Raw genomic sequence first — 72,089 nt, 5'->3', positions numbered from 1 at the left:
ATCGGGAGGTGCACATACTTCCCACAAGAAAGCACTTGAATTGTCAAGGTCAATCTATTCTATAGCTGTAACTTTAGCCTTAAAGGAATTGATATAGTGGGTTACATCTGGTGCCCGGGGGGCAGTGTTTGGTATACTCTGTGTCCCTCTGAAGAAGCTAAAAAAGTGAAACGCGTGTTTAGGAGAGTGGCAGGCACATAATGGGTAAGGATCTCCTCATTACTGGTACTCAGGCGCAAAATACGTAGACTTTACACTACACTAGGGATGAGCGAACCCCGTGGATGTTCGGTTTCGACCAAACTTTAGTCCAAAGTTTGGTTCGGGTACCAGAACTTGAACCCGAACCCCATAGAAGTCAATGGAGACACAAACTTTGATGCTGTAAAATGGTCGTAGTAAGGGCTAGGAGGTCTCTCACTCTTAAAACGGACTTGTCAGTGTTCGGAGTTCAGCATTGGACACTAGGTGTCCGGTATGAACCCCAAACTTTACAGTTCTGGTTCGCTCATCTCTACACAACACTCGTTATACTGTTGTACTGATACATTACACGTCTAGTCCCTGTGATTGACTATATATTCATTGTTGAGGACGCTCTTGCAGATGGGTCTAATCTCTGATGTCACGCCATCTGGAGGCTGAATCTTGAACTAAGTGCTCTTGTAATACAGTCTTTAATATTACGCTAATAAAATATATACTGTATACTGTACAATAGCTTTCTGACCCCGTTACACAGTTTTTGAGCACTTGAGCTGAAGTTGTTAAAGCTCAATTGGTGTTTTACATAGTCTGAGGGGGCTATAGGTGTAATTCTGCTGAGATTTTGACTTCGATGCGTGTTGCAGTTACATTGGCATAATACTCTGTTCCATGTACAATATTATGTAGAACAGAGTTTTGATTCTAAATGGACTGTAGATAAAACAGTATGTCCTGGAACAGTACCAATACACATGCTCTGTAACTTGCCATCCACTCTTTTGGAGTGGACGATTGCTCTTTATCAGCATTCTGTCAGCACTATAGGTCCCGGGACATCCTTTCTCTCATTACTCTGCACGTATTGCTTCCGCCATTGCTTAATGAGATGCCTACAATTAACTGAAAGACTGAATCTCTGTTAAGCCTGCATATACAGTTTGACAGGCAGGAGCAGAGAGACGAAGGCCAAGCCCCACTTCCGGTAATCCATATAGGGGGGTTTCTGCTGCTAGAGACAAATTACACTTAGACAGAAGGGAGACCCTACCGGCCGACACTTTTAGGTTATCTAACCCCTGAAAAGTAACTCCAACTTAATTGAACTTTATAAAGGGATTTTGCACATTATCCATCGAATGAGATCAAGTACAGCGACCATTTAATTTGTATTAAGGTTCAACTCAGCTGCAAACACCATGGGTTTCGCAGGCTTAAAGCCAGGCAGAGCCACTGGCTGCTTCAGTAAATGCAGAGTGTCTCCTATTTGTGCTTCCTGTGCGTCCTTCATCCCAGCCATTAGATAACCTACTTGCCCAGCATATCTTAGAAGCAATGAGAGCAATATATATTCACAATTAGTGCAGATTCATCAAATTCTACATTGAATATCAGGTACAAATCTACCATAAAAGAAGGCAGCAACGGCTCTGAGACCCAGCACTGCATGAGTTCACTACAGCTATATACAGCTGGCACTAGAGGGCGCTCACTGGAGACAGACTTCTACTGCTGCGGTTGGGTCCAATACTAGCTGTACATAATCACATGTCAACAGCTCCCCCTGGTGGTGGCTGCATGCAGCAAAAATAGTATTTCATCTAGTTACATTCATTTAAGTCAGAAATGCTGTGACATTAGTCAGCACTGAATTTTGGATGTAAAACTATTTTGGATCTATCAACATATATGTTATAACTTCCCAGAGCCTAAACACCACATCAGAGAGCTCTGCTAATCGCACTGTAACCAGCTGAGAACCATCATGCGGCCACAACAGATTAGTATTGAATGGCAATAAAAACACAAAATTGTATTTTAATTTGCAGAACTTTCCATAACACAATATTGGCATTTTATTTGCTTTAATAACAGATTCCCCTTTCAGCTCTGCTCTCTCCTGGGCATCAAACATCCATGTATATTCATAGAAAGCAGCACCGAGGAGCATCAGTACTGCATGCAGGATTAGAGCGCCATCTAGTGGCACTATAAGAATATTCCTAGTGTGCTAAAATGTCGCTCTATTATATCCGGCACAGGGTCGTACACAATTTTAAATGATTTGGATATCGGAAAAAATTACTTTAAAAAAATGATGGAAAAACCCTTTTAAAAAGACACAGAAAGCAATAAGGAAAAAGCACAAACAAAAGAAGTGGTGCTGAGATGGGCCGGCTGCAGTTTATGCAGATCCTTGGGTGACAAAGTGCATGTGGGATAATCTTCACTTTTACAATTTGTTTTTATCCTTGCCTTCTAAAAGCTATAAAACTTTTTTTTCCAGTAGATTCGTTGTATCTGGGCTTTTTTTCCCAGTAGATTCGTTGTATCTGGGCTTTTTTTCCAGTAGATTCGTTGTATCTGGGCTTTTTTTCCCAGTAGATTCGTTGTATCTGGGCTTTTTTTCCAGTAGATTCGTTGTATCTGGGCTTTTTTTCCAGTAGATTCGTTGTATCTGGGCTTTTTTTCCCAGTAGATTCGTTGTATCTGGGCTTTTTTTCCCAGTAGATTCGTTGTATCTGGGCTTTTTTTCCCAGTAGATTCGTTGTATCTGGGCTTTTTTTCCAGTAGATTCGTTGTATCTGGGCTTTTTTTTCCAGTAGATTCGTTGTATCTGGGCTTTTTTTCCCAGTAGATTCGTTGTATCTGGGCTTTTTTCCCAGTAGATTCGTTGTATCTGGGCTTTTTTCCCAGTAGATTCGTTGTATCTGGGCTTTTTTCCCAGTAGATTCGTTGTATCTGGGCTTTTTTCCAGTAGATTCGTTGTATCTGGGCTTTTTTTCCCAGTAGATTCGTTGTATCTGGGCTTTTTTTTCCCAGTAGATTCGTTGTATCTGGGCTTTTTTTCCAGTAGATTCGTTGTATCTGGGCTTTTTCCCCAGTAGATTCGTTGTATCTGGGCTTTTTTCCAGTAGATTCGTTGTATCTGGGCTTTTTTTTCCAGTAGATTCGTTGTATCTGGGCTTTTTTTTCCAGTAGATTCGTTGTATCTGGGCTTTTTTTTCCAGTAGATTTGTTGTATCTGGGCTTTTTTCCAGTAGATTCGTTGTATCTGGGCTTTTTTCCAGTAGATTCGTTGTATCTGGGCTTTTTTTTCCAGTAGATTCGTTGTATCTGGGCTTTTTTTTCCAGTAGATTTGTTGTATCTGGGCTTTTTTTTCCAGTAGATTCGTTGTATCTGGGCTTTTTTCCAGTAGATTCGTTGTATCTGGGCTTTTTTTTCCAGTAGATTCGTTGTATCTGGGCTTTTTTTTCCAGTAGATTTGTTGTATCTGGGCTTTTTTTTCCAGTAGATTCGTTGTATCTGGGCTTTTTTCCAGTAGATTCGTTGTATCTGGGCTTTTTTTTCCAGTAGATTCGTTGTATCTGGGCTTTTTTTCCAGTAGATTCGTTGTATCTGGGCTTTTTTCCAGTAGATTCGTTGTATCTGGGCTTTTTTTCCAGTAGATTCGTTGTATCTGGGCTTTTTTTCCAGTAGATTCGTTGTATCTGGGCTTTTTTTCCAGTAGATTCGTTGTATCTGGGCTTTTTTTCCCAGTAGATTCGTTGTATCTGGGCTTTTTTTCCAGTAGATTCGTTGTATCTGGGCTTTTTTTCCCAGTAGATTCGTTGTATCTGGGCTTTTTTTCCCAGTAGATTCGTTGTATCTGGGCTTTTTTTCCAGTAGATTCGTTGTATCTGGGCTTTTTTTCCAGTAGATTCGTTGTATCTGGGCTTTTTTTCCCAGTAGATTCGTTGTATCTGGGCTTTTTTTCCAATAGATTCGTTGTATCTGGGCTTTTTTTCCCAGTAGATTCGTTGTATCTGGGCTTTTTTTCCCAGTAGATTCGTTGTATCTGGGCTTTTTTTTCAGTAGATTCGTTGTATCTGGGCTTTTTTCCCAGTAGATTCGTTGTATCTGGGCTTTTTTTCCCAGTAGATTCGTTGTATCTGGGCTTTTTTTCCCAGTAGATTCGTTGTATCTGGGCTTTTTTTCCCAGTAGATTCGTTGTATCTGGGCTTTTTTCCCAGTAGATTCGTTGTATCTGGGCTTTTTTTCCAGTAGATTCGTTGTATCTGGGCTTTTTTTCCCAGTAGATTTGTTGTATCTGGGCTTTTTTCCCAGTAGATTCGTTGTATCTGGGCTTTTTTTCCAGTAGATTCGTTGTATCTGGGCTTTTTTCCCAGTAGATTCGTTGTATCTGGGCTTTTTTTCCCAGTAGATTCGTTGTATCTGGGCTTTTTTTCCAGTAGATTCGTTGTATCTGGGCTTTTTTTCCAGTAGATTCGTTGTATCTGGGCTTTTTTTCCAGTAGATTCGTTGTATCTGGGCTTTTTTCCAGTAGATTCGTTGTATCTGGGCTTTTTTTTCCCAGTAGATTCGTTGTATCTGGGCTTTTTTTCCAGTAGATTCGTTGTATCTGGGCTTTTTTCCAGTAGATTCGTTGTATCTGGGCTTTTTTCCAGTAGATTTGTTGTATCTGGGCTTTTTTTCCAGTAGATTCGTTGTATCTGGGCTTTTTTCCCAGTAGATTCGTTGTATCTGGGCTTTTTTTCCCAGTAGATTCGTTGTATCTGGGCTTTTTTTCCAGTAGATTCGTTGTATCTGGGCTTTTTTCCAGTAGATTCGTTGTATCTGGGCTTTTTTTCCCAGTAGATTCGTTGTATCTGGGCTTTTTTTCCAGTAGATTCGTTGTATCTGGGCTTTTTTCCCAGTAGATTCGTTGTATCTGGGCTTTTTTTCCAGTAGATTCGTTGTATCTGGGCTTTTTTTCCAGTAGATTCGTTGTATCTGGGCTTTTTTCCCAGTAGATTCGTTGTATCTGGGCTTTTTTTCCAGTAGATTCGTTGTATCTGGGCTTTTTTTTCCAGTAGATTCGTTGTATCTGGGCTTTTTTTCCAGTAGATTCGTTGTATCTGGGCTTTTTTTCCAGTAGATTCGTTGTATCTGGGCTTTTTTTCCAGTAGATTCGTTGTATCTGGGCTTTTTTTCCAGTAGATTCGTTGTATCTGGGCTTTTTTCCCAGTAGATTCGTTGTATCTGGGCTTTTTTTCCAGTAGATTCGTTGTATCTGGGCTTTTTTTTCCAGTAGATTCGTTGTATCTGGGCTTTTTTCCCAGTAGATTCGTTGTATCTGGGCTTTTTTTCCAGTAGATTCGTTGTATCTGGGCTTTTTTCCCAGTAGATTCGTTGTATCTGGGCTTTTTCCCAGTAGATTCGTTGTATCTGGGCTTTTTTTCCAGTAGATTTGTTGTATCTGGGCTTTTTTTCCAGTAGATTCGTTGTATCTGGGCTTTTTTTGCAGTTAGAGTTGTAGTTTTTATAAATATTTTCTGATCTCTTTTTATTACTTTTCTTGGTGAGGCAAAGTGAATAAAATAAACTCCAGAGATTCTGCCGCTTCATCTTTTTTTTTCTTTTTCATTCCATCATCCTCTCGATAGGATTTCTATAATGTATTTTTTTTAGTTTTAACACGAACAGATGTGGTGAAGCCAAAAATGATGTAACGGGAGAATTTAACTTTTCAGGCTCAGGTCACCGAAAACATCCAATGGCTTTACCGCTACAGTGTAGAGTAAAATGACCAATCTGATATTAATCCCAGTTATGGGATGGGCTTCATAGTTGTACAATCATGGAAGACATGGAGGCCTTCAGTAGGATCCTTGGCTGTCAAGACAATGCCATTGCCACATAACACTCATATGATTGATGACATGACATGGCTTTATAACTGATGGGGGGCCGTACCCCTTCAAGCCCACTGATTCTCAGAAAGAGGGGGATGTTGTCTTTGCCTGCACAGCGGCACTCTAAGGCTATGTGCCCACGATGCAGAAATGCTCCGGTTTTTTCCTGAACGTTTCTGTATCTCCCTGGCATGTGGATTTTACATGCGTTTTTTTCAGCCAGGGACAAGCGTTTGTCACGCGCTTTGCACATACGATTTTGCATGCGGGTTGTCAAGCGCTTTCCAAGCGATTTTAGCATCACATGGAAAAGTGCTTGACAACTTAGTCACACTATATAAATCCATGCAACCGGCACGGATTTTATATAGTGTGACCAAGTTAGTTAAAAAAACATTATACTCACCTTCCAATGGCCCCCGGTCTCCTTATCCGATGCGACCCGTCACATGACTAAATGACGTCATGAAAGGTCCTTTTAGACCATCGCGAGCCACCGGGGAGCCAGGACGCATCACTAAGGAGACCGGGGGCCATCAGAAGGTGAGTATAAGGTTTATTTTTTATTTTAAATTCTTTGTTTTTTAACAGGAACTATGGTACCCGGGTCTGGAGGAGAGTCTCCTCTTCTCCAGACCCGGGTACCATCCGCACATTGAATCGCTTAATATCCGCATGTGTACATGTAGTCATGCGGATATTAAGCGATTCAATGCCAGTCAATGGCGGCAAAAACTTTGCGCTTACGCAAAATAATTGGTAGTGCTGCGGATTTTTCCGCAATGATAATCCGCAGCGGAAATTTCCGCAGCATGTGCACAGCACATGCGGATTATCATTGGGGAACATTGCAGACCTTCTACCAAGCGTTTAACCGTTCCTGCGGCGGAATTGCCGCTGCGGAAACGCTTAAAAAACGCGTAGTGGGCGCATAGTGGGCACACACCCTTACGCGGTGAAATGAGCTGCATCTGGATCTCGTTCACCTAAAGGGACTGTCAGCACAGAATGACTGTTCAAACTAAGTCCCAACTCTCGGTGCTTCATGACGGGGCCAATCATTTATATACACCTTCCCACCTGCTTGTTTGCCCTCTATCCACACCCTCCTCTTCTTTAATTGACAGCTCTGGCTTCATAGAACCAGAGAAGGAAGGAGACAGAGGTAAAACAAGCAGGTGGGAAGGAGTATATAAAGGATTGGCCCACGCCGTGATCCACGGAGCGCTTGTACTTGGTTTCAACAGTCATTCTGTGCTGACAGTCCCTTTAAAATCAGTGTTTCCCAAACTCCAGTCCTCGCGGCCCCCCACAGGTCATGTCTTCAGGATTTCCATAGTATTGCACAGGCGAGAGAATTCCTGATTCCTTGATACTTTCATCACATGTGTAATACTGAGGAAATCCTGAAAACCTGACCTGTTGGGGGCCATGAGGACTGGAGCTTGGGAAACACTGCTTTAAATGGAGCGGTGCTGCAGTTTTATTATTCAGCAATTAACAATTTCTTAAGCAATGAGAAAATGCAGTCCCTAATGATGTCCTCTGACAATAAGCGGGTCACGGACAGCAGATGCATTGGGTTCTGCATTTCTTGGAGAATGGGATGGGGCAGCTTCTGTCTTCTCAGTGATACAATCAGGAAGGAGATGCAGCGTGAGACAATCCCTGTCTAGATCTTTGATCTGATCATCAATACAGAGGGCTGATTGGTGAAGACAGAGGGAAAGGCTAATAAAATTATTAAAAAAAAACTTAGTTTTTCGGCTGCCACTTCCTCTGGGGTCAGTATGCCAACCTCATTGACTTCATAGCACTTGCCAGAGTGGGCAGACACGATTTTATTGCCTTTACACACGTCACCTCCACACAGGGCGATGCTGCTACGACGCCTCTGTAGTGATCAAACGTGGAGTCAAACAGCAGGGCTTTAAGAGGGCTGCCCTTTTCAATCTTGGGACTAAAACACAAAAATAAGACATCCTGTTAAGGGGGATAAAGGTAAGTAAACCGCGTTCAGTGCAGAGTGATGAATTCCAAAAGACAAAGTTTATTCCGCCATCACATAACGTTTCGACCTGTTATAGGTCTTTATCAAGTATATACAAAGACATACAGGGATACTGATCCCCTTTAAGGAAAATCAGTGGCCAGAACCCTTTAAATTCCCCTTAAATGGTCCAAAACTGAAACTGTGGGAACAATATAATCCACTTAGGGTTCAGCAAACTTACAGTCAAGAGTTTGATAAAATTATCTACACCCTTGTGTCTCCAGAAAGCATAGCGGACGTTCACGTGCTGAAAATGCCGACCAGTGCTGGAGTGAGCGGAGGTCCGCAGCTTGTGACACTCCTGCTGTAGTGAAACTACAGGTCCCAGCAGACTGACGGTCTCTCATCAAGTTATGCTGGGAGCCACAGTTTCACAAATAGTGCTAGAGGATCCATGTCAGAAATATGAGGCTGCCACTAGGGTTTCTCCCACAAATATGTAATCGGACGTGGAGCGGATCTGCACGTGGATGAGCCATATTCTCTATCTGTGAACATACTACTCCTTCACTCAGATTCTAAGTGGTTCTGCAGCGCATCTGTGCAGAGCAAGCTGTCAATCAAAATCCGGGCCGGGTTTACAGCCGTCGCCCCTGATATAGCGAGCGGTGCTGTGATCCAAGACTGTAGCCGCTCCGTGCACAACAATGAGTGAAGGCCGGCGGCTGCAGGGAGGAAAGAAGTTAATTTTCTCCCGGTACCTACACTATCAATAAGGCGGCCGGGCAGCATTGTAACAATATTTATCTGCAGATTAACCCTATACCTGCAGGTACATAGCATTTTCCAAGGTGACAGGTTCCCTTTAATAAAGAGAAGATGGATAGAGCCGCATTAGTCCGTACTCACGGTGGAAGCCTCCTGACAACTTCTTGAAGAACACTTTCCACATTTGTTCCAAGCTTCCCCGACATCTAATAGAAATAAACAGAGAAATGAATTTCTTAATACAGTTTAGAACTCGGCTCCAACGAATCAGAAGAAATGAAACCTGTTTGAAGCTGACAAGCAATCAAGCCCCTCCGTAAGCCACACAGAACATGGCTACTTATGTCATCTGCGGGTGATTAAAGGAACCTGTCATGCTGAAATGGTATAAGATCTGTAGGGGGTGTTGTAGAGCAGAGAAGTTGATCAGACTGATAGACATATCTGTGGGAAGAGAGTCAGCAAAACTGGCATTTTATGCAGTGAAAAGTCCTGCCGTATGTACACTAGTCCAGTGGGCGGTCCTACTATGTGATTGACAGTTCCCTGTATGACCATGCAGGCAAAGATAGCTGTCAATCACTAGTAGGACCGCCCACTGGACTCAGCTGTATAAACAGCAGGATTCCACTGAATAAATTTATACAGGAAAAATATCTATCTTTTTAACGTATTAGCCAGTAGATAGAAGAGTATTTAGATTTGAGAGTCCTCAGTGGTTGATACCATCTTTTCCGTTAGCCATTAAAAGGTAACACATTTCAGGCTTTCCAGACTACTCAGGTCTCAGGTCTGCCTGATGAAGAAGCCTGAGTAGTCTGGAAAGCTTCGAATTTGTTACCATCTTTTCCGTTAGCCATTAAAGGTATCAACCACTGAGGACTCTCAAATCTAATGAATAAATTACAATTTATACTGAATCTTCTCCCACAAACCTATATATCATTCTGCTCAGTTTCTCATGGATAAAACCTGTACATCTGAATGGGGCTTTAATGTTGTTATTACAATCATGTAAACGCAGATCACAAAATCTTTCATACGATCATTTTTTTAACACGTAAAACCCCAATGGGTCGTTCTTAGACCTGTGTAGCTTACCAAGCCCAATTTCTAAAAGTTGCAAGAGTGCTGTAAAATAGGAAGCTGCACATTTTTGCGCAAAAATGATGCGTCACAAAAGTTGTTTTTTTTTTTGTTTTTTTTTAACACCAAAAATTGATGTCAATTCCTCGCTACATTGCCCCTTTTCCAGCCACATTTTGTAGAAAAAAATAAAAAGACAAGGTACAGACAGCGGAGTTAAATTTGCCTACAGGAATGATTTTGATCTGGAGCGCATCGTACCCGGATACAGTCACTAGCGGGAACGTCAAACATCTTCTCAATTTGTATCTCCACCCTTTCCGGATCTGCATTCTTCAAGTCTATCTAAAAGCAAAAGTATAAATACTAATTATTTATCAAAGCTGGACAACATCTAGAAACCATAGAATAAAATTGGCTTAAAATATAGTGTGAACAAGAGTTTAGGGAGAGATGTACAACTGGCACTGGCCTATAAAAGGGATTGTGTAATCGTACAGAACTAGCAAAAATGTAAAGTGCCCGGAAAACAAGGAACGTGCAATTTACCTCTTAGTAAAATCCTATGCTTTCTCAAGAACAGAGGAATTTTAATTTCATATTTTTTTTAATCAAATCATTTTTATTGAAAAACTCCAACTACAAATATTCCATCTTTCAAGTAAATACATGACATAGTAATTCCATAGTAAAAATATGAACAAAGTATCTGAACTTCAATTCCCATAACCCACCCTAAACCCAAATCCCAACACTCCAGAGAGAACCATTTTCAGAGCAGTTCTAGAATAACGGACTATAGCATTCGTAGAAGGGGAAGAAGATAAAAAAGTGACTAACAAAGGGGTAGCAGCGTTTTAATGTTATCATTTACTGCTTGATGCCTGAGCCGGGGAGTGCACGCTGAAAACTGTTGCAGGCTGCTGTAATCACAGGACACAAGCAAACAGCATGGCATTTCCTATCAGCAGGGAGGAAGTAAAGGGAACAGTAATGAAAGTCTCCTCCTACTCCGCTCCATATTGAAATGAATAGTGTGCATCCTACAAATGAGATGCATACAGCAAACAATTGATTTTCCATACACAGGTTTTGAGTTGACCGCTGGATATACACATGTGTATCACTAATTACCAGAACTGGAAATCGAAAAAAAAGACGAGTAAGTTTGGGGTGAATCCAGCCTTCATTACTGCACAGCCGCTCAGAGGGATCGGTACTAGGAACAGCAGGAGTGCCGGCGATGGTCACAGATTTACCTGCTGCGGGACTGAAGGAGTCTGATCGCGCTCGGCTCGAAGCTTTTTACCTGGTTTACAACAGGAATAATTGAAAGCTGTGCTTCAAAGGCGAGGAAGAAGTTTGCCACCATCTATTAGAAAATAGACAAACTTAGGATAGAAACAATATGAACATATACCCTGCTATAAGTAAGTAAAAAGCAATAGGAAATATATATAATATAGGGTACTTAGTAAACATGTTTATTGATTAAAAAAAAAAAAGCCATCCCACCAGCACCAAGGTGTACCCAGTCAGTTATGTGAAGTATATAATAAAATACACTTTAGTACAATATTAGTATCTTGTCCCTTTAAATCTGCAGCTACTTCTGTCACCATGGTAACTGCATTCATACTCAGCCAATAGGATTGCTCGGTTTGAATTAGAAGAAAAAAAAGAAAAAGTCCTATATGGTCAGTTTGTTCCATCTCATCTGAGTGTGAAGACAGACACCTGCGATCAGCGAGATTATAGGTATAAGACGTGATATAATATAACGGACGGAGCCACATCCCATCACACGCACTCAGCGACCACAACTGACAGGAATCAGCACATTTATCAGAGGAGAAGTCATTATTCCCCAACACATGATAAGTGACAACTTCTAGATCTGCTGGGAACCCAACTAATCCCTGCTAGTACCTCCCCGGACCACCGCTCCATTCATTCTCTATGCAGGAGAAAGCTGAGTACAGCGCCCCCCATAGAGAATGAACGGACCGGCGGTTGAACATTTGCACTTCGCTCACTTCTATCTATAAGTGCTGTTCTGCTGATTGGGTCATAGCGGCCAAACCCACCGATCTAAGAGTCATCACCTATCCAGAGATCAGTGAGAACTTGTTCCAACTAGACATCCCCTTTAATGGAAGAGATCACATATCTAACAGCCAATCCTATTCATTCCCAATCTTCCCTGTGCCCAGTAATGCCCCTGGGTATATCGCCAATATGAGCCAATCACCAAACCCTCTGCTGACTGTTCCCCATGTTTTATAGATTTTGGATCCGTTTCTACAAGAGAAGATCTCAGCGGCCACCATGGGGATGGGTTACTCTGCCAGCGATGGAGCAGGTAGTATCCACCAGCCGGTGATATCTCACCTTCCTCCATATTCTGCTCTTACATGCGTTTCTTCAGCTTTACCCCTTCCCAACAGAACCAATTGATGGTTTTTTTCTGTTTTTTCCTTGGCTTTTTCCAAGGGCTATAACTTTTTCATGTCTGTCCACATAGTGTGAGGTCTTGTTATTTTGCAGGATGAGCGGTACTTATAAATCCCACCATTCATTTACCACATAGTACTAGAAAACGGGAAAAAAAGTCCAAGTGCAGTAAAAGTGCGAGGAAAAAAAAAGCCTGACCCTGTTTATCTGGGAAGGGTTTTAACGGCGTACATAGTGTGGTGAAAATGACCTGGTAATAGGATCCTACTCCTCAGTGTGATTACAGCAAGACCAAACTTCTCCAATAGTTTTGGCAAAAGAAAAAAACTTTTTTTTATGGTGTCACCATTTTTTCTGAGACCCGTAACATTTTCGTTTTTCGGGTTGATGGAGCTGTGTGGGGGCTTATTTTTTGAAGGGCAAGAGGACTTTATTGATAACATTTTGGGACACATATGTCATGGTCATCGCTTCTTACAGGGTTTTCTGTAGTATTGTGGCGAACGAAAAAAATGCAATTTTGGCTTTTTGAATTTTTTTCTGTGTTCACTGATCGTTTGTTTTTTTTTATATTTGGATAGATTATATTTCTCTGAAAGAGACCATACCACAAATGTGTATATTTTTATTATCTTTATTTTTAGTGGGAGGTGAGTTGAACGTGTGGGGTTTTAATATTTTAAACTTTTTTTTTTTTTTTAATTTTCACTGTATTTGTATACATTATCTGATTGCTTGTGCTATATACAGCGATACCACAGTAATGCTCCATATAGCAAAATCACGGTCTTCTTTACAGCCCAAATGAAGCTTTATGATGACAGGCACGGAGGCTTCAGCCGACCCCCGGATGTCATAGCAGTCCATCTGCGCCCTGTGATCGCGTCACAGGAGCGCCGGTTGGCGCATGGAACGATGAGTCCCAATGCCGGCGCGCTGTTAATGCTGCTGTTAGTGATTGACAGCAGCACTGAACAGGTTAACAGTGTTGGGCAGATCTTCGCTCCACTCGCAGCTCTTAGCGGCAGGTCCTGGTTGTTTGTCACAGCCATTATCTGCCATGTACGGGGCGAGCTGACTCTGCTCCATACACCCGCTACTGACTTATACCAGACATGTACGGCAGATGTTGGTAAGGAGTTAAAGCGGTTGTCCTGCTTTGCGGCCATTTGTTTTTTTTTACTTTAATGCAAGTATTTGGGGCTAAAATTGATTTCTGTTATTGAGTTTCATTAAAAATGTTGCCTTCTGTAGCATCTGTGCTGCACTGTCTATTCCTGGCTGCAAAATTAGCTAACTGAGAATCTATCAGTGAGCCCCTTCTGACAGTCTTAAGGGAGAGGTTGTAGATCTTTCATCTGTTTTTTTTCCTGAGTGCCTTTTAGCTGATCTATGCCCAAAGAAAACATGAAACTTGAATGTGCAGGGAAGCAATAAGTCTGTAATAACCAGTGAAAAATGAAACCTAAATGTAAAAAATTACTTTTAGTAGTAAATACATGGACATAAGAAAATACACACTGCTCAAAAAAATAAAGGGAACACTTAAACAACAGAATATAACTCCAAGTAAATCAAACTTCTGTGAAATCAAACTGTCCACTTAGGAAACAACACTGATTGACAATCAATTTCACATGCTGTTGTGCAAATGGAATAGAGAATAGATGGAAATTATTGGCAATTATCAAGACACCCTCAATAAAGGAGTGGTTCTGCAGGTGGGGTCCACAGACCACATCTCAGTACCAGTGCTTTCTGGCTGATGTTTTGGTCACTTTTCAATGTTGGTTGTGCTTTCACACTCGTGGTAGCATGAGACGGACTCTACAACCCACAGAAGTTGCTCAGGTAGTGCAGCTCATCCAGGATGGCACATCAGTGAGAGCTGTGGCAAGGAGGTTTGCTGTGTCTGTCAGCGTAGTGTCCAGAGGATGGAGACGCTACCAGGAGACAGGCCAGTACACCAGGAGACGTGGAGGGGGCCATAGGATGGCAACAACCCAGCAGCAGGACCCGCTACCCCCGCCTTTGTGCAAGAAGGAACAGGAGGAGCACTGCCAGAGCCCTGCAAAATGACCTCCAACAGAGCACAAATGTGCATGTGTCTGCACAAACGGTTAGAATTGACTCCATGAGGGTGGTATGAGGGCCCAACGTCCACAGATGGGGGTTGTGCTCACAACCCAACACCATGCAGGACGCTTGGCATTTGCCACAGAACACCAGGATTGGCAAAGTCGCCACTGGCTCCCTGTGCTCTTCACAGATGAAAGCAGGTTCACACTGAGCACATGTGACAGACGTGACAGAGTCTGGAGACGCCATGGAGAGTGATCTGCTGCCTGCAACATCCTACAGCATGACCGGTTTGGCAGTGGGTTAGTAATAGTGTGAGGTGGCATTTCTTTGGAGGGCCGCACAGCCCTCCATCTGCTCGCCAGAGGTAGCCTGACTGCCATTAGGTACAGAGATGAGATCCTCAGGCCGCTTGTGAGACCATATCCTGGTGCGGTTGGCACTGGGTTCATTCTAATGCAGAACAATGCCAGACCTCATGTGGCTGGAGTGTGTCAGCCTCATTTTGACTTGTTTTAAGGACATTACATCAAAGTTGGATCAGCCTGTAGTGTGTTTTCCACTTTAATTTTGGGGGTGACTCCAAATCCAGGCCTCCATTGGTTAATAAATTTGATTTCCATTGATGATTTTGTATGAACATTTGCTAAAGAAGAACTGCGCCCAGCGGAGCCAAGCTGAAGGAAGAGAATGGACTTGATCTGTCTTCAGACATTTTTTCAAGTTTCCCCTCAGGAGGGGGCCTGTTCACTTTTTAGCTAGGTTAAAATACACTGCTCAAAAAAATAAAGGGAACACTCAAATAACACATCCTAGATCTGAATGAATGAAATATTCTCATCGAATACTTTGTTCTGTACAAAGTTGAATGTGCTGACAACAAAATCACACAAAAATCATCAATGGAAATCAAATTTATTAACCAATGGAGGCCTGGATTTGGAGTCACCCCCAAAATTAAAGTGGAAAAACACACTACAGGCTGATCCAACATTGATGTAATGTCCTTAAAACAAGTCAAAATGAGGCTCAGTATTGTGTGTGGCCTCCACATGCCTGTATGATCTCCCTACAATGCCTGGGCATGCTCCTGATGAGTTTGCGGATGGTCTCCTGTGGGATCTCCTCCCAGACCTGGACTAAAGCATCCGCCAACTCCTGGACAGTCTGTGGTGCAATGTGATGTTGGTGGATGGAGCGAGACATGATGTCCCAGATGTGCTCAATCGGATTCAGCTCTGGGGAACAGGCGGGCCAGTCCATAGCTTCAAAGCCTTCATCTTGCAGGAACTGCTGACACACTCCAGCCACATGAGGTCTGGCATTGTCCTGCATTAGGAGGAACCCAGGGCCCACTGCACCAGCATATTGTCTCACAAGGGGCCTGAGGATCTCATCTCGGTACTTAATGGCAGTCAGGCTACCTCTGGCGAGGACATGGAGGGCTGTGCAGCCCTCCAAAGAAATGCCACTCCACACCATTACTGACCCACTGCCAAACCGGTCGTGCTGAAGGATGCTGCAGGCAGCAGATCACTCTCCACGGTGTCTCCAGACTCCGTCACGTCTGTCACATGTGCTCAGTGTGAACCTGCTTTCATCTGTGAAGAGCACAGGGAGCCAGTGGCGAGTTTGCCAATTCTGGTGTTCTGTGGCAAATGCCAAGCGTCCTGCACAGTGTTGGGCTGTGAGCACAACCCCCATCTGTGGATGTCGGGCCCTCATACCACCCTCATGGAGTCAATTCTAACCGTTTGTGCAGACACATGCACAGTTGTGGCCTGCTGGAGGTCATTATGCAGGGCTCTGGCAGTGCTCCTCCTGTTGCTTCTTGCACAAAAGCGGAGGTAGCGGTCCTGCTGCTGGGTTGTTGCCCTCCTACGGCCCCCTCCACGTCTCCTGGTGTACTGGCCTGTCTCCTGGTAGCGTCTCCAGCCTCTGGACATTACGCTGACAGACACAGCAAACCTCCTTGCCACAGCTCTCACAGATGTGCCATCCTGGATGACCTGCACTACCTGAGCATCTTCTGTGGGTTGTAGAGTCCATCTCATGCTACCACGAGTGTGAAAGCACAACCAACATTGAAAAGTGACCAAAACATCAGCCAGAAAGCACTGGTACTGAGATGTGGTCTGTGATCCCCACCTGCAGAACCACTCCTTTATTGAGGATGTCTTGATAATTGCCAATAATTTCCATCTATTGTCTATTCCATTTGCACAACAGCATGTGAAATTGATTGTCAATCAGTGTTGCTTCCTAAGTGGACAGTTTGATTTCAGAGAAGTTTGATTTACTTGGAGTTATATTCTGTTGTTTAAGTGTTCCCTTTATTTTTTTGAGCAGTGTATATAAAAAAAAAAATTACTGCAGCTTTAATGCTATTTATTACGTCTCACCAGTAAGAACATGGCATAAGCGTAATTTAAAGGAAGAGGAGGACATTATTCACTCCAGTTTCCTGCGGCCCCTCGGGAGTATAGGTTGCTGCACAGTAGTCCGCATTCTGCGTAAAACAGGAAAAAACACTTTGCTGAGGGCAGCACGGTGGTCAGTAGTGGCACTCTGTCAGTTGAGCTTTGCTCCTAATATCTGGTTGTGTTTCCTGAGAAGAGGGGACCCACCAAAGAGGGGACCCACCAAAGAGTTGACCCACCGAAGAGGAGTTCCACCAAAGAGGAGTTCCACCAAAGAGGAGGCCCACCGAAGAGGAGTCCCACCGAAGAGGAGTCCCACCGAAGAGGAGACCCACCGAAGAGGAGACCCACCGAAGAGGAGTCCCACCGAAGAGGAGACCCACAGAAGAGGAGACCCACCGAATAGGAGTCCCACCAAAGAGGAGACCCTTTTTTTAAGCTTTTTTCACTGTTTTCAGAACATTAACAATAAGAACATGGAAGAGTCCAGGAGCCATTTGGTGAGCTGCATATCCTGCTACATGTTCACAGACTTGCCGGTGGAAAAGCCAAACTTCACATGCCAGAAATGCAAGCTTGTGTCCCTGTTGGAGGAAAAGTTGCGAAATCTAGAAGAGAGGTTAACTACCTTGAAAATCATTAAGGAAGGTGAAGAGTTCTTAGACAGAGCAGAATTATCTCTTCATGATTCAGAAAGAGAAGAAATTCGAACTGCACCTGAGGAAACAGAGGAATGGAAGCATGTGACCCACAGAAGCAGGAGGATCGAGAGGCAGTCAGCACCCATACTGCTCAGGAACCAGTACCAGGCTCTCTCGCAGGAGCACCATGAAGAAATACAGCAAGATAAGACTTTGCCAGAAATGAATAACCTTGTAAGCCCTCAGAATCCTCCTGGATGGAGAAAGAAGAATGTTGTGAAGAAAAAACGGAGAGTGGTGGTCATGGGGGATTCCCTGTTAAGAGGAACAGAGGCCGCTATCTGCAGACCAGACATAACCTCAAGAGAAATGTGCTGTCTTCCAGGAGCAAAAATTAAAGATGTGTCTGACAGGATATCAAGACTCTTCAGACCTACAGATCACTACCCATTCCTGCTAATACATGTGGGGACAAATGACACCGCAAGAAAGGACCTGGAAACCATCTGCAGTGACTTTGAAGACTTAGGCAAGAAAGTGAAAGAATTGGGAGCGCAGGTGGTCTTCTCATCCATCCTCCCAGTGGATGGCCATGGAACAATGAGGTGGAATAAGATTCTACAGGTGAACAACTGGCTATGTCGATGGTGCCGTCAACAAGGATTTGGATTTCTGGATCACGGAATGAATTACCTATACGATGGACTACTTGCTAGAGATGGGGTGCACCTTACGAAGACTGGAAAACATGTATTTGGAAGTCGCCTTGCTACACTCATCAGAAGAGCTTTAAACTAGAACAATGTGGGAAGGGAAGCAAAAGGCCAGAAAAAGCCATACAGCTGACAAATACTATTGAGATCTCTGCTACTGGAAGTGGAAAGGAAGAACAAAGACAAAACAATTTAAATAATAAAAATATGGGAGGAAGAGAAACCAATCACAAACTAAAATGTTTTTATACAAATGCACAAAGCATGGGCAACAAACAAGGAGAATTGGAACTACTAATGCAGGAAAAGGAATATGATGTCATTGGAATCACTGAAACTTGGTGGGACGATACACATGATTGGAATAAAAGGCTAAAAGGATACAACTTATTTGCAAGAAACAGACTTGATAAACGAGGAGGAGGTGTTGCATTGTATGTTAGAAAAGCGTATATCTGCACAGAGATTGAAGCTTCAGAGACTGGGAGTTCTGTGGAAACTGTTTGGGTAAGAATACAAGGAGAGAACAACGGAAAGGACACCATTGTAGGCATTTACTACAGGCCACCTGGGCAAGCTGAAGATATGGATGAACTCTTTATGTATCAAATGACCAAGTTCTCCAAAAAATATGACGTAGTGGTCATGGGAGATTTCAACTATCCAGACATTTGTTGGGAATCTCTCTCAAGTAAAACTAACAGGTCAAGCAAATTCTTATCCTCTCTTGCTGACAACTTTATCTTCCAAAAGGTAGGGGAGAAAACAAGGGGATCTGCTACTTTGGATCTAATCCTTATAAACAGGGAGGAAATGGTTGAGGAGGTAAAGGTGGCTGGGACCCTAGGAGGCAGCGATCATGCTATTATAGAATTTTGGATAACTAGAGGAGGAAGACATGTGAAGACTCAAACTTCAAGGTTAGATTTTAGAAAGGCAGATTTTAAGAGACTCAGAAAGAGAATAGGAGGGATCCAATGGCTGGATGTCCTTAAGGACAAAAATGTCCAGGAAGGATGGGAAATTTTTAAAAATGAGATTCTCAAAGCACAATCGTTAACAATCCCGAAAAGTAGGAAGAATGGGAAGCATTTAAGGAAACCAGGATGGATGAACACAGAACTTAAACACATGCTAAAAAGAAAGAAAGAAATGTTTATTAAATGGAAAGAGGGAGGCATATCTAAAGAAGATTATAATGCAGTCTGCAGATCCTGCAGGGCACGTATCAGGTTAGCTAAAGCTGACAATGAATTAAGGCTTGCAAGAGATGTCAAAAGCAATAAAAAAGGATTTTGGGGGTATGTCAAAAGTAAAAGAAAAGTCAAAGATGCTATAGGATTTTTACAGGATGAAAATGGAGAAATGGTAAGAGAGGATGTTGAGAAGGCCGAACTTTTTAATTCCTATTTTGCATCTGTTTTCTCTCAGAAAGAAAATGTAACATCAACTGATCTTCACTGTCCTTTTAAAGGAATAGAGGAATCCAAGTTATCTGTAAACAGAAAGATTGTGAGGGAATATTTAGCTAACATAAATGAGTTCAAGTCACCAGGTCCAGATGAATTACACCCCAGAGTACTGAAGGAGATCGTAGAAGAAATTTTAGAACCACTCTCCATAATCTTTGAAAATTCTTGGAGAACAGGAGAAGTCCCAGAAGACTGGAGAAGAGCAAATGTTGTTCCTATCTTCAAAAAGGGGAAGAAGGTGGACCCAGGGAACTATAGGCCGGTGAGTCTGACTTCTATACCAGGAAAGATCTTTGAACAAATTATTAAACAACATGTATGTAAGTACATGGATAAGAATGAAGTGATTAACCAGAGTCAGCATGGGTTTGTAACTAAGAAGTCATGTCAGACTAACTTAATTTCCTTCTATGACAGAATCACTGACTGGGTGGATCAGGGAAATGCTGTAGATATAGTATATCTTGACTTCAGCAAAGCATTTGACAAAGTATCTCACACCATCCTTATTGAAAAAATGACCAAGTATGCAATGGACCAGGCAACTGTTAGGTGGATTCATAACTGGCTTAGTGATCGGACTCAAAGGGTGGTTGTAAATGGCTTCACATCCAGCTGGATGAATGTCTCAAGTGGGGTACCACAGGGCTCCGTCCTGGGACCTGTATTGTTCAACATCTTTATCAATGATTTAGATGAAGGAATTGAGGATAAACTGATTAAATTTGCTGATGACACAAAGCTAGGAGGGATAGCTAATACTAGAGAAGAGAGAGAGAGGATTCAAAAAGACCTAAATAAACTGGAGCAGTGGGCAGCAACCAACAGAATGGTTTTTAACAGGGAAAAATGCAAAGTACTACATCTGGGCAATAAAAATGAAAAAAGCATATACAGAATGGGAGGAATAGAGCTAAGCAACAGTACATGTGAAAAAGACTTAGGTATACTAATAGATCATAGACTGAACATGAGTCAACAGTGTGATGCAGCAGCAAAAAAGGCAAATACAATTCTGGGATGTATTAACAGAAGCATACAGTCTAGATCACGTGAAGTCATTATCGGTCTTTACTCCTCTTTGGTCAGACCTCATCTGGAATACTGTGTACAGTTTTGGGCACCACATTTTAAAAAAGACATAGACAAACTGGAGCAAGTTCAGAGAAGAGCGACCAGAATGGTGACTGGTCTGCAAACCATGTCCTATGAGGAACGGTTGCAGGATTTGGGAATGTTTAGCTTGCAAAAAAGAAGACTGAGAGGAGACTTAATAGCTGTCTACAAATATGTCAAGGGCTGTCACATTGTAGAAGGATCATCTTTATTCTCATTTGCACAAGGAAAGACTAGAAGCAATGGGATGAAACTAAATGGGAGGAGACACAGATTAGATATTAGAAAAAACTTTTTGACAGTTAGGGTGATTAATGAGTGGAACAGGCTGCCACGAGAGGTGGTGAGTTCCCCTTCAATGGACGTCTTCAAACAGAGGCTGGACAGACATCTGTCTGAGATGATCTAGTGAATCCTGCTTTGAGCAGGGGGTTGGACCAGATGACCCAGGAGGTCCCTTCCAACTCTACCATTCTATGATTCTATGATTCTATGATTCTATGAGTCCCACCGAAGAAGAGTCCCACCGAAGAGGAGTCCCACCGAAGAGGAGTCCCACCGAAGAGGAGACCCACCGAAGAGGAGACCGAAGAGAAGTCCCACCGAAGAGGAGACCCACCGAAGAGGAGTCCCTCCAAAGAGGAGTCCCACCAAAGAGGAGACCCACCGAAGAGGAGACCCACCGAAGAGGAGTCCCACCGAAGAGGAGTCCCACCGAAGAGGAGACCCACCGAAGAGGAGACCCACCGAAGAGGAGTCCCACCGAAGAGGAGACCGAAGAGGAGTCCCACCGAAGAGGAGACCCACCGAAGAGGAGACCGAAGAGGAGTCCCACCGAAGAGGAGTCCCACCGAAGAGGAGACCCACCGAAGAGGAGTCCCACCGAAGAGGAGACCCACCGAAGAGGAGACCCACCGAAGAGGAGACCCACCGAAGAGGAGACCCACCGAAGAGGAGTCCCACCGAAGAGGAGACCCACCGAAGAGGAGTCCCACCGAAGAGGAGTCCCACCGAAGAGGAGACCCACCGAAGAGGAGACCCACCGAAGAGGAGTCCCACCGAAGAGGAGACCGAAGAGGAGTCCCACCGAAGAGGAGACCCACCGAAGAGGAGACTGAAGAGGAGACCCACCGAAGAGGAGTCCCACCGAAGAGGAGTCCCACCGAAGAGGAGTCCCACCGAAGAGGAGACCCACCGAAGAGGAGACCGAAGAGGAGTCCCACCGAAGAGGAGACCCACCGAAGAGGAGACCGAAGAGGAGTCCCACCGAAGAGGAGACCCACCGAAGAGGAGTCCCACCGAAGAAGAGTCCCACCGAAGAGGAGTCCCACCGAAGAGGAGACCCACCGAAGAGGAGTCCCACCGAAGAGGAGTCCCACCGAAGAGGAGTCCCACCGAAGAGGAGACCCACCGAAGAGGAGACCGAAGAGGAGTCCCACCGAAGAGGAGACCCACCGAAGAGGAGTCCCACCGAAGAGGAGTCCCACCGAAGAGGAGACCGAAGAGGAGTCCCACCGAAGAGGAGACCCACCGAAGAGGAGACCCACCGAAGAGGAGTCCCACCGAAGAGGAGACCCACCGAAGAGGAGACCCACCGAAGAGGAGACCGAAGAGGAGTCCCACCGAAGAGGAGACCCACCGAAGAGGAGTCCCACCGAAGAGGAGTCCCACCGAAGAGGAGACCCACCAAAGAGGAGTCCCACCGAAGAGGAGTCCCACCGAAGAGGAGACCGAAGAGGACAGAACTGCACCTTAAGATCCCTAGGGGGAAAGGGATGGCCAAAGGCCAGAAAAGACAACAATCGATCCTACAACAAAAAGGAAGAAGCAGAACCAGAACAACGTCCGCCATTACATCAACCGGTATTTGAGAGGAAAGAGGAACATCATGTGGACCATCCTGCTGGGACCTCTCTGCCGATAACATCATACGGCAATACCGGCTGGTAAGTATAAATCCACCAAAGTAATAATAGCAGGATAGTAGTTATATAGTGGTAGTATATGAGTATTAGTGTAATTTGAGTAATAATACTAGTGATAATAGTAAGAAAGTAATAAAATAACAATAGTAATAGTAGTAGGTAGAATAGCAGTGTGATCCAGGGTTCTAGGACTGATCGCCTTTTCTCGGGGTCAAGAAGGAATTTTTCCGCTGTGACACAAATTGGCTGAAGGTGTCCTGAGGTTTTTGCCTTCTTTTGGATCAACACTCTAGGTATAGGGTAGTATTAGTAGCAATAGGAAAGAAGAATAATACCGTAATAAGACATCAGGTTATTATTATTAATAAATATAAACTAGTTATATCTATAGAAAGAACAAAGAGTAAATAAAAATAATTATAGACGTAGTTCAATCAATACTGTAATATTAAATAGTTATAGAAAAGTTAGAGTAGTACTTTAATAAGAAAGCAGGACATAAGACAAAATATATAAAAAACTATATTAAAAACAACTGTAGTAGTACATTTAGTACAGTAATAGTAATTACATAACTAGTAACATAATTAGGTTTGATCCGGGGTCCTAGGACTGATCGTCTTTTCTCAGGGTCAAGAAGGAACTTTTTCCCTGTGACACAAATTGGCTGAAGGTGTCCTGGGGTTTTTGCCTTCTTCTGGATCAACACTGTAGGTATAGGGCAGTATTAGTAGTGATAGGAAAGAAGAATAATACTGTAATAAGTTAGCACAATGTTAATAATAACCATATCAAATAGTTAGATTTATAAAAACAAATTAAAATAACTCCAGTAGTACAATAATTAGTGTAATATATAACTTGTAATAACATTATTAGGTTTGATCCAGGGTCCTAGGACTGATCGCCTTTTCCCGGGGTCAAGAAGGAATTTTTCCCGTGACACAAATTGGCGGTAGGTGTCCTGGGGTTTTTGCCTTCTTCTGGATCAACAGCTTTAGGCATAGGGATTTTAGTAATACCATTATTAGAATCACAAGAATAATAAAAAAATTTGAATTAAATTTTTTAATTAGTTTTATAACAGTTACAATTAATTGGATTAATGCAATAATAATAAATAGTAAAAATGGTGGTAATAACAATAAAAAAAACTAGTCCCAGTTACTAAGTTAGTGTAGTCTTAGTGTAGGGACCCATCTGAAGAGGTCGCCTTGACGTTGGCAGATGGGCTCGCACAATTTGCTCAAAATGTGTGCTAAGAACCTCATATTTCTATGTACAGGAGATCTAGCAGTAATTCCATTCAGGAGATAGATATCTGTGTACACACACACTTTATTATATACTTTTGTGCAGCACACAGGGCAGGTATACAGGTACAGGGCGAGAGTGTTACAGTGATATTATAACTTGGCCTTAAGGATAAAATGCTGACAACTACAGAACCTGTAAACACATCCGAAACTAGACCTTGTAAGTAACTGGTTCCCAGCTAGTGGTGAATATGTACAGGGCAGTCCGGTACCAGGACCCGCTCTATAGGACACATTATCATCAGGCAGGTCCTGTCAGGGCTCTTACAAGATCTGCGGCAGAAGTGTGGCTGTATAACACATTCCTGCTCCTGCCTCAGCCTCCGACAGTGGAGCCAACCCTGACCCTGGCAGTTTAATCCACTGTATGACACAGTAGGGGGCTTCCACAGCATTTAGGCACTTTAGACAGGAGAGGGAGGCGCGATCATGGTGCCGATGAGTTTCTATGGCAGCCGAGATCTAACAATAGACCCCATGACGGCCATCTTACTGCTCCTATTAGACCCCAGCTGAGCAAAGGTCTATGAGGATGCCGGTGAGACTTATGTCGCCTGCTCTGCACATATTAGAAATGCCTAGGGCTGATTAGTTTTCCAATTGTAAATCTGATCCAGCAGCGCTGGGCTACCACTGACGTGATCAGGGCTATTGAGCTCCTAGATTGGGCAGAGGAGCTCAGTCTTCAGCAGGAGCTGGCCGAGGAGAGCGGAGCAACTTGCATGGGGCAGCTGCACAAGAAGTAACTCAAAAGGTGGAGATTTACCCGGAGACGTGGTGCCCGGGCTGTGATCTGCTGTGCAGGCTGCATAGTCGATGCCTCCTAGGACCCGAACTTCTGACTCGCCCCCTGGGCCGTGGGGCACGCGGAACCGGGCAATAGGGAGACTCTGGGAGTAGTAGTGGCGGCCCGGTCCCGCGGCTCAGGGTGGTCAGACCAATGGTAGTCTGCTGCTGTACTTTAGATAATGTCCGACTACGCCACCCGTGGATTGAGGTTATTAGGAACCGCCGCTGCAAGGCAGTCCGCTGGGGCTGATGTTACTCCCCACGGGAAGAGTGCGGCCCCAGGGCAGTGTAGTGGATGGTGGGAGTAATGGTAGTGAGAGTCCCAGTACCGGTAGTGCTGGAGGAGCGAAAGAGCACACAAACAATGTCCAATGTCTTTTACTCACAGTTCAGGTACTCCGGGTCACTTCTGTGCACGTAGTGACCGCCCGAGCCGTGCTGCGTCCACCAGGTGAGGGGCTCGGTCAACTCCCAGGCAGCTCAGGAATATGGCACAGGACCCCCTTCTTTCCTTTCTCTGGCCTGCCTCACCAGTGACCCACTTCTGTCCAGCTGCCGCGGACTTGTGCGGTTAAACGTGGGCCCCGTCCTCCGCTGTCCTATATGGTGCCTTCCTAGCAGGTTTGATGAGGTGTCGCACCAATAAATGATCACGACGACCGGTCTTTGGCTGAGGGTTGTTTCTCCTCCACCAACTTGGGATCCGGTACCCTTAATCTGCCTGACCCTTCACCCTGGATTCTCATGGGTTCTTAGGGTCCCTTCCACCTTCTTGTTCCTGAGCCCTTCTGTTTCTCTGTCTCTCCTCCGTCTTTCCTGTTCCTTCTTCTCCTCCCTTCTCATGGAGCTGGGCTCAGGTGGCACCACAGCTCCCCTTCACTTCCTCCTCGGCCTCTCACTAGGCCCTCCTGGAGTAGAGCTCCTACAGAGCCTATACTCCCTGTCTTCTCCTCTCTGGACAGAACCTAGATCTAAGATGGTGCCCACCTTTTATACCTCCCTCTGACCATGAGCCCAGGTGACCAGCAACCAATGGGCTCCTACCTACACTCAGGAACCAACCCCTATCTGCCCCTACAGCACTGGGTGTTCCACCGCCCTCCCCACTCCAGGCAGGGACATAATCGGTCGTGCCTGCACTACTGTCTAGTGGGAGCACCGTTGAGCTGTCCCTCGGAAATGGGGTGTGTGTGCTGCATGCAGCTAACTGAGCCCTGGTCCACACTCCATCCTTACCCGGGAGTGGAATATCACACCTCTGGCAGAGGTGCAATACCCCTGTAGCGGCCGAACCCTCGGGGCGCTACACTTCACCCCTAACAGGCACAGCAGAGCTCGGACGGCTGCAAGTGAACGGAGAACGGCTGATTAGTAACTGCTGCGTCTCCTGCAGCTCAGATAAGAGCCGTACAGAGCGGGGGCTCAGTAATGATGAATACGGGAAATGTCCGCCCCTCACATGTCCTATATGCGGCCTCCAGAGGTAAAGTCTCCCCTGTAACCAGCGCCTTCTCCCACCTTCTCTGCTGGCATGCTCCATTGCTTAAAGGGGATGTCTGAAGAAAACAAGTTATCACTTATCCACAGGCTCGGTGATCACTTACTGATCGTGGGGGTCTGACCGCTGCGAACCATCGTCTGATCGGGAAGGAGTGGAAAGTCAGGATTCAACTGCAGCTCCATTCATTCTCTATGGGGCTCCAGAAAAGCCGAGCTCAGGGCTTGAATGCCACATAGGGAAGGAATGGAGCGGATCCTGGAGTAATAACATGTCCTCCTCTCCTCAGCTTTCTGTCTGTGTAAGTGGCTCAGCCCTTGTCTCCCCTTCTGCACCGGCTTCTGTACTGGTCCCTGTAGACTTTCTCCTATGAGGAAGAGGAACCCCTCTGCCCTTCTGCTCTCAGTCCTCTGCGGCTTTTCCCCATCGCTCAGTGCAGCCATTATATATAATAAGGATCATTCTTGTCCGGCTTTCATCCCGCCCAGCTGACAAGGTAATAAACATGTGAGGTGGAAGGTTCACAATTATTAGATGTGTTGTGAAAAGTCTCCACAGCAAATTCAGAGAAAACTGCAGGGTGACCGCTTGTGAAACCAGCACAAAATCCAGCGGACAGCGACTCCCTGCCCCCCGCCGGTCTCTGTATCCTGGCATTCAGCTATTCCATTTGGTGCTTATTCAGGGAGGAAAACAAAAATGTGATGTTCTTACACAGACGCCTGAAGACGCGACGTTCGCTGCGGTGACACCCAGCTGCGCTTGGTATCACAGATCCTAGAAGTGTGCATTGATGGATTCCTCCACAAGAGGCCCTCATAAGCATTCACACACCTCCACCTTCCACCTCAGACCACCAGAGGGAGACCGTTAGGGATATATAAAGGGAAGGTGGAGCCAGGCAGCCCAGAAAGTGATTCAGCAGTTTCCTGCTCAGACACAGAAGGACTCAGTTCAGTCGAGCCAGAGCCTAGCAGTTCCTGCAGAAAGAGTTCAGTACAGTCTGTAGAGTGATTCCAGACTAGAACTCACAGAGCTCAGGATAGAGAGCTAGGAGTGTGCCGACGCTCTGAGAGCGGCGAAGAAGAGCAGTGTCCCGGCTGCAGTGTGTGTAGCCTAGTGAGGGCCCCGAGAGGGGCCGAAGGCGAGTGGAGAGTGAGTACATAGGGGGCAGAGGAGCTTAATTAGCTCACCCTGAAGCATTTACCGGACACCGGGTCCGAAGCTTACCGGGATCTCTACGACCCAGTAAAGCATAACCGGAATCCCTGGAGAACTACAGGTCCCAGGATCGCTAGAGTGCTGATACGTAACAGAGCCAGGAGACACATAGGCCTCGCAAGCTGAGGAGCGTGTACTCCAAGAAAAGGCCCTACCACAAGGTCAGCCAGCGCAGGACAGAGACAAAGTTAGGCCTAGCTCCAGGCAGGTCAGAAACTTACTACGCAGAGGCAAGAAACAGGAGGCCCTACACCCGCTCATTGGGGAGGATCCTGATATGCACCCTTCACCCTACAGTGCTCCAGGATGTGCCTGACTTTCCATCAGTAAAAGGTACTGAAGTGACTACCGTGTCCGTCCCCGTTCTTGCTCTGACCCGGCTGGGTCTCGCCTGTCCTGCATTCCCCTTGCATACGCTGCCCTGAGGCCTAGATCCACCTGTGGGGAGCTATACCATCGAGCTGCCTCATCACCGGCCTCAGTGGACTGCCGCAGCGCTGGTGATTATCATCAGAAACCACAGGTGGCGTCACGAACTTTCATAAAATGAACAAACAACCACCCTTTTAAAGAGTGACCCCCAGGGTACGGGCCCAGGAGCCGACCACCGCGACATCCCCAAGGCCAGGCAAAGGCCTGGGTACCGAGTCATCTCCATCCCCTGGGCTGGTCACTGCTTTTCATCATCCTTGTTGGGCTGTTGTACGACGTGTGGACTACTCTGCTTGTTGGATTCTTGCATTACCACAAACACTGCCTTTATTTTGTGATTTCTGTGCCGCTTCCCATTTCTATTGGCAGCGTGATATACCAGCACGTGAGGGCTGCCACAATCATGTGTCAATAGGTTATTGATGGAGGCCGTGATACAGAGACCGTCCTGGACCAGGGAGGAGTTGGTACAGAAGCACCTAGAGAGGGGGGTACAGGGACTTCATTTCAATTTTAAAACTTAGCTGGATTGTGTTTAGCTACAAGACTGGAAAGAAAAATAGAAAAAAAAAATTAAGATTTTATTATTTGGCAAAATCGTCCATCAGAGGTTTGGCCACTACCAAAAAGTTTTTGATGAACTTACAGTAGCAGCTGGCGAAACCCAAAAAACTTTGTAACGCCTTTAAGTCCTGAATATAATACCAATCCAGTACCGTCCGGACTTTTGCCAGATCCATGCAAAAAACAGTGAATGATAAGAAATAACCCAAAAAAGGGACCTCCTGAATGGAGAACATAAATTATTTGTCAAACCAGAGAAATGTATTATCTTTGAGTATCTGTAAGACCTGCCTGACATGTACCTGATGTGATACGAGGTGAATAAATTAGACTGTGGGGACCCCCAACGAAACCCCGACGCTCAGCCCCCCTACCGCCACCCCTTCCTTAACAATACAATAATGTAACTCTTACAACTGGATGGGTGAGGATCGGTCACAGCTTTATTAACTCTTTAACTCATTCCATTAGAAAGGCATTTTATTTCCAAAAATAATTCCGCTTTTTGCAGCATGCCCTGTGTCTCCACACCGGCAAGTTGGCCAACAAGAGTAACTTTCCAACATGTCCTTTCTATTTCAGGCCAAGGAGGATCCTGCGTACTCGTATGCAGAACTCCGACCCCCACCCATCATCATTAACGCTTGCTCCACTCCGTCCTGGAGTCCTGACAGGAATATGTCCAGTCCAATATCCGTTAAATGAACACCGTCGGGCCATATGAGGCCAGCTTTATCTCCTTCCAGTTCTCGGTGTCTTATCACTACACCACCTCTTTCCTTTAAAAATCTTGCCATCAGAATATTTATTAGCCGCCTTGTCCGTTCGATGGCTGCACTGTCTCGCGCACCTCGCCATACCGTTCTCGGCACAATCTCTGACCATATTATAGTTAGTTTACTAAAAAATGCTCTGAAGCACTCAGTGTCTAGCTTCATTATTGCCATTAGTTCTGCGCTCTTGTAATGACCGAAGTCGTTTCCCCCAGCGTGTATAACTAAGATAACCGGACCTGTTGCTTCTCTCCCTATGTTGATTACCTCCATTAGTACCTGTGGCCATCGCAGGCCTCTAATACCTCTCCAGTTGAAATATGTGTCATGAAACCCCATATTCCTCCCGCCTGGGCGGACTGTCGCCCTTTTTTCTGCCCAGTATATGTACGAGTGGCCTATCACCCACACTGTTGGCTTATCGTCACCTATAAAAGAAACAAACCACGTTAGGATAACAAGTCCTGTCTTATGTATCTCGCAAAACACGCGGATCGCCATCTGCCTATCCTCTGCACTTCCGTTTCTGACAGTCCTGCTCTAGCTGCTTCCGTGGCCGCGCCTATGCGGAATGAGTGTGTCCCGTAATCTTTGGGGTGGTTCCCTGCTGATGTTAGGCATTTATTAAATATAAATTGGAACTGGTATCTTGATAATGGAGTTCCATCAATGTGTGATAGGAAGAAATTACTTTGTGGCCTGATGGCTGCATATGTTTTTTCTATTGTTACCGGACACAGTGTACTGTTTGTGGGTTTTAGAAGCACCCAAGTGCCCTTGCCCGCTGGGTCTGTTTTGGATTTGCGTATGCGTAGGCGTATTGCATTATTGGCTATGACTACGTCCTAGTGTAATAAGCCTCCACTGGTGGTGATTTTGGATCGAGGGACTAATTTGCTTATGCGTAGCGCCCTGAAAAAGGCGATCACAAATGCAGTAGACAGTAGTGTTGCTTCAAATTGTGAGTGGCATGTTAATGGTGTTAGGGATATGATTTTTGAGAGCAGATTTAGTGACACAGGACGTCTGCATTCCGGACTTGGCTGACCTCTTTTCCACCCTTTTAAGGCTTGACTGATGATGAATCTTTTTGTCACATCTCCCCAATTCAGTAGTTGGAAATGAAATGCTACTCCGGTCCGCCACCGCTGCGCTGACGCCCCTGATATGCCCCTCATCATTAGCTGGTGGAGAAATTCTATGGTTATGACGCGCCCCCTGGGCCAGTGTTGTTAGGGATACCCGGATCCGGATCAGATGGGGGTTGTAGTCTCCGAGTGGCGGTGACCCGGTCCGTGCCCAGGGTGTCAAGCTCAGTGTGTGGCAGTCCTTATGATGTTACTAGATGTTCTTTTGTGTCGACTACGCCACCCGTTGAATTGCGGTCAATACGGCCGCCGCTGCAGCAGGGTCCACTGAGGCTGATGATGTGTGTGCAGCTTAGGTAGTATAACCCCCAACGGGAGGGGTATAGCCTCAGGGGGTCAGTTGCAGAGGATGGGGGTTGTGGTGGTGCAGCGGGGATGGAAATGAGACTCAGAGTCGGGCTGTGCAGTTCAGGGTTTGTTTACTTACTGCAGTTGTTCTGGTCACTCCGGCCTTAAGTGACCACCCGAGCCGTGCTGCGTCCACCAGGTCCTGGACTCGGCCAACCCCCAGGTGATTCTGGAGCGTGGTCCTGAGCTCCCTTTCTGTCCTGTCCTCTTCTCTGGCCTTCCCCACCAGGGATCCACCTATGTCCGGCTCCCTCGGGCCTCTTGGTGGTAAACCCTTGTCTCTGGGTTCCCTGACCCTATTCCTGGTCTGCCTTCCGGGTGGATTTAGTGGGTGATCGTGGCAGATCAGTCCTGCCCACGACCTCCGGTTCCTGGCTAAGGTGTGCTGTAGCCTCTGCCAGCTTGGGATCCGGTACCCTGTTGCCAACTCTTCACCCTCTGGTCTAATTTAGGCTCTTGGAGTTTCTTCTTTCTCCCCCTCTGGGTCTTTCCTTCTCCTCTCTCTCTCTCTTGGCCTTGGAGCTGCTCTTCTCCTCTGCTCTGACAGACTGACCTCACTCTGCAAAAGACTGACGTCTCACTGACTGACCCTGATCTAAGATGGTTCCCACCTTATATACTCCCTCTATGTGTGAGCTCAGGTGACCAGCACCCAATGAGCTCCTAACTTTACCCAGACTGCTCCCCCTATCTGCCCCTACACTACTGGGATGTTCCACCCCCCTCCCACTCCAGCCAGGAACAGACACTGTCGTACCTGCACATTTCTCTAGTGGGAGTACCGTCGGTCTGTTCCTCGGAAATGGGATGTGTGTAGTGCATGCAGCTAACTGAGCTCAGTTCCACACTCCATCCTTACCCGGGAGTGGAATATCACACCTCTGGGTTGAGGTGCAATACCCCTGTAGCAGCCGAATCCTCAGGGTGCTACAGTTACATCTAGTCTGGCTTGTTCACATTGGTTAACCCGTCTGCCTGCTACTAGTCGTATCCAGTCTTCCCATGCCTTACCGTATGCTTTCCATGTTGACGGGGCGACTGACGCTCTGATTAATGGCATCAGCTGTTCGCCACTAGATCCCATAGGGAGGGTGGGCAACTGGTGCCCGACGGGTGGGCGTTGGGGAGGAGCTCTCTGAAAACCTGCCAATTGAATTGTGATAAAGCGTTAGCAGCAGCGTTAGATCCCCCCTCCACATTGTGGCTAGCGCGGACCCATACATTGTGTTTTAGGCACAGGAATGCTAGCCGGCGTAGTAGGCCTAGCACTGGGAGAAATGATGATGCCATCTTATTAATGCAGTGCGCTAGGCTGGTGTTATTTGTTATGAAGCGTATATTTTTGTTCACTAGGTACGTGCCCCATATTTCTATGGCTACCACTATTGGGAAGAGTTCCAGGAGTGTCTGTTTTTTTGTTAATCCTTGTTCAGACCAATACGGAGGCCATAAGCCTGTGCACCACTAGTTATCTAGTATCGCTGCATATCCGCCCGCCTCTGCTGCCCCGGTGAATAATTTTAGTTCAATGTTGGACTGTTCTGCTGACATAAATAACGTGTGACCATTGAATGATTGTAAGAAGGTTTTCCACACCTCTAAGTCCGCCCGAAGCTGCCTGCTGATTCTGATTCTATGACTCGGTTTTAATGCACGTTTTGTTGCAAGGGATAAACGACGAGAGAAAACCCTTCCGACTGACATCACCCGGCTCGCGAACACGAGGAGACCTAGTAACACTTGCATCTGTTGTAGTGTTACTTTCCGTACTGTGCAAAATCCCTCGATGAGGTGCAGTGTTTTTTGTATTTTTTCTGTTGGGAGGTGGAATAACCTTGCTGTGGTGTCGATTTCGATGCCTAAGAACGATAGCTTTGTTGTGGGGCCTATGTTTTTTGTAGGGCACAATGGGACTCCAAACCGTTGAAAGATGTTTGTGAATTCGTTAAGTAATGATTGGCATTGATTTGAGTCTTTGGGTCCGACGAATAGGAAGTCATCTAGGTAATGTGTGACGGACCTATTGCCGGTTTTGTACCTCAACACCCATTCTAGAAAGGAACTGAATAGTTTGAAGTAATAACAGATATTGAACAACCCATTGGGAGGCAAGTGTCGTAGAAGTATTCATTGTCCACTTGGCATCCCAGCAGGTGGTAGCAATTTGGGTGCACCGGTAGTAGGCGAAAGGCGGATTCTATGTCGGATTTAGCGAGCAGCACTCCGGGCCCCGCATCGCGTACTAACATTACTGCTCTGTCGAAAGACGCGTAGGAGACCGAGGCGTCTTCAGACGAAATACCGTCATTTACAGACTCTCCTTTTGGGTAAGATAAATGATGGATAAGCCGGAATGAACCTGGCTCTTTTTTGGGGATTATTCCCAGAGGGGAAACTCTTATGTTACTGAATGGTGGGGTTGAGAAAGGGCCCGCCACTCTGCCTAGAGCTACTTCTTTTTGTATTTTTTGCCTAAGTATTTCAGGGTGCTCTTTTGCAGATTTAAGGTTATTTGCAAAGGTGGGTGATTTATTAAGTTTGAAAGGGAGGAAAAAACTGTATGTGAAACCAAAACGTAACTGCCCCGCTGCGTCTTTCTTAGGATATTGGTCTAGCCAGGGGCCCATCGCGTTTACGCTCACCGGGGTCCTTGGATTCTGACTGTGGGAGTTTAATTGATAATTTGCTTGCGGGATGAGAACATCTTGCCGCGGGGTGGGCTGCACCCCAGGCTGAGCATTCATGTTTGTATCTGCATAAGGCGTAGAAATGACAGCGTCCCTCATTGTACTGCCAGCAGGCCCCTGGTCTACGTACTACCACTGAATTTTGGCCTGCTGTTGCCTGTTGTCCAGTAGCCGTTGTTGGAAAGGGATGGTGTTTCTGTAACAGCATTAATCGCAACCATATGTCTGTAGCTTTTACCCCCCAGCCTAGCTGTGGTTGCAGGGCCAACCGCCTCCGGAACTCTTCATCGTAGCGCCACCATGCTGAACCGCCGTGGGCTTTGTACGAGTTATACACCGTATCCTGGTATATGAATAGTTCTGAGCAGCGTTCCGGATGCTTTTGGCCCATGATGCAACCCAGCACAGAAAACGCCTGTAACCAGTTACTCATTGTCTTCGCGACCTTTTGTCTATTTCTGTTGAATGGTCTGTCGACTATCCTTTTCTCTTTGTCTATAGTATGTTGGTCAGCGGTTACAAGTGCCCAAATGTCGATGTAGTCATTATTCCATATTTTAATTCTGGTTTCCTTGTCTATGTGTGAGCCCAATGGGCTTATCCTGCAAAAGAATGCGTCCTTGTGTACGCTGGCTAATGGTGGAGTTGTTTTAGTAGAATTATGTATAGCGCCTGGTGGCACGGATAGTTGTTCGACTATGGCCTTAAGGGCCGCTATTAAGTTGGTGTTACTATTTCCCATTTCAGTTATACTTATATTGCACGCACCCATTCCTGCGGCTGGAGGAGGGACTCCGATGTGTGGAGGGACTCTGACACCAGTCTCGCTCGGGGTGAGCGGCGTGCCTCTGCTCTTAGACCTGCGTGAAATCGTTGTATCGTGCAGACTGTAAGCTCTGGAGGGTGCCATTGTATCGTTTCTGTCCCCCGGAGGACGGGATCGTTGGGGCTCGACATCTCTGATGCAGAGGATGGTGAGCGCCACCTTGAGGACCGCGACCTGTAACCCCTCTTGTGGGATGCCGATCTCCACTTTGCTTGTGACGACCGCTTCCTTCGCCGGTGACTTGTGTGCGATGGCGTAGATCTGTCGTCGGAGGAACTACAGCGAGTTCACCTAGAGTGAGTACGCCTGGAGTCTCTGTGTCCCTAAGGGTGTATGGGGGGTTCTGCGCAGTTTACATGTGTCCCGCCGGGACATGTCGGTGCTATTTGTGGCCAGGGCGATGCTATAACGGAGTCAAGCACGTGCGTCGCTGCGCTATTATAGGGGTATATGGGGGAGGCGAGGATGGTCGCTGAAGTGTTTAGGCTCCGCATCGTGTCCATCAGGGGGGTATTGATACTGTGACTGGGCGCTGGATGGGCTGCGGTGATTACAGGGGCCGCAATGTCCCCAGGATGTGTAGTGTCACGTGTTCTGTTTTGGGAACTTTTTCTTTTATTTTTAATAGGAGTTTTTCTGTGGGGGATTGTTTGGGGGGGAGGCAGAGCACAGCCCCCGGCAGAGGATTCCTGTCCGGAGCTCTGCTCTGCCACAGCCCCTGCTGTGTGTTGAGGGGGCGGGGAATGGTTACTAAGTGGCCCGCAGCTTCTTCTGTGAGGCTTCGGGGTGCCGTGCCTAAAGCGCTCTGGAGGACGGGAGTGCCTGCTGGACCTCCGTCCTCCAGGGCGCTCCTCGGCAGGATGCGGGACAGGAGTGTTAACGGGGGTGGGGAACAACAGGCTGTGTGCTGTCTCCAGCGCCGGTGGCAGGCAGGAGACCTGAATCCCCTCTGTGCCCGCCGCCGACATGGAAGACAGCACTTATTTATTAGTGGAAGACCGCACTCATTTATTAGTGCAGAGGAGCCCTGCGCCCGCAGTAAGTGAGGCGCAGGGTCCACCGCCGCACTAGCTTCAGCTTCCTGCTCCGCCCCGCAGCATTCTGAACTGGGGGGCGTGACCTGTGGGGTCACGTGGGGCGGACACGCGCCCTGTACATGCGCATCGAGCGCTTCCTGCCCTCCAGCTCCGCCTCCCCCAACATGCCTCTCCAGCCTAGTGGAGTCACGCGCCCGCTTCCCTGCTCCGGCGCGCGACCGCAGAGAGGAACCCCCCAACCCCACGCCGGCGCGCGCCCGCCGCCCTGCTGTCGCTGCGCGCCCTTCCCCACTGGCGTGCGGCCACCGGACCGCCACGGCTGCCCGCTTCCCCGAGTCAGCGAGCGCCCGCAGCACTACCACAGCCGCCTACCGCCCCGGGTTGAGTGGCCCGATGAACACTGTAAAGTTGTGCGGATGCGGCGATCGGGTGAGGAAGGGGATCGGGACCAAGCCGCGGAAGTAATGCAGCCCCCCGTTCCAGATGACCCGACCGCCGTGGAGGGGACCGTTGTACCGTGGGCAATTGGAGTGGGTGAGTAGGCCCAAGTGGTGAGGGGACTGGGACTGGGGAATATGATGTTCCCATAAGGGGTTGAGGGCCAGGGGCAGGGTGATCTGGGGATTTAGAGCTGGGGCCAGGGGGATGAGCGCTGAGCCCCGACATGAGAGCCTGTAACCAGCGCTCGCCCCCCTGTGCAAACCCAGCCTGGAGGGCCTCAGCAATCTGACCTGATCCTGAAATCTCCATGACGTTCGACTCCGGGACCAGCAAAGAAAGGAAGTAACGTGGGATGTCCCGGTGTTTATGTATCCATGGGACGGCTTGTAGCAGCCGTCCCTTTCGCTTCATTGGATCCTTATGGGGGCTTCAGGATCACTGGTCAGTAAGGGGCAGCGAAGGGGGGGGTCACCAATCGCCATGGCCCGGGGAGGGGCCACCACAGTCAGTGACTCCCTCCTTATTTAGTATGGAGTCTACCATTATGTCATCAAGATGGGTTTGTTGTGATCTACATGCCAGATGAGTAAAAATGGGAGCATTAGTCAACCCAAATGCCATCACAAGGTTTTCATAGTGCCCCTCAGGAGTATTGAAAGCCGTCTTCCACTCATCTCCTCAATGTGAATGAGATTATAAGCCCCCCTGAGGTCTAGTTTAATCAAATTGTAGGAGCCAAATGGTTTTCTAAAGAGGTCTGGGATGAGAGGGAGAGGATATGCATCCCAGACCGTGATCTGATTAAACTCACAAAAATCAAGGCAGGGGCGCAACCCCTAGTCTTTTTTTTTTTTGGACAAAGAAAAACCCCACTGCAACGGGAGATGAAGAACGTCTTATATGGCCCTTTGGTAGACTTTCAGTGATCTAGTTTTTCATGGCCTGCCTCTCTGAACCAGAGATATTATATAACCTGCTTTTTTGGCAGCTTGGCCCCAGGAATAATATTACCGACGCAATCATAAGGATGATGGGGAGGAAGTTCTTGACACCCCTGTTCAGAAAACACATTCCTGAAATCAGACCCACCATGGCTATCCGAGTGACCAAGCAGTGTTCTTGGCAATACTCGCTCCATTTTACCACCTCCCGAGTCTGCCAGTCTAAGTGCCCACGATGCAGAAATGCTCTGGATTTTTCCTGAGCGTTTCTGCATCTCCCTGGCAGAAAAAATGCATGCGGATTTTACATGCGTTTTTCCTGCCAGGGACAAGCGTAAGTGAAGCGTTTTTTCACATGCATTTCCGCATGCGGGTTGTCAAGCGGTTTCCAAGCGATTTTAGCATCACTTGGAAAGTGCTTGACAACTTGGTCACACTATATAAATCCATGCAACCGGCAACCGGCATGGATTTATATAGTGTGACCAAGTTAATAGTTGAGGAAAAAAGATTAAAAATGGTAAAAAAAAAACAAAAAACAAAAACATTTTACTTACCTTCTGATGGCCCCTGGTCTCTTGTATGGCTCACGGTGGTGTGAAAGGACCTTCCATGACGTCATTTAGTCATGTGACAGGTCACGCGACCGCCGACGAGCCGTACAAGAGACTCGACTCAGCGGAGAAAAGACCGGGGGCCATCACAAGGTAAGTATAATGTATTTTTTTCTTGTCTTTTTTTTTTTTTTTTTACAGGTACCATGGTACCCGGGTCTGGAGGAGAGTCTCCTCTTCTCCAGACCCGGGTACCATCCGCACGTTGAATCGCTTAATATCCGCATGTGCACATGTAGTCATGCGGATATTAAGCGATTCAATGCAAGTCAATGGAGGTAAAACGTCGCGATTACGCAAAATAACTGGTAGTGCTGCGGATTTTTACGCACGGATAATGCGCAGCGGAAATTTCCGCAGCATGTGCACAGCACATGCGGATTATCATTGGGGAACATTGCAGACCTTCTACCAAGCGTTTAAGCGTTCCTGCAATGGAATTGCCGCTGCGGAAACGTTTAAAAGATAAAGTGGGCACACAACCTACCACAGGATTGTGCAGCGTAAACCAAGGTAGTCTAAGGACCACAGGAGAGGGCAAGCCCTCTAGCACATAACAGTCAATAAATTTTGAGTGCAAGGCCCCTACCTGCAGATGTAGCACACGAGCGACAAGAGTAAAGTACCCCTAGCTCAAGGGTGCAGAGTCAATGGCGATTATGGGTGTTGAGCCAGAAAATTTATGAGGTTTGAGGTCCTGATCGAACCTAGCGTCGATCAAAATAAACCCCGCCCCACTGTCCAGAAAGGCAGAAATTACCACCATACTTTTGCCAAGATGGATCTTGGACGGTAAAAAAAAAAAAATTGTGACCTACCCACAGAGGAAATAAGTACACCCCCGAGTTGCCAATTCACCCCGCAACTCGGGCGCCTTAGTTTTCTGGTAGGTGTTTAGGAATTTAGGAAAGACACACACACACACACACACACACACACACACTCCCCCTTTCCGCCAAACTACAGTTGGACCAACAGAACAAGTCGCCACACCCAACAGCATGGGTTCCTCAGTTAACTCAAACCTAGGGGCCCTTGACCCCAGGCCCCCTGCAAATTGGAGTGTCTCCTTATGTCTCTGGCAATGACAGCGGTTAACACACAAACGCCTCTTCAAAACAACCAACACCTCTGACTCCAGAACTAGGCAGCATAAACCTAACACTGGCAATCCAAGACTGCCAGAGGCGAGTATATATAGGAGAGGGGAGAGGCCAACACTGAACAGCTGAGACCATCAATGCTGGAAAGCTCTAGCAGCTCTCAACTGAACAGATTAACCTTTGCACTGCTAGCAGAAACCTTCACGGTTTAATATGATAGTGAAGTGCTTCTAATCAGTGCAGGAGCTCAGACGTCGCAGTCTTCTGGCCCCTCTAGTTACGGTAAACCCGTGGTTCCTGGATTCCAGCGATGTGTCACTTACTGAGCAGCTTGATGCAGTGTTGATAAATTCCCTTTATTAGCTGCAGATGTTCTGCCTATGCACAGGGTACACAGAAAGCTGTCAATCAGTGGTGCGGGTGGGGCTATATATAGAGCTCATGAATGTGGAGGACTACATGGTAGCAGGTTTACTAGTCCTTGAGTGATAAAACTAAAACAAGCAGCCAGTTATTGACACATGGCTGGAATCAGAGTCTCTGTCTTTATATAATCAGAATCTAATAAGAGTATAGATGCAAGTGTACAATAAATCTGGAAGAATAAAGAAGTAATCAGTATATCATAAATTATATCTACCCTACAGGTAGCATATGCATTATAATTACATACAACGTCACTAAGGAAAAGTACCTCATTTGCGTCGACCACCAATAATACACCTTGGCAAGCAGAAAGGGACCTTGAAACTTCGTAGCTAAAATCAACATGACCCTACAAAAGTACAAAAACGTTAAAAGGGAAAACATGTTGGACAAATATGGATTGATGGATACAAGGCACATTCTTAAATAACCATGTATAAATGTGAGGGGAGTCATTTCGTATGTAGATGGACAAAGAATGCTGAGCGTTGGAAACATGTTGCTATGTTGCAAAAATTTTTCACTTGAACCTTGTGGATTAATGGACTTTTAAAGATGAAATAATAAAGATGGATTTTATGGAGCTGGAGTTCCTTTTCTTTTTCCTGTGATTTACACACGTGTGGCCACACGATCTCCGGGCTTCAACACGCCGAGAGCCGCTGTGGGTGAGCTGGTGGTTTTTTTTCTATAGCATTCTTAAATAGGCTGTGCCAAGATTGCAACTTTTTGGCTATTCTGTGGGGGGGTTGACAAGCGGGACCTCCAATGATCAGAAGAACAGATGTCTCACATCCCCTTTTTTAATGGAGTGGTGCCATTGGCTACGGGACTGATGGAGATAGCTGAGCTCTGAATTCGGCCATCTCCGGCAGCCCATTACACTTTGAGTGGAGCAGCAGTGCACGCGCTCATCGGCCAATCCATTGGCGTAATATGGCTCCTGCACCTGATTTCCTGTGATTGGGGTCCCAGAGATGGGTCCCCCAGCTATTAGCAAGCAATCTGTTCTGTAGAAAAGTGATAAGTTGTAATCTGAGAGCAAACTCTTTCAATTTTAAAATATTGGATAGCTCTTATGGGAGTCTATACAAAAAACAAAACAGTGTGAGATCTACAGGGTCGGCCATTTATATGGATACACCTAAATTAAATGGGAATGGTTGGTGATATCAACCTGAAACAACGGATGCTGGAAGCCTGTGCTAGCATTTCTTCTGCGGTGTTGCTATCAGTGTGTCAAGAGTGGGAGAAGAGGGTTGCATTGACAATCCAACACAATGGGCAGCACTTTGAACACATTTTATAAGTGGTTATAAACTTGTACAAAACTCATGAAAGAATAAAGTTACGTTAAAACCAAGCACACCATTATTTTCCTTATGAAATTCTCAATAAGTTTGATGTGTCACATGACCCTCTTCCCATTGAAAAAATAAAGTTGGATCCAAAATGGCCGCCATGGTCACCACCCATCTGGAAAAGTTTTCCCCTCCCATATACCAATGTGCCACAAACAGGAAGATGATATCACCAACCATTCCCATTTCATTTAGGTGTATCCATATAAATGGCCCACCCTGTAAAATAATAAATTATTATTATTATTATTGCAGCTGCTGCATTTTGTATAACTCATTCAGTATCTGAACATCTGCAACAAGAGCACAGAGAAACAAATCAAGAAGAAACGTCACACTCACCGGAGTGTGGATCAGGTTCAGGAGATACTTCTTTCCCTCGTAAGTGTAAAACAGAGACGCAGTCTGGGCCTTCACCGTAATCCGGGCTCCCTCTCCACCTGCAGCTTGTCCAGAACTTGCTTATTGGAGGCGGCTTTTGGAATACACCCTGAGGGAAGGAGCGAGACCCCAGAATCCACACTGTTAGCTCGTGGTGGCAGTGTCCCCCTCCATACTAGTCTGTCAAGGTTAGCTTGTTTCTGTGTTTTATATATGTATTTTATGTGTGTAAACCCTCTTCATGTGTACAGCAGCCTGGAGTGAACGCTGCTTAAGAAATAAATAATAGAGTAAGGCCTCATTCAGACCACAGTGATTTCTCTTGTAGGTAAAAAAAAAAAAAAGACTGATTTTCATCAGCTTTGTTTTGCATCCGAGAAGTTCTAAACTTTGATTTGGATCAAAATCCGACAGGTCAACGTGTTTCTGTGAAAAATACGCGATTCGCAGAAATATGTGAACAGCCCTAGACTATAATAGATATGAGTTCTGTGAAAAACAAGGATCGAGCTCGTACGAGATCCAACATTTCATTCTATAAATCTACATAAATAATTAATAACGTGCCAAATTGCTTTTTTTTGTGTATGTTTTGCGTGTACGGAGGGAAAGTTCCCAGTGCTAGTGTCTATGGTGCTCCATTAGGCTAGGGCTACCTTGTGACTGTGTGTGGCGCTACTGATTGAGCAATAGCTCCAGTTCAAAGCAATACACTCATTTTAAAAGGAAATCTGTTTGACCTCAGATGTGGGCATGCAGGCCTTTGACATGTAAATCTAAACCAATGGACACTTTTATATCTTCTACCTGTTGCTGCACTCCTAAGTAATTAGAATTTTGGTTCACATGCAAATGAGGAGTTAAGTCTCTGTCTCCTGAGATTATCTCCCACAGCAAGCATCCGTTCTCTTTAGGCTACGTTCCCATCGCTTTTGATGAGTTTTCGATGTTGCAGATTTTCTACAGCATTCCTGCACCTATTAAGTAAAATAGGTTACTTGTTTTTTTTTCTTTAAATCTGTAACATCAAAAGCTCACTGAAAGCTCGTGGTGGGAATTTAGCCTCAGTGTCAATGATAGCTCACAGTTTTTGGGGACGTCAGGCACCAGGCAAGGAAAATCAGAAAGTAAGCTATCAATCAAGATAAAGAGGCTGGTGCTGGGCAGGGAAGCAACCTTGGAAGGCTGAGGCTCGGTAAGTGCTCCGTTACACCCAGAGCACTCAGAAATGCAGCAACAGATAAAAGATATAGAGGTGTCTATGGATTTAGCTTTCCAAATCCTGCATGGTCATGAATGGGAATTGGAGGGGGGGGTATATCTGATGGATTCCCTTAAATTATTAAATGGCAATTGCAGTTCACATAGTTGCATACTACTTAATCTTTAGCGCTACAAAAATTTGTACTTCAAGCACCAGTAAAAAAGATTCCTTAGAGGTATCTGGTCACTATTAGTGATGATCGAGTGTGTTCTATCAACCCCTTCGGCGAGCACGCTCGGGTGCTCGCTGAGTATTTTGGCATGCTCGGCATTTCTTTTAATGTCGCCGTGCCTGCAAGTGTCACGGCTGTTAGACAGCGTGCTCGCCGAAGGGGTTCATAGAACACGCTCGATCATCACTAGTCACTATACATGAGTATACCATAAAAAACAACATATTATATAGTGAATAACACAGACACTATTCAATACAGCAGGGTTGAGGTGTATTTTGTGGTACAAAATTACAGTATTTTTGAATGACACCATTCACTTTACTGTGCAAGATATAGAAAAAAAGGGTAATGAACTCCAAATAAAGTGAAATGGTGCAGAAGAAAAAAAAACAAAAACATTTCACTGCTTTTAAAAAATTCTAAACTTTGCAAACAAATTGTTTGGCTCGTGTTTAAATTTTCTAAGACCGTTTTTAATACTTACCATTTTGGGGTACAACTTTTTGATTGCTCCATCAAATGAATAGTCATAAGTTACTTACCGGTAATGGGATTTTTCAGAGACCATGACAGCACCACGAGAGAGGGGATCCGCCCACCAAGGAGAGGAAACCTACAGGCTTAAAAGGGCGCCGCCTCTCTCCCGCCTCAGTTTGGATTACAGAGCACTGAGAGGACCGCCAGGTTAATGAACACAGCAAACAATCACAAAGTTGCCATACCACACGACACCTATTGAGTGTGAGATCATAATTTATAAAAGGGGAGTGCTACCACAAACGTGAAGGGAGGGAATGTAAGGGTGCTGTCATGGTCTCCGAAAAATCCCAGTACCGGTAAGTAACTTGAGATTTTATCGGTCGACCATGACAGCACCACGAGAGAATTACAGGGATGAAGTAATCTATTGAAGGACCACAGCCTGGAACACTCTTCTCCCAAAGGTGAGGTCAGCCGATACTATATAGGTTAGATATGGGTGTGTCTATGGAATGTAGAGGGACAGGACCAGGTAGCAGCCTTACATATGTCTTCTAATCAAGACACCTGTCTTCTCAGCCCAGGAGGTCGCCACAGCCCGGGTGGACTGAGCCTTCAACCCTCCTAGCACTTCCTTGCCGCTAGATGTATATGCTAGAGAAATGGCCTCCCTATTCCATCTAGCTATGGTGGACTTTGTGACATTAGACCGTTTTCTAGCCCCTTGGTAGGATATAAACAACGAGTTATCTTTCCTAAAGCTTCTGGTAACTGAAAGGTACCTAACCACACATCTCCTCACGTCTAACGTATGTAACTCCGTCTCTTTCTGGTTACTAGGATTTGGACAAAAGGAGGGTAGGAGGACTTCCTGAAGACTGAGGCAACGAGTGGCTACCTTAGGGAGAGAGAGAGTGATTTTTAGACTAGATCCTGCCTATCATCCAGAATTTGAGTAAACGGCGAGGCCATAGACAGGCCCTGGATGTCACTAATGCTCCTGGCCGAGGTTAAAGCTATTAACAAAGCGGTCTTAAGGGAGAGGGATTTAAGGGTTGCTGACTATTAGCTCAAGCGGCGAGCTAGTCAAGGCCTTTAGAACCAAATTTAAATCCCAGGGAACCAAGCTGCTTTTAATAATAGGTCTAGATCTAAAAGCTGCCTTAATGAACCGAGAAACCCAGTAGTTACCCGCTAGATCACAGCTATATAGGGAACCCAAGGCAGAAACCTGAACTTTAAGGGTGCTGGTGGATAACCCTAGTTCAAGACCTTTTTGTAAAAACGCCAAGATTTTTCCTATTGGCGCCTTCCCCTTCCCCATCAACCCCAGGTTTTCTGCTGTGCATCAGGATGGTTACTAGACCTTGGGAAAAACCTTTCCGATTTAGCAGTGTCTTTTCAAGTTCCACACCGTCAAGTGGAGGCCAGTTGCTTGAGGAGATACGGAATCTCTGGAAGAACCCAAGGATCGGAGATGGACATGCTCCTCAGGCATGAGAACCAGGGCCTCCTGGGCCAAAAGGCTGCGATCAGCAGAACCCTGGCCTTGTCCTCCCTGATCTTTCTTATGACTATGAGAAGAAGAGCCAACCAGGGGGAGGCATATACGCCAGGCTGAAATCCCAACGTATCAGGAGAGCATCCACAGCTAGGGGATTTAGGGAACACAAGATCTTTGTCTTCCGATTTAGTTTTGTGGCAAACAGATCTACCTGACCGGAGGGCCCCCCACCCCCCCATCTTCGGCTATTTGGGTAAAAATTCCTTGATTTAGTTCCCATTCCCCTTGCATCAGAGGATAGCAGCTTAGGAAATCTGCTCTGGTGTTTTCTTTTTCCCTTATATGGAGGGCCATCAGGGAAAGGAGGTGACTTTCTGTAATCTGGAAGAGATGATCTGTCACTCATCAGCAATCTTGACCATGTGTCCCCCTGGTGGTTCACATATGCTATAGCAACTAGATTATCCAAGAGGATCTTTACATTCTGGCCCTGAAGAAAAGGTAAGAAATTATTCACCGCCTTGTCTACCGCCAGAAGTTCTTTTGCATTGGAGGAGAGACCCTTTTCGATATCTGACCAGGTCCCCTGGGCTCCCCACCCTCTGGGACTCGCATCTGTGGTAATTGTGCTAGTGACCCCAAGTACCCAGGGAACCCCTCGAGATTGGTGGCAGGATGAGCCTAACCTCTATAAAGATTTTACTGACCGGGGTGATAAGGACTAGAGATGAGCGGTGTTCGACTAGAACTGTTGGCCAATCTCAAATTCGAGCTGTTTTGGGCTGTGTTCGAGTCGTTCGAAGAACACGAACGATTTGCAAAAAATTCGGCTGTTCGAGGTTATGTTCGATAACTGTTCGTGCACCAAAAGCGTGTCCTGCATGTCTGGTGCTATTTAGAGCACCAATCATGCAGGGATTGTCTGCCACTCACTGTAATGCCACAGCCATGGTGGTTGTGACATTACAGTGGTTGCCCAAATCGATGGGAACAGTGCTCACGGTGAAACATGAAAAGCCGGCAATTCAGCAGCGGCATACACCTGTACCCGACAATTTAGAACCGAAAGAATAAAGCATCACACATAGATTAGATAGAAACATGTCAGTCACATATATAAAAAGTGCAGTGACAGTGTTGGTTACTGTACTTGTCATTTAGTGTAAAGGATTTATTAAAAAAAATATTGGTGTTTTCATGCACCGTCTCTTTAAAAAAGCCGGCCGGCAATTCAGCAGCGGTACCCGACAATTTATAACAGAAAGAATAGAGCATCACACATAGATTAGATAGATAGAAACATGTCAGTCACATATATAATAAGCACAGTGATAGTGTTGATTACTGTACTTGTCATTTAGTGTTAAAATAAAGGATTTATTAAAAAAAAAATTGGCGTGGGGTTCCCCGTAATTTTAGTCTCTAGCGGAGGTTAAGCAGACGGCTGGGGCAGATGTTTGAAGCCTGGGAAGGGGGTAATACCCACGGAGCTTCCCAGGCTACTAATATCAGCCCCAGCTGAATACCTAGCCTTTACTAGCTATTAAAATGGGGGACCCCCAAAAAAATGACGTGGGGTCCCCCCTATTTTAATAGCTAGCAAAGGCTAGGCAGACAGCTGGGGACTGATATTAATAGCCCAGGAAGGGTGCCATGAATATTGGCCCCCTCCCAGGCTAGAAACAACAGCCGTCAGCCGCCCCAGAAATGGCGCATCCATAGGATGCGCCAATTCTGGCACTTAGCCTCGCTCTTCCCACTGCCCTGTAGCGGTAGCAGTGGAGTAATAGGGTTGGGGTTGATGTCAGCTTATAATGCCAGCTGACATCAAGCCCAGGTTAGTAATGGAGAGGCGTTTATAAGACACCCCCATTGCTAACCCCATAGTCAAAGTTACAAAAAAACACAAACACCCAGAATAAAGTCCTTTAATTGAAATAAACACACAATTCTTTATTGTTCTAAATTAAACCATACTTACCGTCACGCCCATTCCAGCTGAAGCCAACGATCTCCTGCAATAAAAGTAAAATAATAAAGCAACATCATCCTTACCTTTCCATGGTTCCCACGACAGCTTCAGCTCTGCTACATTCACATGACAGGCTGGACCGCAGCAGAACGCTGCCATCCAGCTTGCCATGCGGCAGACACTAAGAAGCGCAGGCATGCTTGCGCTCCTCAGTGTCTGGCTGTGACGGCATCCAGATGAGCCGAGTTCATGTCCAATGAACTCAGCTCACCTCATGCACGTCACTGACAGCGTGGGAAAATTCTCCTGCGCATGCGGTGAGTGCAGGAGTATTTTCCCACGCTGTCAGTGACGTGCATGAGGTGAGCTCATGTCCAATGAACTCAGCTCACCTCATGCACGTCACTGACAGCGTGGGAAAATTCTCAGCGCTCAGCGCTTGAGCAGGAGAATTCTCCCATGCTGGGATGGCATTGAGATGACAGGCTGGATCACAGCTGAGCGCTGCCATCCTACATACCATCCTTCATAGACACTGCAGAGCGCAGGCATGCTTGCGCTCTGCAGTGTCTCTGAAGTACAGTAATCAACACTATCACTGTACTTATTATATATGTGACTGACATGTTTCTATCTATCTAATCTATGTGTGATGCTCTATTCTTTCTGTTATAAATTGTCGGGTACCACTGCTGAATTGCCGGCCGGCTTTTTTAAAGAGACGGTGTATGAAAACACCAATATTTTTTTTAATAAATCCTTTAACACTAAATGACAAGTACAGTAACCAACACTGTCACTGTACTTCTTATATATGTGACTGACATGTTTCTATCTAATCTATGTGTGATGCTTTATTCTTTCGGTTCTAAATTGTCGGGTACCGGTGTATGCCGCTGCTGAATTGCCGGCTTTTCATGTTTCACTGTGAGCACTGTTCCCATCGATTTGGGCAACCACTGTAATGCCACAACCACCATGGCTGTGGCATTACAGTGAGTGGCAGACAATCCCTGCATGATTGGTGCTCTAAATAGCACCAGACATGCAGAACACGCTTTTGGTGCACGAACATAACCTCGAACAGCCGAATTTTTTGCAAATCGTTCGTGTTCTTCGAACGACTCGAACACCGCCCAAAACAGCTCGAATTTGAGATTGGCGAACAGTTCTAGTCGAACACCGCTCATCGCTAGTCCTTATCACCCCGGTCAGTAAAATCTTTATAGAGGTTAGGCTCATCCTGCCACCAATCTCGAGGGGTTCCCTGGGTACTTGGGGTCACTAGCACAATTACCACAGATGCGAGTCCCAGAGGGTGGGGAGCCCAGGGGACCTGGTCAGATATCGAAAAGGGTCTCTCCTCCAATGCAAAAGAACTTCTGGCGGTAGACAAGGCGGTGAATAATTTCTTACCTTTCCTTCAGGGCCAGAATGTAAAGATCCTCTTGGATAATCTAGTTGCTGTAGCATATGTGAACCACCAGGGGGACACATGGTCAAGATTGCTGATGAGTGACAGAATATCTCTTCCAGATTACAGAAAGTCACCTCCTTTCCCTGATGGCCCTCCATATAAGGGAAAAAGAAAACACCAGAGCAGATTTCCTAAGCTGCTATCCTCTGATGCAAGGGGAATGGGAACTAAATCAAGGAAATTTTACCCAAATAGCCGAAGATGGGGGGGTGGGGGGCCCTCCGGTCAGGTAGATCTGTTTGCCACAAAACTAAATCGGAAGACAAAGATCTTGTGTTCCCTAAATCCCCTAGCTGTGGATGCTCTCCTGATACGTTGGGATTTCAGCCTGGCGTATATGCCTCCCCCTGGTTGGCTCTTCTTCTCATAGTCATAAGAAAGATCAGGGAGGAGAAGACCAGGGTTCTGCTGATCGCAGCCTTTTGGCCCAGGAGGCCCTGGTTCTCATGCCTGAGGAGCATGTCCATCTCCGATCCTTGGGTTCTTCCAGAGATTCCGTATCTCCTCAAGCAACTGGCCTCCACTTGACGGTGTGGAACTTGAAAAGACACTGCTAAATCGGAAAGGTTTTTCCCAAGGTCTAGTAACCATCCTGATGCACAGCAGAAAACCTGGGGTTGATGGGGAAGGGGAAGGCGCCAATAGGAAAAATCTTGGCATTTTTACAAAAAGGTCTTGAACTAGGGTTATCCACCAACACCCTTAAAGTTCAGGTTTCTGCCTTGGGTTCCCTATATAGCTGTGATCTAGCGGGTAACTATTGGGTTTCTCGGTTCATTAAGGCAGCTTTTAGATCTAGACCTATTATTAAAAGCAGCTTGGTTCCCTGGGATTTAAATTTGGTTATAAAGGCCTTGACTAGCTCGCCGTTTGAGCTAATAGTCAGCAACCCTTAAATCCCTCTCCCTTAAGACCGCTTTGTTAATAGCTTTAACCTCGGCCAGGAGCATTAGTGACATCCAGGGCCTGTCTATGGCCTCGCCGTTTACTCAAATTCTGGATGATAGGCAGGATCTAGTCTAAAAATCACTCTCTCTCTCCCTAAGGTAACCACTCGTTTCCACAGTCTTCAGGAAGTCCTCCTACCCTCCTTTTGTCCAAATCCTAGTAACCAGAAAGAGGCGGAGTTACATACGTTAGATATGAGGAGATGTGTGGTTAGGTACCTTTCAGTTACCAGAAGCTTTAGGAAAGATAACTCGTTGTTTATATCCTACCAAGGGGCTAGAAAACGGTCTAATGTCACAAAGTCCACCATAGCTAGATGGAATAGGGAGGCCATTTCTCTAGCATATACATCTAGCGGCAAGGAAGTGCCAGGAGGGTTGAAGGCTCAGTCCACCCGGGCTGTGGCGACCTCCGGGGCTGAGAAGACAGGTGTCTTGATTAGAAGACATATGTAAGGCTGCTACCTCATCCTGTCCCTCTACATTCCATAGACACCCCCATATCTAACCTATATAGTATCGGCTGACCTCACCTTTGGGAGAAGAGTGTTCCAGGCTGTGGTCCTTCAATAGATTACTTCATCCCTGTAATTCTCTCGTGGTGCTGTCATGGTCGACCGATAAAATCATAAGTTACTTACCGGTAATGGGATTTTTCAGAGACCATGACAGCACCCTTACATTCCCTCCTTTCACCTTTGTGGGAGCACTCTCCTTTTATAAATTATAATCTCACACTCAATAGGTGTCGTGTGGTATGGCAACTTTGTGATTGTTTGCTGTGTTCATTAACCTGGCGGTCCTCTCAGTGCTCTGTAATCCAAACTGAGGCGGGAGAGAGGCGGCGCCCTTTTAAGCCTGTAGGTTTCCTCTCCTTGGTGGGCGGATCCCCTCTCTCGTGGTGCTGTCATGGTCTCTGAAAAATCCCGTTACCGGTAAGTAACTTATGACTATTCATTTGATGGAGCAATCAAAAAGTTGTACCCCAAAATGGTAAGTATTAAAAACGGTCTTAGACAATTGAAACATGAGCCAAACAATTTGTTTGCAAAGTTTAGAATTTTTTAAAAGCAGTGAAATGTTTTTGTTTTTTTTTCTTCTGCACCATTTCACTTTATTTGGAGTTCATTACCTTTTTTTCTATATCTTGCACAGTAAAGTGAATGGTGTCATTCAAAAATACTGTAATTTTGTACCACAAAATACACCTCAACCCTGCTGTATTGAATAGTGTCTGTGTTATTCACTATATAATATGTTGTTTTATATGGTATACTCATGTATAGTGACTAGTGATGATCAAGCGTGTTCTATGAACCCCTTCGGCGAGCACGCTGTCTAACAGCCGTGACACTTGCAGGCACAGCGACATTAAAAGAAATGCCGAGCATGCCAAAATACTCAGCGAGCACCCGAGCGTGCTCGCCGAAGGGGTTGATAGAACACACTCGATCATCACTAATAGTGACCAGATACCTCTAAGGAATCTTTTTTACTGGTGCTTGAAGTACAAATTTTTGTAGCGCTAATGATTAGCTAGTATGCAACTATGTGAACTGCAATTGCCATTTAATAATTTAAGGGAATCCATCAGATATACCCCCCCTCCAATTCCCATTCATGACCATGCAGGATTTGGAAAGCTAAATCCATAGACACCTCTATATCTTTTATCTGTTGCTGCATTTCTGAGTGCTCTGGGTGTAACGGAGCACTTACCGAGCCTCAGCCTTCCAAGGTTGCTTCCCTGCCAAGCACCAGCCTCTTTATCTTGAGTTATAGCTTACTTTCTGATTTTCCTTGCTTGGTGCCTGACGTCCCAAAAAACTGTGAGCTATCATTGACACTGAGGCTAAGTTCCCACCACGAGCCTTCAGTGAGCTTCTGATGTTACAGATTTAAAGAAAAAAAAACAAGTAACCTATTTTACTTAATAGGTGCAGGAATGCTGTAGAAAATCTGCAACATCGAAAACTCATCAAAAGCGATGGGAACGTAGCCTAAAGAGAACGGATGCTTGCTGTGGGAGATAATCTCAGGAGACAGAGACTTAACTCCTCATTTGCATGTGAACCAAAATTCTAATTACTTAGGAGTGCAGCAACAGGTAGAAGATATAAAAGTGTCCATTGGTTTAGATTTACATGTCAAAGGCCTGCATGCCCACATCTGAGGTCAAACAGATTTCCTTTTAAAATTAGTGTATTGCTTTGAACTGGAGCTATTGCTCAATCAGTAGCGCCACACACAGTCACAAGGTAGCCCTAGCCTAATGGAGCACCATAGACACTAGCACTGGGAACTTTCCCTCCGTACACGCAAAACATACACAAAAAAAAGCAATTTGGCACGTTATTAATTATTTATGTAGATTTATAGAATGAAATGTTGGATCTCGTACGAGCTCGATCCTTGTTTTTCACAGAACTCATATCTATTATAGTCTAGGGCTGTTCACATATTTCTGCGGATCGCATATTTTTCACCGAAACACGTTGACCTGTCGGATTTTGATCCAAATCAAAGTTTAGAACTTCTCGGATGCAAAACAAAGCTGATGAAAATCGGTCTTTTTTTTTTTTTTTACCTACAAGAGAAATCACTGTAGTCTGAATGAGGCCTTACTCTATTATTTATTTTTTAAGCAGCGTTCATTCCAGGCTGCTGTACACATGAAGAGGGTTTACACACATAAAATACATATATAAAACACAGAAACAAGCTAACCTTGACAGACTAGTATGGAGGGGGACACTGCCACCACGAGCTAACAGTGTGGATTCTGGGGTCTCGCTCCTTCCCTCAGGGTGTATTCCAAAAGCCGCCTCCAATAAGCAAGTTCTGGACAAGCTGCAGGTGGAGAGGGAGCCCGGATTACGGTGAAGGCCCAGACTGCGTCTCTGTTTTACACTTAGGAGGGAAAGAAGTATCTCCTGAACCTGATCCACACTCCGGTGAGTGTGACGTTTCTTCTTGATTTGTTTCTCTGTGCTCTTGTTGCAGATGTTCAGATACTGAATGAGTTATACAAAATGCAGCAGCTGCAATAATAATAGTAATAATAATTTATTATTTTACAGGGTGGGCCATTTATATGGATACACCTAAATGAAATGGGAATGGTTGGTGATATCATCTTCCTGTTTGTGGCACATTGGTATATGGGAGGGGGAAAACTTTTCCAGATGGGTGGTGACCATGGCGGCCATTTTGGATCCAACTTTATTTTTTCAATGGGAAGAGGGTCATGTGACACATCAAACTTATTGAGAATTTCATAAGAAAAACAATGGTGTGCTTGGTTTTAACGTAACTTTATTCTTTCGTGAGTTTTCTACAAGTTTATGACCACTTATAAAATGTGTTCAAAGTGCTGCCCATTGTGTTGGATTGTCAATGCAACCCTCTTCTCCCACTCTTGACACACTGATAGCAACACCGCAGAAGAAATGCTAGCACAGGCTTCCAGCATCCGTTGTTTCAGGTTGATATCACCAACCATTCCCATTTAATTTAGGTGTATCCATATAAATGGCCGACCCTGTAGATCTAACACTGTTTTTTTTTTTTTTATAGACGCCCATAAGAGCTATCCAATATTTTAAAATTGAAAGAGTTTGCTCTCAGATTACAACTTATCACTTTTCTACAGAACAGATTGCTTGCTAATAGCTGGGGACCCATCTCTGGGACCCCAATCACAGGAAATCAGGTGCAGGAGCCATATTACGCCAATGGATTGGCCGATGAGCGTGTGCACTGCTGCTCCACTCAAAGTGTAATGGGCTGTCGGAGATGGCCGAATTCAGAGCTCAGCTATCTCCATCAGTCCCGTAGACAATGGCACCACTCCATTAAAAAAGGGGATGTGAGACATCTGTTCTTCTGATCATTGGAGGTCCCGCTTGTCAACCCCCCCACAGAATAGCCAAAAAGTTGCGATCTTGGCACAGCCTATTTAAGAATGCTATAGAAAAAAAACCACCAGCTCACCCACAGCGGCTCTCGGCGTGCTGAAGCCTGGAGATCGTGTGGCCACACGTGTGTAAATCACAGGAAAAAGAAAAGGAACTCCAGCTCCATAAAATCCATCTTTATTATTTCATCTTTAAAAGTCCATTAATCCACAAGGTTCAAGTGAAAAATTTTTGCAACATAGCAACATGTTTCCAACGCTCAGCATTCTTTGTCCATCTACATACGAAATGACTCCCCTTACATTTATACATGGTTATTTAAGAATGCGCCTTGTATCCATCAATCCATATTTGTCCAACATGTTTTCCCTTTTAACGTTTTTGTACTTTTGTAGGGTCATGTTGATTTTAGCTACGAAGTTTCAAGGTCCCTTTCTGCTTGCCAAGGTGTATTATTGGTGGTTGACGCAAATGAGGTACTTTTCCTTAGTGACGCTGTATGTAATAATAATGCATATGCTACCTGTAGGGTAGATATAATTTATGATATACTGATTACTTCTTTATTCTTCCAGATTTATTGTACACTTGCATCTATACTCTTATTAGATTCTGATTATATAAAGACAGAGACTCTGATTCCAGCCATGTGTCAATAACTGGCTGCTTGTTTTAGTTTTATCACTCAAGGACTAGTAAACCTGCTACCATGTAGTCCTCCACATTCATGAGCTCTATATATAGCCCCACCCGCACCACTGATTGACAGCTTTCTGTGTACCCTGTGCATAGGCAGAACATCTGCAGCTAATAAAGGGATTTTATCAACACTGCATCAAGCAGCTCAGTAAGTGACACATCGCTGGAATCCAGGTACCACGGGTTTACCGTAACTAGAGGGGCCAGAAGACTGCGGCGTCTGAGCTCCTGCACTGATTAGAAGCACTTCACTATCATATTAAACCGTGAAGGTTTCTGCTAGCAGTGCAAAGGTTAATCTGTTCAGTTGAGAGCTGCTAGAGCTTTCCAGCATTGATGGTCTCAGCTGTTCAGTGTTGGCCTCTCCCCTCTCCTATATATACTCGCCTCTGGCAATCTTGGATTGCCAGTGTTAGATTTATGCTGCCTAGTTCTGGAGTCGGAGGTGTTGGTTGTTTTGAAGAGGCGTTTGTGTGTTAACCGCTGTCTTTGCCAGAGACATAAGAAGACACTCCAATTTGCAGGGGGCCTGGGGTCAAGGGCACCTAGGTTTGAGTTAACTGAGGAACCCATGCTGTTGGGTGTGGAAACTTGTTCTGTTGGTCCAACTGTAGTTTGGCGGAAAGGGGGAGTGTGTGTGTGTGTCTTTCCTAAATTCCTAAACACCCACCGGAAAACTAAGGCACCCGAGTTGAGGGGTGAATTGGCAACTCGGGGGTGTACTTATTTCCTCTGTGGGTAGGTCACAATTTTTTTTTTACCGTCCAAGATCCATCTTGGCAAAAGTATGGTGGTAATTTCTGCCTTTCTGGACAGTGGGGCGGGGTTTATTTTGATTGACGCTAGGTTCGATTGACGCGCCCCCTGGGCCATGTTGTTAGGGATACCCGGAGCCGGATCAGATGGGGGTTGTAGTCTCCGAGTGGCTGTGACCCGGTCCGTGCCCAGGGTGTCAAGCTCAGTGTGTGGCAGTCCTTATGATGTTACTAGATGTTCTTTTGTGTCGACTACGCCACCCGTTGAATTGCGGTCAATACGGCCGCCGCTGCAGCAGGGTCCGCTGAGGCTGGTGATGTGTGTGCAGCTTAGGTAGTATAACCCCCAACGGGAGGGGTATAGCCTCAGGGGGTCAGTTGCAGAGGATGGGGGTTGTGGTGGTGCAGCGGGGATGGAAATGAGACTCAGAGTCGGGCTGTGCAGTTCAGGGTTTGTTTACTTACTGCAGTTGTTCTGGTCACTCCGGCCTTGAGTGACCACCCGAGCCGTGCTGCGTCCACCAGGTCCTGGACTCAGCCAACCCCCAGGTGATTCTGGAGCGTGGTCCTGAGCTCCCTTTCTGTCCTGTCCTCTTCTCTGGCCTTCCCCACCAGGGATCCACCTATGTCCGGCTCCCTCGGGCCTCTTGGTGGTAAACCCTTGTCTCTGGGTTCCCTGACCCTATTCCTGGTCTGCCTTCCAGGTGGATTTAGTGGGTGATCGTGGCAGATCGATCCTGCCCACGACCTCCGGTTCCTGGCTAAGGTGTGCTGTAGCCTCTGCCAGCTTGGGATCCGGTACCCTGTTGCCAACTCTTCACCCTCTGGTCTAATTTGGGCTCTTGGAGTTCCTTCTTTCTCCCCCTCTGGGTCTTTCTTTCTCCTCTCTCTCTCTCTTGGCCTTGGAGCTGCTCTTCTCCTCTGCTCTGACAGACTGACCTCACTCTGCAAAAGACCCTGTCCTAAGATGGTGCCCACCTTATATACTCCCTCTATGTGTGAGCTCAGGTGACCAGCACCCAATGAGCTCCTAGCACTACCCAGACTGCTCCCCCTATCTGCCCCTACACTACTGGGATGTTCCACCCCCTCCCACTCCAGCCAGGAACAGACACTGTCGTACCTGCACATTTCTCTAGTGGGAGTACCATCGGTCTGTTCCCCGGAAATGGGATGTGTGTAGTGCATGCAGCTAACTGAGCTCAGTTCCACACTCCATCCTTACCCGGGAGTGGAATACCACACCTCTGGCTTGAGGTGTAATACCCCTGTAGCAGCCGAATCCTCAGGGTGCTACACGATCAGGACCTCAAACCTCATAAATTTTCTGGCTCAACACCCATAATCGCCATTGACTCTGCACCCTTGAGCTAGGGCTATTTTACTCTTATCGCTCGTGTGCTACTGTAACGGGTCTGGGAGGCGGAACCTCTGGGCTACAATACAAGGGGGCGGTCCTTGTAAGGGAGCGGGTGGCGACCAGGCAGGCAGTCACAGGAGGTGACCTGGACAGTCTCTGAGTGAACGGGACAGTCTCTGAGTGAACGGGACAGTCTCTGAGTGAACGGGACAGTCTCTGAGTGAACGGGACAGTCTCTGAGTGAACGGGACAGTCTCTGAGTGAACGGGGCTGGAGGTCACGGCAAGTGACCGGGGCAGTCTCTAGGTATAGGGTTGGTACGACCTGTGGCGGCTGAAGATAGACGAGAGCTCCCAGGTGAGCAGGCGAGAGTCTCTGGATGAACGGGTGGTCACAGCATGTGACGGCGGAGCCTCCAGGAAGACCAGCGGACAGGCGACAGATGAGCGCTCCCAGGTGAGCGGGCAGAAGTCTCTGGACAGGCGGGTGGTCACAGCACGTGACGGCAGAGCCTCCGGGTAGGCAGACAGACAGGTAGCAGATGAGCGCTCCCAGGTGAGCGGGCAGGAGTCACTGGACAGGCAGGTGGTCACAGCACGTGACGGCGGAGCCTCCAGGTAGGCTAGCAGGCAGATAGCAGATGTGCGCTCCCAGGTGAGCGGGCAAGCTGGTCCATAGACAGACTGACAGGAGTTGGTAGGCAGACCGTCGGACCTCAGGCAGGCAGGCAGGTAGCTGATGTGCGCTCCCAGGTGAGCGGGCAAGAGTCTCTGGAATAGCTGGTGGTCACAGCACGTGACAGCGGAGCCTCCGGGCAGGCAAGCAGGCAGGTTGCGGAGAAGCGCTCCCAGGTGAGCGGGCAGGCTGGTCCTTAGACAGACTGACAGGAGTAGTAAGGCAGACCGTCGGACCTCAGACTAGCAGACAGGTAGCAAGTAATCAGGCAGGAATCTGACAGGTAACTGGCAGGTAACTGGCAACGGGACCTGAGGGCTGAAGCACAGGTGAGACACAGGTGCAAAGAACATTGCTCGGGCACCTCCATTTTGGAGGAGGTGCCTTATATATGATGAAGTCCTCCGGCCATTGGCCGGGGACTCCTTAGGACGACGCGCGCGGCCCCTTTAAGAGGAGGGGAGCGCGCGCGCGCGTGCCCTAAGCACAGGGGCCGGGAAGGAGCGCGCGCTAGAGCAGAGCGGGAGGAGGACGCCGGGAAGGAGCGCGCGCTGACAGCAGAGCGGGAGAGGGACGCCGGGCACGGGGCAGAGCGGTGAGGGGAGCAGCGTCCCTGCCTAGCAGAGGGCAGGGACGCCGGCACTACAGTACCCCCCCCTTTAGGCCCCCCCTTTTTTAGGCCAGACAGAAATTTAGCTAGGATGAGAGGGGCATGGATGTTCTCCCGGGGCTCCCACGTTCTCTCCTCAGGACCAAACCCCTTCCAATCTACCAGAAAAAAGGTCTTTCCTCTTACCCTTTTGGTGGCAAGAATGTTCTCTACCTCAAACTCGTCCTCAGCGGAAACCGGAGCAGGAGGCATACCTGTAGACTTGGAAAAAGAGTTAAGTACCACAGGTTTGAGGAGAGATACATGGAAGGAGCTAGGGATCCGTAAGTTGGCCGGGAGTTTCAATTTATAGGCCACCGGGTTGATCTGACTGGTGACCTCCAGAGGTCCGATGAACCGAGGCCCTAACTTGTAAGAAGGTATCTTGAGTCGAACATATTTAGATGAGAGCCAGACCTTATCTCCTGGACGAAATTGAGGAGGATCCAGGCGTTTTTTGTCAGCGTGTCTTTTCATCCGTTCGGACGACTGAAGGAGTGCGGATCGGGTACTCTCCCAAATGGAGGAAAATTTGCTAACGAGAGATTCCGCAGCCGGGTTGTCCACCAAGGTGGAGACAGGAAAAGGAATCCGAGGATGCTGACCAAAGACTACAAAAAACGGGGATTTGGAGGAGGATTCGCTCTCATGATTATTGTAAGAGAACTCGGCCCATGGTAGGAGATCCACCCAGTCAGAATGGTGGGCATTAACGAAGTGCCGGAGGTAACTGGTCAGGTTCTGATTGATCCGCTCCACTTGACCATTGGACTGTGGGTGGTAAGCGGAAGAGAAGTCCAGGGTGACGTCTAGTAGTTTACAAGTGGCACTCCAGAAGCGTGAGGTGAACTGTACCCCACGATCCGACACGATGTGGAGGGGCAGGCCATGAAGACGGAAGATGTGACGAATAAAGTCTCTAGCTAGCTCGGGTGCAGACGGGAGGCCTGGTAGGGGAACGAAATGAGCCATCTTGGAGAAGCGGTCAGCGACCACCCAAATGACCGTACAACCGGCAGAGAGTGGGAGGTCAGTTATGAAGTCCATTGCAATATGCTGCCAGGGGGCAGCAGGTACTGGGAGCGGAAGGAGGCGACCGGCTGGCAGATGTCTCGGAACCTTGTTGCGGGCGCAGGACACACAGGCAGAAACAAAGTCTATTACATCCTTGTGCAGGGTAGGCCACCAGTAGTGACGGGAAATAAGCTGGAGGGTCTTCTTCTGACCAGCGTGGCCAGCCAGTTTAGACGAGTGACCCCAGTGAAGGATCTTCTCCCGATCAGGTACTGATACGAACGTCTTTCCGGGAGGGAGACGATTTAGACTCACGGGAGCCACCTGCATTACTCTGGCGGGATCGATGATGTGTTTCGGATCTTCCTCGAGATCAGATACCAGAAAGGATCGAGACAAGGCGTCCGCCTTGACGTTTTTGTCAGCCGGGCGAAAATGAAGGACAAAATCAAAATGAGCAAAAAACAAGGACCACCGGGCTTGGCGCGGGTTAAGTCTCTGGGCATGCTGGAGGTAAGCCAAGTTCTTGTGGTCAGTGTAAATTATTACCGGGTGAAGAGCCCCCTCAAGCAGGTAACGCCACTCCTCCAATGCCAGTTTGATGGCCAATAACTCTCGATCTCCTATGGAATAATTGCGCTCTGAGGAGGAGAAGAGTTTAGAGAAGAAGCCGCAAGTTACCATCCTCCCGGAAGAAGATTTTTGAGTAAGTACCGCTCCAGCTCCAGAGGAGGAGGCGTCCACTTCCAGGAAGAACTGCTTGTTGCCGTCCGGGCGATGCAGCACCGGGGCGGAAGAGAAGGCCTGTTTTAAGGAAAGAAAGGCTTCTTCTGCTTCGGGCGGCCACTGTTTGGGATTAGTACCCTTACGGGTGAGCGCGGAAATTGGGGCAGTCCGGGAAGAGAAGTGTGGTATGAAGAGGCGGTAGTAGTTGGCGAAGCCCAGGAACCGCTGAATGGCTTTCAACCCCTCCGGTCGGGGCCATTTCTCGATGGCAGACAGTTTCTCTGGATCCATTCGTAGGCCGGTCTGAGAAATAATGTAGCCCAAAAACGGAAGCGAGGTCTGCTCAAAGAGGCACTTCTCGTATTTAGCGAAGAGGTGATTCTGCCTGAGCCTGAGCAGGACCTGACGAACGTCCCTCCGGTGAGTCTGGAGATCCGGAGAGAAGACCAAGATGTCGTCCAGGTACACCACTACGCAGGAGTAGAGAAGGTCCCGGAAGATGTCATTGACCAACTCTTGAAAGACGGCAGGAGCGTTACAGAGACCAAAGGGCATTACCAGGTATTCATAGTGGCCGTCCCGGGTGTTGAATGCCGTCTTCCATTCATCCCCCTGACGGATACGAACCAGGTTGTACGCCCCACGGAGGTCTAGTTTGGTGAAGATTCTAGCCCCCCTCAGACGATCAAATAATTCTGGAATGAGCGGAAGGGGGTACTTATTCTTCACCGTGATCTGGTTTAGGCTTCTATAGTCTATACAGGGACGGAGAGAGCCGTCCTTCTTTTTGACGAAAAAGAAGCCTGCTCCCGCCGGGGAGGTAGATTTCCGGATGAATCCCCTGGCCAGATTCTCCTCAATATATTCGGACATCGACCGGGTCTCAGCAGCGGATAAAGGATAAATACGCCCACGGGGAGGAGTAGTACCGGGTAACAGGTCGATGGGACAGTCGTATGGTCTATGAGGGGGTAATGTCTCTGCCTCCTTTTTATTAAAGACATCAGCATAAGACCAATAAGGAATCGGAAGTCCAGGTAGATTAGCTGGGGTAGGAGAGGGACGGACGGGATGGACGGGAACCAGGTAGGTCTTATGACAGTCTTGTCCCCAGCGAAGGACTTCTCCAGTTTGCCAGTCAAGCACGGGTGCATGTTTCTGGAGCCAAGGCAGACCTAGCAAGAGGGCGTGAGAGAGTCCAGGCAGAACATGAAAGGAGATACTTTCAGAATGCAGCATTCCCACCTGCAGAGTAATGGATTCGGTGATGAGTTGGATGGGGCGTGGTAAGAGCCCCCCATCCACGGCAGCCACAGACAAGGGTACAGCCAGAGGTTTGGTGGGGATGCGGTATTTCTCTACCAGGGACTGTGAAATAAGATTCCCGGCTGCTCCAGAGTCCAGTTGGGCTAGTTCGAAATAACGGTTCTCCCCGTAGACGATTGAAACTGACAACAGCAGGGATGGAGAGGATTTATTCTTGTCTAGGTGGACCTCTCTGAGCGAACCTAGACACAGGCATTTCCCGACCTCTCCGGGCAGGCACGGATCCGGTGCTCCTTACTGCCACAGTAGAAGCAGGTCCCCTCGGCACGGCGTAAGTCCTGCATAGGCTCAGGAGGGTGTACCTGGTTAGAGACAGAAGGAGTGACGGGTTTCTGAAAAGTAGGAGCTAAACGTAGTAACCTCCTCTCACGGGTGACCTCTCTGGCACGCTCCTGGAACCGTAGGTCAATCCGGGTGGCAAGAGTTATTAAGTCATCGAGAGTGGTAGGAATGTCCCGACCGGCAAGTTCATCTTTAATACGGCCGGACAGACCCTCCCAGAAGACGGAAACCAGAGCGTCGTTATCCCAGGCCAGCTCCGAGGCAAGGGTACGGAACCGTATGGCATATTGGCCCACGGTGAGGCTTTCCTGACGGAGGCGTAGCAATGATGATGCGGATGAGGTCTTCCGTCCGGGTTCGTCGAAGACTTTCCGGAAAGCCGTGAGAAAAGCAGGCAAGTTGGACACCAGGGGGTCTCCTCTCTCCCATAGAGGATTTAGCCAGGCCAGAGCCTCCCCGGTGAGATGGGACATGATGAATGCAATTTTGGCTCGGTCGGAGTTAAACTGGTGGGACAATAGTTCAAAGTGCAGGGTGCACTGATTTATGAAGCCCCAAGCCTGGACGGAGTCGCCTCCGAAGCGAGGAGGTGCAGAAAGCCGGGGTCCGGGGTAGGATACCATGGTATTAGTGGGCAGCGGAGCTGCCGGATTGCGAGACATGGCACTGGCGGAGGTTGTCGGTGGAGCAGTCAGAGTATCCAGGCGAGTATTGACATTCCGCAGGTGACCCAGGATGGACTCCTGTTGGGACCTTTGACGGGACAGTTCATGACACAGGTCCGAGAGCGAGGGAGCTTGGGTGCCACCGGGTTCCATGGCCCGAGCAAACTGTAACGGGTCTGGGAGGCGGAACCTCTGGGCTACAATACAAGGGGGCGGTCCTTGTAAGGGAGCGGGTGGCGACCAGGCAGGCAGTCACAGGAGGTGACCTGGACAGTCTCTGAGTGAGCGGGACAGTCTCTGATTGAACGGGACAGTCTCTGAGTGAACGGGACAGTCTCTGAGTGAACGGGACAGTCTCTGAGTGAACGGGGCTGGAGGTCACGGCAAGTGACCGGGGCAGTCTCTAGGTATAGGGTTGGTACGACCTGTGGCGGCTGAAGATAGACGAGAGCTCCCAGGTGAGCAGGCGAGAGTCTCTGGATGAACGGGTGGTCACAGCATGTGACGGCGGAGCCTCCAGGAAGACCAGCGGACAGGCGACAGATGAGCGCTCCCAGGTGAGCGGGCAGAAGTCTCTGGACAGGCGGGTGGTCACAGCACGTGACGGCAGAGCCTCCGGGTAGGCAGACAGACAGGTAGCAGATGAGCGCTCCCAGGTGAGCGGGCAGGAGTCACTGGACAGGCAGGTGGTCACAGCACGTGACGGCGGAGCCTCCAGGTAGGCTAGCAGGCAGATAGCAGATGTGCGCTCCCAGGTGAGCGGGCAAGCTGGTCCATAGACAGACTGACAGGAGTTGGTAGGCAGACCGTCAGACCTCAGGCAGGCAGGCAGGTAGCTGATGTGCGCTCCCAGGTGAGCGGGCAAGAGTCTCTGGAATAGCTGGTGGTCACAGCACGTGACAGCGGAGCCTCCGGGCAGGCAAGCAGGCAGGTTGCGGAGAAGCGCTCCCAGGTGAGCGGGCAGGCTGGTCCTTAGACAGACTGACAGGAGTAGTAAGGCAGACCGTCGGACCTCAGACTAGCAGACAGGTAGCAAGTAATCAGGCAGGAATCTGACAGGTAACTGGCAGGTAACTGGCAACGGGACCTGAGGGCTGAAGCACAGGTGAGACACAGGTGCAAACAACATTGCTCGGGCACCTCCATTTTGGAGGAGGTGCCTTATATATGATGAAGTCCTCCGGCCATTGGCCGGGGACTCCTTAGGACGACGCGCGCGGCCCCTTTAAGAGGAGGGGAGCGCGCGCGCGCGCCCTAAGCACAGGGGCCGGGAAGGAGCGTGCGCTGAGAGCAGAGCGGGAGGAGGACACCGGGAAGGAGCGCGCGCTGACAGCAGAGCGGGAGAGGGACGCCGGGCACGGGGCAGAGCGGTGAGGGGAGCAGCGTCCCTGCCTAGCAGAGGGCAGGGACGCCGGCACTACAGCTACATCTGCAGGTAGGGGCCTTGCACTCAAAATTTATTGACTGTTATGTGCTAGAGGGCTTGCCCTCTCCTGTGGTCCTTAGACTACCTTGGTTTACGCTGCACAATCCTGTGGTAGGTTGTGTGCCCACTTTATCTTTTAAGCGTTTCTGCAGCGGCAATTCCATTGCAGAAACGCTTAAACGCTTGGTAGAAGGTCTGCAATGTTCCCCAATGATAATCCGCATGTGCTGTGCACATGCTGCGGAAATTTCCGCTGCACATTATCAGTGCGGAAAAATCCGCAGCACTACCAGTTATTTTGCGTAATCGCGACGTTTTACCTCCATTAACTTGCATTGAATCGCTTAATATCCGCATGACTACATGTGCACATGCGGATATTAAGCGATTCAACGTGCGGATGGTACCCGGGTCTGGAGAAGAGGAGACATGCCGGTTGCATGTATTTATATAATGTGACCAAGTTGTCAAGCACTTTCCAAGTGATGCTAAAATCGCTTGGAAAGCGCTTGACAACCCACATGCGGAAATGCATGTGAAAAAACGCTTCACTTACGCTTGTCCCTGGCAGGAAAAACGCATGTAAAATCCGCATGCATTTTTTCTGCCAGGGAGATGCAGAAACGCTCAGGAAAAATCCAGAGCATTTCTGCATCGTGGGCACTTAGCCGTAGACTGACAGACTCGGGAGGTGGTAAAATGGAGCGAGTATTGCCAAGAACACTGCTTGGTCACTCGGATAGCCATGGTGGGTCTGATTTCAGGAATGTGTTTTCTGAACAGGGGTGTCAAGAACTTCCTCCCCATCATCCTTATGATTGCGTCGGTAATATTATTCCTGGGGCCAAGCTGCCAAAAAAACAGGTTATATAATATCTCTGGTTCAGAGAGGCAGGCCATGAAAAACTAGATCACTGAAAGTCTACCAAAGGGCCATATAAGACGTTCTTCATCTCCCATTGCAGTGGGGTTTTTCTTTGTCAAAAAAAAAAAAAAAGGACTAGGGGTTGCGCCCCTGCCTTGATTTTTGCGAGTTTAATCAGATTACGGTCTGGGATGCATATCCTCTCCCTCTCATCCCAGACCTCTTTAGAAAACCATTTGGCTCCTACAATTTGATTAAACTAGACCTCAGGGGGGCTTATAATCTCATTCACATTGAGGAGATGAGTGGAAGACGGCCTTCAATACTCCTGAGGGGCACTATGAAAACCTTGTGATGTTATTTGGGTTGACTAATGCTCCCATTTTTACTCATCTGGCAGGTAGATCACAACAAACCCATCTTGATGACATAATGGTAGACTCCATACTAAATAAGGAGGGAGTCACTGACTGTGTTGACCCTCCCAGGGCCGTGGCGATTGCTGACCCCCCCCCTTCGCTACCCCTTACTGACCAGTGATCCTGAACCCCCGGAAGGATCCAATGAAGCGAAAGGGACGGCTGCTACAAGCCGTCCCATGGATACATAAACACCGGGACATCCCACATTACTTCCTTTCTTTGCTGGTCCCGGAGTCGAACGTCATGGAGATTTCAGGATCAGGTCAGATTGCTGAGGCCCTCCAGGCTGGGTTTGCACAGGGGGGCGAGCGCTGGTTACAGGCTCTCATATCGGGGCTCAGCGCTCATCCCCCTGGCCCCAGCTCTAAATCCCCAGATCACCCTGCCCCTGGCCCTCAACCCCTTATGGGAACATCATATTCCCCAGTCCCAGTCCCCTCACCACTTGGGCCTACTCACCCACTCCAATTGCCCATGGTACAACGGTTCCCTCCACGGCGGTCGGGTCATCTGGAACGGGGGGCTGCATTACTTCCGCGGCCTGGTCCCGATCCCCGTCCTCACCCGACCGCCGCATCCGCACAACTTTACAGTGTTCATCGGGCCACTCAACCCGGCGCAGGGCAGCAGGCGGCTGCGGTAGTGCTGCGGGCGCTCGCTGACTCGGGGAAGCGGGCAGCCGTGGCGGTCCGGAAGCGGGCGTGCGACTCCACTAGGCCGGAGAGGCATGTTGGGGGAGGCGGAGCTGGAGGGCAGGAAGCGCTCGATGCGCATGTGCGGGGCGCGTGTCCGCCCCACGTGACCCCGCAGGTCACGCCCCCCAGTCCAGAATGCTGCGGGGCGGAGCAGGAAGCTGAAGCTAGTGCGGCGGTGGACCCTGCGCCTCACTCACAGCGGGCGCAGGGCTCCGCTGCACTAATAAATGAGTGCCGGCTGTCTGCCGTGTCGGCGGCGGGCACAGAGGGGATTCAGGTCTCCTGCCTGCCACCGGCGCTGGAGACAGCACACAGCCTGCTGTTCCCCACCCCCGTTAACACTCCTGTCCCGCATCCTGCCGAGGAGCGCCCTGGAGGGCGGAGGTCCAGCAGGCACTCCCGTACTCCAGAGCGCTTTAGGCACGGCACCCCGAAGCCTCACAGAAGAAGCTGCGGGCCACTTAGTAATCATTCCCCGCCCCCTCAACACACAGCAGGGGCTGTGGGAGAGCAGAGCTCCGGACAGGAATCCTCTGCCGGGGGCTGTGCTCTGCTTCCCCCCCAAACAATCCCCCACAGAAAAACTCCTATTAAAAATAAAAGAAAAAGTTCCCAAAACAGAACACGTGACACTACACATCCAGGGGACATTGCGGCCCCTGTAATCACCGCAGCCCATCCAGCGCCCAGTCACAGTATCAATACCCCGCTGATGGACACGATACGGAGCCTAAACACTTCAGCGACCATCCTCGCCTCCCCCATATACCCCTATAATAGCGCAGCGAACACGCGCTTGACACCTCTATAGCATCGCCCTGGCCACAAATAGCACCGACATGTCCCGGCGGGACACATGTAAACTGCGCAGAACCCCCCATACACCCTCAGGGACACAGAGACTCCAGGCGTACTCGCTCCAGGCGAACTCGCTGTAGTTCCGACGACGACAGATCTACGCCATCGCACACAAGTCACCGGCGAAGGAAGCGGTCGTCACAAGCAAAGCGGAGATCGGCATCCCACAGGAGGGGTCACAGGTCGCAGTCCTCAAGGTGGCGCTCACCATCCTCTGCATCAGAGATGTCGAGCGCATCGTCGAGCCCCAACAGCCGCTAGCACCGATCCCGTCCTCCGGGGGACAGAAACGATACAATGGCACCCTCCAGAGCTTACAGTCTGCACGATACAACGATTTCACGCAGGTCTACGAGCAGAGGCACGAGCTCACCCCGAGCGAGACAGGTGTCAGAGTCCCTCCACACATCGGAGTCCCTCCTCCAGCCGCAGGAATGGGTGCGTGCAATATAAGTATAACTGAAATGGGAAATAGTAACACCAACTTAATAGCGGCCCTTAAGGCCATAGTCGAACAACTATCCGCGCCACCAGGCGCTATACATAATTCTACTAAACAACTCCACCATTAGCCAGCGTACACAAGGACGCATTCTTTTGCGGGATAAGCCCATTGGGCTCACACATAGACAAGGAAACCAGAATTAAAATATGGAATAAGGACTACATCGACATTTGGACACTTGTAACCGCTGACCAACATACTATAGACAAAGAGAAAAGGATAGTCGACAGACCATTCAACAGAAATAGACAAAAGGTCGCGAAGACAATGAGTAACTGGTTACAGGCGTTTTCTGTGCTGGGTTGCATCATGGGCCAAAAGCATCCGGAACGCTGCTCAGAACTATTCATATACCAGGATACGGTGTACAACTCGTACAAAGCCCACGGCGGTTCAGCATGGTGGCGCTACGATGAAGAGTTCCGGAGGCTTTTGGCCCTGCAACCACAGCTAGGCTGGGGGGTAAACGCTACAGACATATGGTTGCGATTAATGCTGTTACAGAAACACCATCCCTTTCCAACAACGGCTACTGGACAACAGGCAACAGCAGGCCAAAATTCAGTGGTAGTACGTAGACCAGGGGCCTGCTGGCAGTACAATGAGGGACGCTGTCGTTTCTACGCCTTATGCAGATACAAACATGAATGCTCAGCCTGGGGTGCAGCCCACCCCGCGGCAAGATGTTCTCATCCCGCAAGCAAATTATCAATTAAACTCCCACAGTCAGAATCCAAGGACCCCGGTGAGCGTAAACGCGATGGGCCCCTGGCTAGACCAATATCCTAAGAAAGACGCAGCGGGGCAGTTACGTTTTGGTTTCACATACAGTTTTTTCCTCCCTTTCAAACTTAATAAATCACCCACCTTTGCAAATAACCTTAAATCTGCAAAAGAGCACCCTGAAATACTTAGGCAAAAAATACAAAAAGAAGTAGCTCTAGGCAGAGTGGCGGGCCCTTTCCCAACCCCACCATTCAGTAACATAAGAGTTTCCCCTCTGGGAATAATCCCCAAAAAAGAGCCAGGTTCATTCCGGCTTATCCATCATTTATCTTACCCAAAAGGAGAGTCTGTAAATGACGGTATTTCGTCTGAAGACGCCTCAGTCTCCTACGCGTCTTTCGACAGAGCAGTAATGTTAGTACGCGATGCGGGGCCCGGAGTGCTGCTCGCTAAATCCGACATAGAATCCGCCTTTCGCCTACTACCGGTGCACCCAAATTGCTACCACCTGCTGGGATGCCAAGTGGACAATGAATACTTCTACGACACTTGCCTCCCAATGGGTTGTTCAATATCTGTTATTACTTCGAACTATTCAGTTCCTTCCTAGAATGGGTGTTGAGGTACAAAACCGGCAATAGGTCCGTCACACATTACCTAGATGACTTCCTATTCGTCGGACCCAAAGACTCAAATCAATGCCAATCATTACTTAACGAATTCACAAACATCTTTCAACGGTTCGGAGTCCCATTATGCCCTACAAAAAACATAGGCCCCACAACAAAGCTATCGTTCTTAGGCATCGAAATCGACACCACAGCAAGGTTATTCCACCTCCCAACAGAAAAAATACAAAAAACACTGCACCTCATCGAGGGATTTTGCACAGTACGGAAAGTAACACTACAACAGATGCAAGTGTCACTAGGTCTCCTCGTGTTCGCGAGCCAGGTGATGCCAGTCGGAAGGGTTTTCTCTCGTCGTTTATCCCTTGCAACAAAACGTGCATTAAAACCGAGTCATAGAATCAGAATCAGCAGGCAGCTTCGGGCGGACTTAGAGGTGTGGAAAACATACTTACAATCATTCAATGGTCACACGTTATTTATGTCAGCAGAACAGTCCAACTTTGAACTAAAATTATTCACCGGGGCAGCAGAAGTGGGCGGATATGCAGCGATACTAGATAACTAGTGGTGCACAGGCTTATGGCCTCCGTATTGGTCTGAACAAGGGTTAACAAAAAAACAGACACTCCTGGAACTCTTCCCAATAGTGGTAGCCATAGAAATATGGGGCACGTACCTAGCGAACAAAAATATACGCTTCATAACAAATAACACCAGCCTAGCGCACTGCATTAATAAGATGGCATCATCGTTTCTCCCAGTGCTAGGCCTACTACGCCGGCTAGCATTCCTGTGCCTAAAACACAATGTATGGGTCCGCGCTAGCCACAATGTGGAGGGGGGATCTAACGCTGCTGCTAACGCTTTATCACAATTCAATTGGCAGGTTTTCAGAGAGCTCCTCCCCAACGCCCACCCGTCGGGCACCAGTTGCCCACCCTCCCTATGGGATCTAGTGGCGAACAGCTGATGCCATTAATCAGAGCGTCAGTCGCCCCGTCAACATGGAAAGCATACGGTAAGGCATGGGAAGACTGGATACGACTAGTAGCAGGCAGACGGGTTAACCAATGTGAACAAGCCAGACTAGATGTAACCATAGAATTTCTCCACCAGCTAATGATGAGGGGCATATCAGGGGCGTCAGCGCAGCGGTGGCGGACCGGATTAGCATTTCATTTCCAACTACTGAATTGGGGAGATGTGACAAAAAGATTCATCATCAGTCAAGCCTTAAAAGGGTGGAAAAGAGGTCAGCCAAGTCAGGAGTGCAGACGTCCTGTGTCACTAAATCTGCTCTCCAAAAATCATATCCCTAACACCATTAACATGCCACTCACAATTTGAAGCAACACTACTGTCTACTGCATTTGTGATCGCCTTTTTCAGGGCGCTACGCATAAGCGAATTAGTCCCTCGATCCAAAATCACCACCAGTGGAGGCTTATTACACCAGGACGTAGTCATAGCCAATAATGCAATACGCATACGCAAATCCAAAACAGACCCAGCGGGCAAGGGCACTTGGGTGCTTCTAAAACCCACAAACAGTACACTGTGTCCGGTAACAATAGAAAAAACATATGCAGCCATCAGGCCACAAAGTAATTTCTTCCTATCACACATTGATGGAACTCCATTATCAAGATACCAGTTCCAAGCTATATTTAATAAATGCCTAACATCAGCAGGGAACCACCCCAAAGATTACGGGACACACTCATTCCGCATAGGCGCGGCCACGGAAGCAGCTAGAGCAGGACTGTCAGAAACGGAAGTGCAGAGGATAGGCAGATGGCGATCCGCGTGTTTTGCGAGATACATAAGACAGGACTTGTTATCCTAACGTGGTTTGTTTCTTTTATAGGTGACGATAAGCCAACAGTGTGGGTGATAGGCCACTCGTACATATACTGGGCAGAAAAAAGGGTGACAGTCCGCCCAGACGGGAGGAATATGGGGTTTCATGACACATATTTCAACTGGAGAGGTATTAGAGGCCTGCGATGGCCACAGGTACTAATGGAGGTAATCAACATAGGGAGAGAAGCAACAGGTCCGGTTATCTTAGTTATACACGCTGGGGGAAACGACTTCGGTCATTACAAGAGCGCAGAACTAATGGCAATAATGAAGCTAGACACTGAGCGCTTCAGAGCATTTTTTAGTAAACTAACTATAATATGGTCAGAGGTTGTGCCGAGAACGGTATGGCGAGGTGCGCGAGACAGTGCAGCCATCGAACGGACAAGGCGGCTAATAAATATTCGGATGGCAAGATTTTTAAAGGAAAGAGGTGGTGTAGTGATAAGACACCGAGAACTGGAAGGAGATAAAGCTGGCCTCATATGGCCCGACGGTGTTCATTTAACGGATATTGGACTGGACATATTCCTGTCAGGACTCCAGGACGGAGTGGAGCAAGCGTTAATGATGATGGGTGGGGGTCTGAGTCCTGCATACGAGTACGCAGGATCCTCCTTGGCCTGAAATAGAAAGGACATGTTGGAAAGTTACTCTTGTTGGCCAACTTGCCGGTGTGGAGACACAGGGCATGCTGCAACAAGCGGAATTATTTTTGGAAATAAAATGCCTTTCTAATGGAATGAGTTAAAGAGTTAATAAAGCTGTGACCGATCCTCACCCATCCAGTTGTAAGAGTTACATTATTGTATTGTTAAGGAAGGGGTGGCGGTAGGGGGGCTGAGCGTCGGGGTTTCGTTGGGGGTCCCCACAGTCTAATTTATTCACCTCGTATCACATCAGGTACATGTCAGGCAGGTCTTACAGATACTCAAAGATAATACATTTCTCTGGTTTGACAAATAATTTATGTTCTCCATTCAGGAGGTCCCTTTTTTGGGTTATTTCTTATCATTCACTGTTTTTGCATGTGTGGCACCCCAGGGGTCTGGTTTCCACAGTAACAGCAATGTTATGTCTGAGAGCAGGTGGGAGGTCTCTTGGTCAGGAATCCTATGCATGCCACACCTCCTGCCCAGTCCTGGGAGGGGAAGGACTTCCCCTATATAAACCTGGGGCTGAGGCAGGGTTGGGGAGAAGAGAAGAGTAGAGAGAAGAGGAGAAGCAGCTATAGGAAAGAGAGATCAGGAGCTCTGGGGAAGTCGTGCTAAAAGGAATCAGGGGCTGGCAGATGAAGAGCTCGCCCTGATTGAAGAGTTACCACCGGACCCGGAGTCCGAGGCTGTGGGGATTAACCTTGACCCAGCAGCAGAAACCGACCGGCAGGGGATTTCAGGTCCCCTGGCCAAGAAACCCGAAGGCACGGTCACACGCGTGGGACCAGCACCGCCGTCGTGGAGCGGAAGCCACTAGAAGGCCCCGAGTCACCGGCCATACGGGTGAGCACCACACGGTACACTCAGGGACGTGGGCTACTTTTACCCGCCTCTAGCAAGGTAGCCAGAAGAGTACAATTAGTTGGGGAGGCCTACAACTCCGCCTGGCCAGGGGAAAATCCCATCTGCTCAAAGACTGACCAGGCCCCGATCGCTAGCCAGTACTCCGGGAGGGTCTATCTTTGTCACCAGTAAAGACCCTGAACTACACCGCATCGTCTCTGAGTGGTTCCTGCTACCCCCATCATCCACGTCGGCTGCCCTGAGGCCATACCCCTCCCGTTGGGGGTTATACCATCCACGCTGCACAATCCTACCACCGGCCTCAGCGGTCTGCCCTGCAGCGGCAGCTCCATAGCTGCATTCAACGGGTGGCGTAGTCGTCCTACATCTACTGCTAATACACCGCCACTTAGTCTGACTCCCTGGGCACGGACCGGGTCACCGCCACGAGACTACTACCCCTATCAGATCCGGCTCCGGGTAGTCCCTGCGTGCGCAACGCTACATCTCATAGGCCCAGGGCGCGTCAACTTTTGGCGTAGTCGGCAGGATATCGTGCCCGCAACCACCGGGTACTGCGTGCCTGAAAAAGACTGTTCAAACTTACCTGTGGTGAAGATTCCCGCCATCCGGCGCCATCTTCAGCCTTCTTCCCGCCATCGGTGAAGATTCCCGCCATCCGGCGCCATTTTCAGCCTTCTTCCCGCCTTCCGTGGAGTTTTCCCGCCGTTGGACGCCATCTTGAAGACGCCGCGCGGGAAGAAGAGGGGCGTGGACTCCGAAAGCGCGCGAGAACTGAAGCCCCGCCTCACGTCCGGACGTCGCGTAAGGTCCTGGAAGGAGCCCAGCAGACGCCGACGTCACAGGAGCGCGACGGAAGGTCCTCAACCCTGACGATCCACTGCGGAGCCGCGGCCTACGGAAGAGGATCATCGCAAGGTAGGCCACGGTCCACTAGGGGGGAGGAGGATGTCGGATACGGAGGAGAGCTTCACTGCCTCAACCCCCGCCAGCGCCACCGCTGCTGCAGTCATGCCTTTCACCATGCCCTATATCCCGGGAGCGGCCTGGCTACCCCAGTACTCAGGGGAGTCACATACCCTGCATGACTTTAGAGAAAAGCTGGATAGCCTCTTCCAGGTGTACCCCCTCACAGAAGAGCAAAAAGTGAGCATCCTGGTGGCCCAATTAACTGGGGCAGCCCGAAGGGAGGTAAAGTCCTGGCCACCTGGGGGGAGGACTGTCGCAGGGATACTAACCCGGCTGAAGGACACCTTTGATACCCGCACCTCAGCCGAGATCAAGCTTAGATTCTACGGGTGCAAGCAGCGAGCACAAGAGAGTATAAGGGACTATGCACTAAACCTACAAGAGGCCCTGAGAGCCATTAAGCAGACCGACCCTGACGGCGTGGGAGACGAGGACCGGCTGTTGACTAAACAATTTATAGAGGGTTTATATTGCAATGCCCACCGAACCCAGTTGCGGGCAATGGCCTTACAGGACCCTCATCTGGGATTTGCACAGTTCAAGGACAGAGCCATCCGGGTGCTCCGAGAACCGGCACCAGGTGGCGTTGTGACCCACAGACGCCCCACTACCACTTACCACCAGGAGGCGGCGCCCTTGTCGGCAGGGCCTGTGGGAGCTGATGCACAGGCTTTGAACAATGACCCGGCTCCAGACCTGCACCATCAGGTCCAAGAGCTAGCTAAAAGCGTTGCTGCGCTAACCCGAACTGTGCAGTCTTTACAGGTTTCTACTCCAGGGAAGATCCAGCTGGCATCCGGACCGGAGGACATCCCGTGGCGTCGACCAAGGAGGACCCCACCGGCCAGAGGAAGACCCAGCGACCGATACAACGAGGACGGACAACCCATCTGCCGCCGCTGCAATCAACCCGGACATATGGCAAGGTACTGTCCTTTAAACTGGCACAACCTGGGGTAGAGGGCCAACCCCCAGGAAAAAGATCATCAGGCCCATCAAACTGGCGTGACAAATATGTGGGAGGACGTCCAGTCTTGCCTGTGGTACTGGATGGCATTCCTCTGAGTGCCCTACTGGACACTGGGTCACAGGTCACCACCATCCCGTACGTGCTCTTCAAGCAGTACTGAAATGACTCGGATATAACCCGCTACCCTGACGACGACTTGAGTATCATCGCCAGCAATGGTCAGCCCGTGCCACAGATCGGATTTAAAGAGGTGACCATTAAAATCGGTAGAGTCGAGCTGGCAGCCCAGGGACTGATC

General features: G+C 47.8%; 1 long non-coding RNA gene across 1 annotated transcript; it reads right to left on the bottom strand.

Annotated features, from left to right (window-relative positions):
- Positions 1 to 50,997: 50,997 nt before the first annotated feature.
- Positions 50,998 to 63,683, bottom strand: LOC141213268 (uncharacterized). Its single transcript, XR_012282784.1, has 2 exons — positions 63,513 to 63,683; positions 50,998 to 51,313 (listed from the first exon to the last, which is right to left on the bottom strand). It is a non-coding gene; the product is annotated as an uncharacterized lncRNA (long non-coding RNA).
- Between the last annotated feature and the right edge of the window lie 8,406 nt (positions 63,684 to 72,089).

Source organism: Phyllobates terribilis, unplaced genomic scaffold (assembly GCF_046119375.1).
Source record: "Phyllobates terribilis strain yellow unplaced genomic scaffold, ASM4611937v1 Scaffold_189__1_contigs__length_3638672, whole genome shotgun sequence".
In the NCBI taxonomy this organism is placed as follows: Eukaryota; Metazoa; Chordata; class Amphibia; order Anura; family Dendrobatidae; genus Phyllobates; species Phyllobates terribilis.
The sequence above is the reverse complement of the archived record's forward strand: the minus strand, read 5'-3'. Positions and strand labels throughout refer to the sequence as shown.